The 60,948-nt window shown below is 41.3% G+C and overlaps 2 protein-coding genes across 2 annotated transcripts; both read right to left on the bottom strand.

Moving 5' to 3' along the window:
* Positions 1-2,714: 2,714 nt before the first annotated feature.
* Positions 2,715-4,188, bottom strand: LOC147890568 (transmembrane emp24 domain-containing protein p24beta2-like). Its single transcript, XM_087390870.1, has 4 exons — positions 3,870-4,188; positions 3,567-3,747; positions 3,369-3,476; positions 2,715-3,270 (listed from the first exon to the last, which is right to left on the bottom strand). Exons 1-4 carry the CDS (start codon positions 4,092-4,094, stop codon positions 3,143-3,145), a joined length of 642 nt encoding a protein of 213 aa, XP_087246996.1. The 5' UTR covers positions 4,095-4,188; the 3' UTR covers positions 2,715-3,142.
* A 2,794-nt stretch (positions 4,189-6,982) lies between these two features.
* LOC147890567 (Regulator of chromosome condensation (RCC1) family protein) lies at positions 6,983-28,597 on the bottom strand. The gene is made up of 8 exons (XM_087390470.1): positions 28,018-28,597; positions 25,272-25,471; positions 25,114-25,161; positions 19,666-19,738; positions 19,224-19,395; positions 7,956-8,387; positions 7,620-7,811; positions 6,983-7,483 (listed from the first exon to the last, which is right to left on the bottom strand). The coding sequence occupies exons 1-8, from the start codon at positions 28,250-28,252 to the stop codon at positions 7,447-7,449; spliced, it is 1,389 nt and encodes a 462-aa protein (XP_087246596.1). The 5' UTR covers positions 28,253-28,597; the 3' UTR covers positions 6,983-7,446.
* Positions 28,598-60,948: the final 32,351 nt, after the last annotated feature.

Below are 60,948 nucleotides of genomic sequence, written 5' to 3'. Positions count from 1 at the left end.
AATACAGAGTCCTCATTGCCTTCTTCTTGCATGCCCACACTCATGACTTGGTGCATGCCTTGACTTTATCTCTTGGGTTGAGTATTTAGTGGTTGACTTCTCTCATTACATGATGTCATGATGTGAGGAGGCAATCCATCTTGCAACTCCTATGACTCAATATAGAGTCCTCATTGCCCTCTTCTTGCATGCCCACACTCATGACTTGGTGCATGCCTTGACTTTATCTCTTGGGTTGAGCATTTAGCGGTTGACTTCTCTCATTACATGATGTCATGCCCTCGAAATGCTCTTCTTGTTTGTAACTCCTTCAAGGCCTCTTGCGATCATTGCCAAGGCTCGTTGGTTTGCCTTGGATTTTAAATGACGAAAATTGTCTCTCTTCGTAATTCACAAGGTAGTCTAATGCTGCACCTCCTACCATAGTTGGCATGAGCCTTCTTGTGCCTCATGGTCTAACCTGATTCATGTTACCAACAAATCTACTCATTCTAGGCCTATAATCTCCAATGATGGTTTTCGAGGTCACTTTCAATCTGTCTTGCTATGCTTGATCGTTCCAATCCATCCTATCATGCTTGAAGTGTTTTACATGGTGCTCATCGAGTCTTTCTGCAATAGTCCCACCCAGATTGCCAAATGTCGATGGAGATTTTTTCCTCGTGCGAGGATGAATATGAATGTTGACACATACAGGGATTTGCTAAAAATGGGTAGAGTACAGAATCACCATAGACAAAATGCTATTAAAGGAATTGTGAATGGTGTTAGATTACAAGAGACCAAGTTATGTTTAAATGATTTGTGTGTGTGAAAGTAAAACAAGGAAAACATATAAGGAAAAAATATTTAAGACATCTAAATTGAAAAATGCAACAAATCGAGGTTGCAAAAATTTTCACCAAAATTAAGAATTTATAATAATATTGAGTTTGCCAAACACAATATTGAAAAAAGATGTCGAATCCTCACCCGTCCAGGCTCCTAGGTCAAGGTCCACTTACCTACCACCATCCAAACAAACTAAGTGTTAGAACATCATAGTTACGTTTGGATAGACAGGTAATGCTTGTTTTCCCCAGCTTGTTATTGCTTTATCTAAGAATATAGACAACTATATGGATTCTTAGATAATTTTAAAAAAAGTATAAGTCACAAGTGGATTAAGGAGTGAATGAGTGCATGGGTTGAGAAGGGATTAGAGGAGGTATGGGAAGATTATTGTGCTTGGTGTGTGGGATGGTTAAAGAGAGAGTGTAAAGGGAAGATTTCATGGGGGTACATAAAAGAATAATTCATAGCTGGGGAAGTATACATGTGTGTGAAGAAATAAGTGTTTGTGTATGTGAGATACATTTACTAATCAAATTTTTTTTTTGTGTGTGTGTGTGTGTGTGTGTGTGTGTGTGTGACCCACCTCCAACCCAAAGGGTAAGACCACATGGTTGGGACTAAGCCTACCATGTGGAACTTACTCCCCACCTACTAATACTAAGTGAATAAAAGTGGATATGTATGATAAGTATCAAAATGAAAAAATGATGCCAATGCATGTGCCCACAAAACACAATTATTAGGTTAGGTTTTCTCGATGGACATATATGACATTCGATCTTTGGTAGCTTGGTCCTATATAAAAGTGCCAAGAGCTAGCTCGGTCGACGAGAGGACCCGAGAAAAAGCATCACCTACATTGAAAAAAACCGAAACAAGTGATCAAAGTAATGCATTTGTCGAAAGTTAAACAATGAGTTCAACTAAGGTACTAAGTAAAGGTTGTATTTGGGGCCGGATTTGATGGCAATTTTCTAAGGCTTGAAGTGACTCGACTAGGGATCTTGCAAGGGAGTAATCTAGAAATGCTATCTAGGGGGTCCGAATCCACAAGCATGTCCTTTGGCTAACTGTGAAAATCAAGAAAGTGCTTTCCCTATACAATAGCCCATTCATCACAAAGGTTATCTTCAAAGCCTTAAATCCTAATAAATGCTTCAAGATTTTATTTTCCGTTAGAGTAGAAACTTTCAAAACTAGCATAAAAGTTTTGGAACTAAGGTGGCTAAAGAAGAAGATACCTTAGATGCAAAGATAAGCTATTCCTCGATCCCTCTTAGTAGATATGGATACATCAGACAATTATAGCATAAAAGTTTTGAAACTAACATGAAAAAAATCATACATGGTAAGGTGGCTAAAGAAGAAGATACCTTAGATGCAAAGATAAGCTATTCCTCGATCCCTCTTAGTAGATATGGATACATCAAACACTTATAGTCAAAGTGACCATTCGATTAAAGAAGCCGAGTGTGGTAATTGTCAATAAATTGGCCTTTGTGGAGTTCAATATTGGGATTGCCATATGGGTCAAGCTAGCCTAACCATTCACTAGATTGATCAACGCATATTAACTTATTGCACATGATGTCAAAACACTAATCACAACACCACCACCTTCCATGTTATTAAAGAGAACTTATAAGCTCATGGAGGCAATGCCCTTATTTATGTAGTTAGGGTTCAACTTGCCAAAGTCAAGAATCGGATCTTATTATGTATCGCTTCCCATGTATTCTATTCACATGTTTTTTTCCCTTGATAAAAAAGGGATACAAATGTAGGGTTCAGTTTGTGTTTCACGCTCAAAGTTGAGTACTCCATTAAAAAATAAAATTTATGAGTTCAATAAATAGTTGAATGGAGATGGATTGTCAATAAATAGTTGAATGTAGACGGATTGTGAATCTATCCTCAAAAGTATGAAGGAGCCAAGTGCATAAAACATATGTAGACTCTCAAAAAAAAAAAACACCCAGTATGGATTGCAACATGGAGGCCATGGATCCTTTTGATTCCTCTAGGCTGCCTTCATAAAGACAAAGCTCTAATGGGGGCATGAGTCTTTGTTTAAAACTCAAGAAGCCTAGAAAGAAACATAGCCCATTACATCCTGATCCAAATACCAGCAAGACCATAATATTGTACTAATGATTCCTTAATAGGGAAATGAAACACTAAGAGAGAAACCACCGATGATGACTTTTCTTGCATAAAACTTCATTTCAGAAATGGGGAAACAAGAATTTTGGGGTATGCAGAGGAGGGCAACTCAACACAAAAATAAAAATTTTGGGTGGCCATGAAACTAGACCAAGGTTGGCTTTCTCTCAAATAGTCTGCGGAGAAGGTAAACTTGCAGGAGACTTGCCCCAACCAGACAGGCAGATTCAAAGACTGCCTTTTGGAGCACTCTCTTGTTCATGTTCTTGCTTACTGCCATCCAAACAAGTCAGTTTTAGGAAGGAAATTTTCCATGAACATCAAGAAACAAGATTCAAAGGCGACAGCAAGAAACAAAAGGGAAAACTTACATAGGGCTTGATGATCAGTCTGCGCTTGCAGCCAGTGTTGCTCAAATTGCACGGTATAAATGGCATCTTCTAGCCTAGCGATCTGTGTCATTAGAGGGTCGAAGTGCTCTGCAATCGAAAGACAGCACAAATTCTTCTATAAATGCCTCTCAAGCATGGTAGAAGCAATATTCTGAATTGGAGGAAATGGTGTCATACCATCTGTCGCGTGTTCTTCCTGATAAGGGATATGGCCAACATGGATGTCAAAATCGACAGTTTCATGGTATGGCGACCTGTTTTTGAAGCAGAATCTATACAGGCCTCGTGTGTGCGCTACGAATTCATGCTTTTCTGCAGGCGTATTCAGCAACTCGTGATGATAACCAGGGCCGTCTACCTAAAGAACAGAGGTCACACGCAGTGAGCTCATAGATCTAAAGAGTTAACTGGCGGATCTTACAGCATTTCTTGCGATCTAAGCGTTATGCTACGGGAGGTTCGTGAGGGAATGTGGGTTACCAGGACATCCAAGGTTGTTTCCTCGTAATGCCAAGATGTGTCCCCTTTGATGACAACGAAAGAGAAGCGGACGGGATCAGCATCGAATTCCACATTGTGAGAGAGGCATTCCTCTCTGTCAAGCTGAAATCGGACGCTGAAAACTGATTTTGCAAAGCAAAATGTAACGATGAGCAGAGAGGCCAGAGCGAGTCGCATGGTCGAGACCCAAATGGATCTGCCCATCAAGAGTGCAAATTTGTCAAAAGTTTTCTTTTAACGTCTGTATTAGTGGTAGTCAAAACGCATATGATTTCTTTTCTTTCCCACTCCCTCCCCCCTCGGTTACGATTCTACAATATTATATGCCACCCTATGGACTCATGAATGAACATATGGGTATCTAAGAACTAATAGATTTTTGCCTTACTTAAGTATCTTACGGATAGATCAAAAGATGGGAGAGGTTGTCATCCTTGGCCTCATATGGTGGACATTTATTAGTTCCCTCTCCCTTCAAGCTATCAACGTCCTCCCCACTCATCGACTCAATCCTCATGCTACTCCTCCACTTCCTACTCTTTACCAAGAACTCTTGGCTTCCTCTCAGGTACGTTTGATTGGCCTCTCATGCTTACTCCTTTCAACTCTTACAGCTACTTACCTGAACTCTTGGCTTCCTCTCAGGTACGTTTGATTGGCCTCTCATGCTTACTCCTTTCAACTCTTACAACTACTTACCTGCTTTCTACGTGAACTGCATGACAATTTGGCCACTCGTGCTCTCTCCCTCGATCTCTGCTGTTGTGACACCACACTGCCTTAGCTTCATTCCTCTAGCTTCATCAACCTCCATTCTTTATTTTGCCATGCCAGTGCTTCTTCCTTAGCAAACTTGGCCATCATTGTATATAGATGTAGTGGACGGATGTAAGGATAAGGGAATTAGTGTAGGCAAACAAGGACTCTCTTGGACACCTCTGGATAGAAACTTGCTTTCGTGGAACTCACAACACATTTAGGACATTATTAGGCACCCTTGTTGCAACTCAACATCCTACACATCCAAAAATGTCAAAACCTCTATAGAGTCTGTATCCATGTCGCCCACTACAAGTGTGCATGGCACATGGCTATCTAAGTCCACATTGTACAATTCAAAGTCATAGCGACATAGTGCACATGCATGCATTGGCATGGTTGATTGTTAAATGCAACAACAGACGGATTCAATGGCAAACAAAAATGAGTGCCCTACATGCACAAGAGCTTTTAGCAACCTGGATTGGTTACTTGAGCAAGACCTTGCCCTACACTGATTCTTACAGAGAGTGTGTTGCCTGCCAAACTACATTCTTCAACAAATTGTAAATCTTAAAAAAGTGGAAGATACTCTTTATAACACATGGCTAGAGTACTTAGAAACACCATTAAAGATTACCAAAATAATGAAAGCAAAGTGTACTCATGAAAGCATAGCTTGTGTACATCTAAACCTTGTTAACGTTTTGAATTCATTGCGCATAATTCCTAGCAAGAATGCAAGCACTCCCACTTTCTTACCAAAAGTAATAAAGCAAAGCTTGTGTTTAAAAAATACATCTAAACCTTGTTAGGGTTTTTTATTCATTGCATAGAGTTCCTAACAATAATGGAATTGCTCCCACCTCTCTTCTAATAAAATCTTATCTTGACAATGTGGTTATACATGATAAAGAAGACTTAAGCTTTAGATAATTCTAAGACATTAACCTCTAGGGAAATTCACTAGACAAAAAATCTACATCAAATCACCCAAACAGCGCGTCAAAATGTTCTACGATTAATTACATTCTTGTAAAACCTTGCTCACAACTACGAAAATTGTAAAAAAGATACGAGACTATAGAGCTAAAATATAGAATGGCTATGGTTATGCCTCATGGAGACAATTGTGAAACAAGAAACAAGCTAGAAAAATGTTATGGCTTCTATGATAAATTTGGGCAGATGACAGAGCATAAAAGCTCCTCTCAAGGATGCTTATCCAATATGCTACAAGTACATACTAATAAGAGCTATATAGCTCTCAATCCATCTAGAATACATTCTTTGCACCTCTAAAAGTCACATATACAATCTTCGAAATCACCTTTCCTACAAATATTTAAGTCCTTGTCTTCAAGGACCTAAATGGATCACCTGTTGGACACTAGGACCTTGTCTTACAAGGTCATCATCTCCTAAAACTTCTCATGCCCTATAATTCTATTACCTTCCCTCAAAGAATTGCTTTACATATGCCTTCATCAAGCATCTTATAGTTGCTCATGTTTATGTGCTCTATTAGTTTGTCCCTTAGTCTATCTCTCACAGCATCTAAAATTTTACCAACTTTCATCAAGCCTTTAATTAAGATGCTCATCTTCCTATACAAGTTGAGCACTCCCTTAAAAATATGATTGAACCAAATCGAAATATATGCGATGTTAGGTTGAATAATAAAAATTCACAAAAAAGATTCGTGCAAGTGTAATTTTATAGATATGTATGAATATCTTATAATGCTTCTTACCATTTACGCTAGTCCTACATCAAATAGGCCTTGTGCAATGCATTTAGCTACATGAATCTAAGAACATACCCAAAGCCATCCAACACTACTCCTCCAATGTCATACATATTTCAAATACAGTTGGATCACCTCCATGAACTTCAAAATCATTTAGTATACCCATACAATTCCGACTGCCCACTTTGAACAATCCATTGATACACAAGCATTCCCACTGAGTCTCTATCAATGCTATATAAGAGAAAGGAGCATAAAATAATTTTGATTAACATCCCCTAGTGGATACGACCTCTATTATCCTGTCTTAACTTGTTAAAAGGCAACAGGAAAATCTTATGAATCATGGCACAAGGTAGATGCTTTATTGATTGTGACCGATAAGAATCAGTTCCGAAATCCTTTTATCCAAGAAAAAGTGTGAGCTGTACACATAAATCTAAAACTTTACTACCAAGTAGCAAATCAAATAGTAAGGACAGAATAATGGCAATTATCCAAATCTGACATTTTGAACAACCACAATGAGCTATTTCTTATGGAGCCATGCTTCTTGTACCACCAAAATAAATGCAATGCACTGTAGCATAATGCTCTTGAAACATTCTTCAAGCATATCGCAGTCAATCCCAGTTCCTAGACCAGATTGAGTGCTCCAGCTCTAATGAAGTTAACTAAGTAGTCCAAGCATTCTGTTTAAATTTCCTAGGCTTTGATTATTTCAAAATGGTCCATAACCTTCTAAGGTCCATCATCCTAAACTTTGAAGTAAAAAAACTTCTTCAATATTTTCACAGAATGCTTTTTTGGTTAAAAACTATCCCTAAACATACCCAAAGGTCTTTACAAAAGGGCTTTCACAACCTGCAATGCGCAGGAAATAGATAATGTATCAATAGAGATCGTACATGCCTTTAGAAGCAAAATTTGTTTTGTGATAAACATCTACTTATTATAGTGCTAGGAAAATCAGGATTATGCGAGCTGTGGTAAAGCTGTTCCAGGTTCATTGATTGCTGTGAACCACAAACATCTTCCAGCCAGATATTACTCAAACTCTTCTCCTCCAATCAACACAAATTCCCTGCACGATGGAGCATAATCAAGCAGCTACTAACAAACATTGAATAACCAAGCAGTTATATATAGGCATTGTGGGAAAACACTGAACAGGAAAAAAGCATTTAAAATGCAACCTAAACGAGGACACCCTTAGATACCTCATTCGCTCACAGAACCGTGCGAGTGCATCTGAGTCATTCCTCACTGCGATTTCCTCTATTGCCGGTGCATTTTCAGGAGTGACTGTGTCAGCCAGTTTGAACTCACAAAGCTCCTTCAACGAATGTGCCTGGGTCAGTACAGCCGAGTGGCCCCCTCCAGCTGCCAGTCTGCAGACTTCCCCTACGCACCTGTTGAACATGAGTTGAGTGCTTGGCCTAAAACTTCTTCCAAGAATCAAGGTTTAAAGAAACCTTGGTATAATCGGTGCATGGAAGTCAGCTTCCTGCCAGGTCAACTGAGTTGAGGTTTAACCTTTTAGGATGCCCACTTACCAATCTATGGGAGAAGGGTTCCATGCATAAGGAGATTTTCCCGTAGCTGCCTGTCCACAACTGTTATATCCCCATCCAAGTAATCGCCCGTCTTTCATTGCAACTAGAGTATGAGACTGTCCACATGTAACAAGTTGCACCCCTCGAGGAACAAGAAGCACAGGGATGTGACGTGCAAATATGTTCAAATCATTTACGTAGCAGGAAAAAGTATCATTCTGTGGACCCAGCCCAAGCTGCCCAGCCTGGCCCCCACCCCACATGTAAAGGGCTCCTGATCCTGACACAGCACATGTATGAACACCACCACATGCAATATCAGTTATTGTCACACCTTCTAGGCCCACTACTCTTCTTGGCAGTACTTCTTTATGTGGAGACTGAAGCGTACGATGCCCAAGCTGTCCCATGTGACCTAGACCCCAGGTGTACCTGTAGTAGCCAAAAAAAAATTCAGTGTATCATGCACTTACTTTAAGCAAACCGATCATAATCTTATGCAATTAATGGAAGTATCACAATTGGTGACAACATATTCTGCTGTTGACTCTGCAGACTTCCTTTCAGCTCAATCTTGCAAAGAAAGATGAATATCTCAAAGATTGGAACTTGCATGATACTGATCTAGATAAACTTAGGAACATGAGGAGATTTGTTATTTAAAATAGAGCGACTATTAACCTTAGAATAGTCAATCTAAAGGGTACAAGCATCCCCCTTGCTTATGGTCTCGCACACCCACCCCCCTTCCTGCAAAGAAACCATCTCTTTTGCCTTATGTGCTTTGGGGCTTACAGAATTACCAAGTGAGAAGGCTGGGAAAGTAATGGATACCTGCAATAAACAAAAACTGATATTTAGGTTCCTCATTGAGGCAGGCAGGCTGCTCTCATGACAAGGGCAATGTTGGATGAAGATTCATTAAAATGCCGCAGGAACACAAAAAAGAGTGTATGAACCAAGGAGAAACGAAAATGGGCTGTCAATAGAGATGGAAAAGTTCACAGACCTGTCATGGGCATCTGCAGCCGTGTGGCCCACAACAGCAGGAACACGAGGTATGGCAGGTCAGCAAGCAGTACGGAGCACATACAGGCTGGCGTCAGCTTGTAGGGAAACTTATGTCAGCAGAGGAGCAAAACAGGTCAGGGCAGTCTAGAACAAGTTCGGTCAGTCTGTGACAGTAAGATGTCACAGATGGGGGCAGTTCAGTTTAGTCTTTGCAGTAGCGTCCGTGCCAAACAACAGCAGATCGCCGTACAGCAGCCCTGCATTCTACAGCATAGTCTCAGTCGTGAACAGCTCCATAGCCTCAGGAAGGGCTCAAACCACCCGGCGCCCATTCGTCTGAAATGCTTGTCACGGATGGCTGCCAGGTGTTGTGGTTCACACCACCCGGCATCCATGACTTAATTGAAGGCTGCAATTAATTGTCACCAAAGCGTGATTGGTGGAGCGGTTGAGGCAGAAGGTTCGGGCCTTTTGGCATGAGTTCCACACCCAATCAGCATGGTTTGTGGGGAGTTATGTCAACAGCCCATGGAATTGGGCGGCCTTGAGGTGCTGGACACATAATTTTTGAGTCAGTATACAGGTACGTCCCTCCTTCCACACCACCTTTTTGAGGATGGGCGCCGGGTGGGGTGAAACTGGCCTCAGCCTAGCCCTTCAGTGGAGACTCAGATGCATGCCCTCTTCAATGAGGGGACCAACAGATGTGCAGACGGGTATTTCTAGTAATTGTTAGGCCCCAACATAAGAAGTTAGTACTTAGCATAACCATGACATCAAGCACCTATGAGTACACGGATTTCAATAATGTTCTCTCTCTCTCTCTCTCTCTCTCTCTCTCTCTCTCTCTCTCTCTCTCTCTCTCAACAGTCTTAGCACTCAACAAGGGCCTTAGCGCGCCTTTGCTCCAGCCCACTGAGGCTTGTATGAGATCATCCTCTTTGGTGTACTTTGTACCTTGTCCCATAGGCCCGCGAGGCCTTCCAGGGACATTAATAAACATCTCTCTGTTACGCTCAAGTCGAGGTAACATGACCTCGGAAGGGTCAGTCGACGTTTTCCTTTAAAGGATCAATGTTTGTATTATATTTCTTTGGGCTTCATGTAAAAGATCAAAAAGGAATAAAGGTCAAGGTCCTTGGTGAGGGTGACATGGCACTAGACTAGGTGGATCTAAGGCTAAGGGACTTTAATGCATTAAATGTGCCTAGGGGCAGATGAATTCAAAGATTCAAGAGAGGGGTAAATGATGCATTAAGGAAGGACCCTAAATTGAGGACATGTGGCATACTAGATCTATCTAGGGAGTTTGGGGCTCGTTGGAATTAAGCAAGCAGAAAGCTTTCACGAAATGAATCCTTCTGAATCTTGAGGATAAACCACAACCAACGAGGTTGGCTAGGAGGATAAACCAAGTGCCTGTGCCCGTGATTCAACGTAAAACTAGAAGCAACGAGATTGGGATGTGTCATTTGGTATCAGAGCACAGAGTATAGTGCAAGCGGTCTGGGACTGACGGGATGTTTGACGCATCGAAGGACCAGCTGTGCAATACTGTGAGAAACGCTGTCGCAAGAGTTGGAAATCTGGCCCTTGAGATTTGCGTTACGTATTAAGAGCAATGCACGACCAAAGGGGCTGAGTGATCACAGAATTAGCTACCACAAGTGATGGCGCAGCTGTGGGGTCACGGACGTCATCACAGCTACCGCAAGTGATGGCACAATTGTGGGGTCACGGACGTCATCGCAGTACTAGTCATGACACGAGCTGTCGGGACGACGGGTTCACGTAAGCTAGTGACGAATTAGGAGGCGGACGACGGGTTCACGTAAGCTGGTGACGACGATACAGTTAAACCGCAGATTCATACTTGGTATCACGCAAAGGATTTCGGGTGGCTACCTTCAGGACTACAGGATATCGCAGGGAGGGACTAGCTATCAAGATGGAACTACAGAAGCCTAGGAGTATGGGCTAGTTTGGTAATTAATTTTATTGTGATTTCGTTCGTCAACTTGCAACTATTTTAAGGACAGGAAAACTGATCTAGACATCTGCGTTCAGAGGTGATCCTTTAACGTTTTGATGCTGGTAACTCAAAGATGAGCGTCTCGTTGGATGTTTCATTTGGTTAACACCAAAGGCTCGAGCGTAACAGAGGTTGTGGTACAACAAATTTGCCCAGAAAATCCCTGAACAAATCGTTCATCATCTGCTGAAAAGTAGCAGGAGCATTGGTCAAACCAAAAGGTAATACGAGGAACTCGTAATGACCATACCTAGTCCGGAATGCGGTCCTATCTATGTGTTTAGCATAGATACGGATTTGGTGATAACCCGTACGCAAATCAATCTTAGTGAAATACTTCGCTCCGGCCAAACGGTATATGAAATCATCAGAACGAGATAAAGGATAGCGGTTCTTAATTGTAACTTTATTTAATCGTTTATAATCTATACACATTCTCCAGGAAGAATCTTTCTTCTTTCTTAAGAGGACAGGTGCACCCCAAGGTGATTTACTTGGGCGGATATAGCCCATATTCAGGTAATCCTGAAGCTGGATAGCTAACTCATTCTCCTCTACCTGGCTCATCCTATAAGGTGGTACACTGATAGGTTGAGCCCCTGGGACTAAGTCTATGCGATGATCTACTGCCCGTTCTGGAGGTAAACCTTCCGGCAGTTGAGCTGGGAATACGTCTGTAAAATTATCTAACAACATTCTCAATTCTCGGTGTTCAAACACACTTAATTCATTTTTGTTAATGACCGAAACAACAAATGAAGAAAGTGGAATCAAAACACACTGATAGACATCATAATGAGAATTGTTTAATATATTCCGAAGCTGCATCGCAGATACAATAGGCCCCTGAGAAGGGGGAATCTTATCACACTGAATACAAAATTGGGTGTCCTTATCTACAAAAGAAAGCATATGCTCCGTCCATCCGATCTGAATATTGTGGGTTTTAAACCACTCTATCCCGATCAGCACAAGTCTACATGCTCTAGATGCATAACATAACATGTGAGAGCTCCCGTGTAGGCTTGAATCCAGATGGGAAGCGCTTCAACCTTGCGATCCCAAAACTGCTTCACAGCTGGAAGCTGCACCTCGTAGGTGTGGTCGCTAGGTACTGTGGACAGCCCCATCTTCTGCACAAATTTGTAATTGACAAAATTGTGAGAGCTGCCCGGATCAAAGAGAATGTGAACCTGTTGGTCCCTAACTTCTCCATAAACTCGGAAAAGATCATGGGAACCAAACAACGAAGTATTAAAGGTACAATTACAAGAAAGGGGGCAGGTAATGACATTTACTGAAATACCTGTCATCGTGACTTGGTTGGCTCCCTTGGCTGCGGTACGTGGACCCGCCTGGAGCTTCGGTCCTAGCACCAACTTTTGGTTCTTCCGCTTAGGACACTCATTCTTTGTGTGGCCCCGCTCCTCGCAATAAAAACATCGGCCTTCTTTCTTGAGCCTGAGAGTGCGGAGGAAACGGGCCTTACCATTCTTCGCAGGAGTTAAGCTTTTCCTGGAGGCGTTGTCCGTAGACTTCGTCTCCCCAATACCAGTTGCATGCTGAAAGAACTTGCGTTTGTTCTTTCCGCTCGTCTCAGTAACTGTGGTTGCCTTGGTACCGGCCATGGTATCATCATATATGCGCGCATATGTCATGGCCTCCTGCAATGTTGTGCACTTGTTATTCTTAATCTGTAACTTATAGGAGTCTGGCAAACCATCCACGAAGAAACCTAACAAGGTTACTGGATCCATTTTAGTGGCCCTGGTTTGTAGATCCCTAAATCTTTGAAGATAAACTTCAAAAGTTAAATTCAATTTTGACATATCGAGGGCCTTGAGCTTGCCGACGATATCATAGTCATCTTCCTTCTTCAGGAACTCCTTCCTGAAGATACCCTCAAATTCTGTCCAAGTATCAGGCTTAGGCTGGAGTTCTTTCCACCAAAGCAAGGCTTTACGTGACATAAACCCTGCTGCAAGCTGAATCTTTTTCTCATCTGGATAGGGATGAAATTGGAAGTGTACTTGCCACTTGTGCAACCAAGTGTCAACTACCTCCTTTGTTCTTGATTTTTGGTCACCTGGAAAAGGATCCGGAGTGATATTCGGGCCTAGCACGGAAGCCATGGCATCCACATGCGTGAGTGCCTGAACCGTGCTAGCCAGAAGAGTCAGAGTTGCTTGTATCCCCTGGAGTTGCTGTGTCAACCCCGATTGATTAGCGTTGACCTGCTCAAATTTACCATCAAGCGCAGTCGTAAACTCACTGAAGGCTTTCTTAGTTATCAGGTCGTCATAGAGACCCTGATCATCCTCTCCCACTGGAGCGTAATCTAAGTCCTGCTCTCCCATGGTGAACTCGGGATTTTGAGCATCAGACATGGCTGAAATCTGATTTGATTACAAACGGAGAGAAATAACTGACTGAAACGAAGCACAGAGGAGGATGGAGCAGAAGAAACCCGTCCCGTAAGAAGCTGACGGAAGGAGATGCTGAAATCTGGCAAATCGGAAGACCCAGAGTCGCGGAGCCTTCCCGAACCCGCAAACCGGATGCGCCGGCTGCAGTAGAAGCTGTACGGTCTGCTGACGCAGGCCGTACGGTGGCTGCAGGTACTGGCGCAGCCTCTGTTCGGAGCAGCAGCAGGTACAGGAGCTGGCGGAACAGTCCGCACAGGCTGTACGACTGTCGCAGAAGCTGTACGGACTGTTGCAGAGGCTTCGGGAACCGTGCAGGGCTGACGCAGGCAAGGGCAGATGCAGGGGACCTGATCGAAACAGGGCGCAGGCTGTACGCAGCCCTAGGCACAGGCTGTTCGCAGCCTGTTGCGCAGGCTGTGGACAGCCTATTGCGCTGGCTGTGGACAGCCTATTACTCAGGCTGTCCAGCCTCTACTGCCTCGTCTACTGCGCCCCTTCCTAGGCTCCGCATCCCTTCCTCCCTTGCTGTCTATTTCCTGCTCATCTCTCCTTCTTTTCTGCTCTCTTTCTCCTCCCTCTAAACTTCTCTCCGTAGCCTTCAGAGATTTCAATTCTCTCTCACTCCTCTTCTTCTTTCTTTTCCAGATATCTCTTCACCCCTTCTACCCCAGGTAGCCAGCAAAACGCAGCAGGAAATTTCGAATTTTAGGGCATACCTGGAAGAGAAATCCGTCAAAATTCTCGCATCAGAAGTTCCTACCTCAGGAGTTGGCTCTGATACCAACTGACACGTCCCAGCACTCCTGAAACCCCTGATCTGCAAAATAACCACACACAACATCAGAACTGAGCAGGCTGCTCACCACCCAACCGTGACATCTACGGGATGTGATCCCGAATCAGAAGATGTCCCCTCCGAGCCACGAGCTGAGCTACTGGCACGAACTCCCAATCAGATCCAAACCAGCCTGGTGTCCCATACCACCAGGTGGCGCTGTGAAGCCCTGGATCTGCCACTGGGCCTTGGGCTACGCTAAGATGCAGGCGCGCGTCCGCGACACAATCCAGGATCAGACCTAGCACCTGGGAACGAGACTTGCTCCCAACTGCACACTGAGAACTGAACCCCCTGGGCCTCTTTTATAGACTTGGGCCCCGGCGCCAAAAATAGCGAAGACCTATAAATAGTTCGTACCCTTGCCACTCAACCCGAGAATCAAGCCTGCCTAGCTCTAAGCCTCCCCAGGCTAACCTGAGCTAGTTCTGTGTACCTAGTACACGTCAGATACCAATCCGTGCACATGACACTCCAAGAGGGAAGGCCAGTAGTCTTTGAAAGCAAGAAGCTTTCTCCCTCTCAACGAAATTGGCCACTCATGAATTAGAGTTGTATGCTATTGTCCATGCTTTGAAAACATGGAGACATTATTTGTATGAATCGGAGTTTTATGTGGATGTTGATCATGATACTCTGAAACATTTTTGTAAACAACCTGACTTGAGAGGCTGCCAAGCTAGGTGGGCAGAACTCATGCAGGAGTTTAATTTAACGATCCGGTACCGAAGAGGGAAGGATAATAAAGTTGCTGATGCGTTGTCACGCATTATGCATAACATGAGTTTCACGGTGTTAGAGAGTGCTCTAATGACTGAGATTAGAGAAACTTAAAAGGTGGACGAGTTCATCCAGAGCCTTTGGCCTAAGGCTCATGTATTAAAACCCGGGGAAAAGGATGACCTGGCATCCAGAAAAGGCCAAACTTATGCAAGATATGCCATAAGGGATGGTATGCTGAAAAGAAATGGCAAGGTAGTAGTACCTAATCTGAATGATCTCAGGCAGAGAGTCATTCGACAATGCCATGATAGCCCATGTGCGGGACATCCAGGAGTCGAGAAGACATATGATCTCGTGAAGCGAGATTTCTTTTGGCCAAAGATGAAAAAGCATATTCATGAATATGTGACACGTTTTTCGTGTCACGTAAGTAAGGCAAAGCGGGTGAAGCCACCCGGACTTTTACAGCCCTTGGAGATACCACTAAGTAAGTGGGAGAGCATTTCCATGGACTTTATTGTAGGTTTGCCTACGACACAAGGTGGGTATGATTCTATCCTTGTAGTGGTTGATCGTCTTACCAAGATGGCTCACTTCATTCCAACTAGAGAGTCGGTTAGTGCCCCGCAAGTAGCGGATTTGTTTATTAGACATATATTTCGTTTGCATGGATTACCCAAATCCATAGTGTCAGACAGGGATGTCAAATTTACCGGTCATTTTTGGACTGCGGTGTTTGAGACACTAAAGACTGAGTTGCGAATGAGTAGTGGGGATCATCCAGAAACGGATGGTCAGACGGAAAGAATCAACCAAAGAATCAACCAAATTTTAGAGGAGATGCTTAGAGCATATGTGTCATTGAGGCAACATATATGGGACAAGTGGTTGCCATTGTTAGAATTTGCCTACATTCCTCTACAAGGTTCAGTCCATTTGAGTTGAACTATGGTTATAGGCCAGCGAATCCAACTATAGTTGGAATACCTCAGAAAGTGCCTAGTGCCGCGAACTTTGTGATTCAGATGCGGGAGATGCTAGCACTTGCGAGAGCTAACATCCGCCAAGCTATGGATAGAGCTAAGGCGTATGCAGATGAAAACCGATCCGCTAGAGAATTTAAGGAAGGAGAAAAAGTTTTCCTCAGAGTTCCTTCGCACTCTAAGTCTTTGACTGCAGGAGAGTGTGCTAAGTTATCACCTCGATATTGTGGGCCATGGTTAATTCTAAAAAGAATAGGCAAGGTAGCCTATAAATTAGAATTGCCACAGGGTTGTAAGGTGCACCCAGTGTTTCATGTTTCTTATTTAAAGAAATTTTTGCATACAGGTGACTCACTAATCGAGGGTGTTATTTTGTTTCAGGAGATAGAGGATAATGCAAGACGCAAACCAACAAGAATCCTGGACCGAGGAACAATGCAAGTGCGCAATCGGAAGATACCCACGGTGTTGGTTGCATGGCATGGTCTATCTCTATTAGAAGCTACCTGGGAATCCGTATACCAGTTACGGAGAGTGTTCCCAGACTTTATCATCGAGGACGCTGATGCTGAAGAGGGAAGGAATGTTACGCTCACGTCGAGGTAACATGACCTCGGAAGGGTCAGTCGACATTTTCCTTTAAGGATCAATGTTTGTATTATATTTGTTTGGGCTTCATGTAAAAGATAAAAAAGGAATAAAGGTCAAGGTCCTTGGTGAGGGTGACATGGCACTAGACTAGGTGGATCTAAGGCTAAGGGACTTTAATGCATTAAATGTGCCTAGGGCCAGATGAATTCAAAGATATCCCAAGAGAGGGGTAAATGATGCATTAAGAAAGGACCCTAAATTGAGGACATGTGGCATACTAGATCTATCTAGGGAGTTTGGGGCTCGTTGGAATTAAGCAAGCAGAAAGCTTTCATGAAATGAATCCTTCTGAATCTTGAGGATAAACCACAACCAACGAGGTTGGCTGGGAGGATAAACCAAGTGCCTGTGCCCGTGATTCGATGTAAAACTAGAAGCAACGAGATTGGGATGTGTCACTCTCTCTCTCTCTCTCTCTCTCTCTCTCTCTCTACCTTGTCCCATAGGCCCGCGAGGCCTTCAGAGCATAAAAGACACATGAAGCAAATGGAGAGATAGCATGTGTAATTTTCCGTTAAACATCACTTCCGCCTTCACTAGACGGCCTCTCCATAACCTGTCACTAGATAACACCATGAGTTTTTCCCATCATTGCAAAAGCTGCAACTTTTTTGTAAAATGATGCACCCTTTTGAAATGGTGAATGGAGACGGAACCAAGAATGCAACAACTGAAAGCGACACAATCGCGGAGCAGCAGATTCGTACATAGATTGTAGTAAGTTAGAACTGAAGTGCAAGTACAAGTTATAATGATATACTCTAGAACTAGGGTTAGGATAACCTAATTGTCATACATTGATTTGAGTGTCATATGTAGACTAAGTGCCCAAAAATAACCAAAACTAGCCTAGCACACTAGGACTAGCCTATAAGGCCATACGAAGGGACTAAATCTAACAAAACCCCCTCCATGGTATGGGTGTAGTACATTGAAAACATCTCAGAGATACCCGAAAATCATGCCATGGTTGCACATGTTCATCCACATGGACATAGCAACCTATGAAAGTACAAGGATGGCAGTATCATGTAACAAATGGAACTACGTGTAAAGCTTGCCAAACTCCAGTTGAGGGAGCGCTTTGGTGACGATGTCTGCCAAATTGTCTTGCATTGGAACATAAGACAAGTGAATATCCCCTCCTCACAGTCTCTCTCTAACGTATGATAATGAGCCTCAATGTGCTTAGTGCTTGCATGAAACACTGGATTGCACGCACTGGCTAAATCCTTTTGACTGTCATTGTAGATTGGGGTGGGAGATGTATGACTGCAAGTAGTTTCCCTAGCCAGATACATTCCATTGTGTTTGTAAAAGCTGCCTTGTACTCAACTTCATAGCTAGAAGTAGCAACTGTAAGCTGCTTTTTGCTGAACCAAGAGATGCATGAAGCTCCAAGCATAAAAGATTCCCAATCACTATCTGTAAATGCATGGAAAGTAAGTGAAGAGTTGTGACCATAAAGAAGGCCCAAACCTCCGATACGTTCAAGTATCGGAAGACATGGCTTCAATGCCTGCCAATGCTATGTACAGGGGCTATGCATGAATCTGCTCACCTAGGAAACTACGTACTGAGGATCTGGCAGTGTGACACACAAATATATCAAGCATCCAACAGCTTGTTGATAGAGGTTAGCATCAAAGGGCTCAGTAGCATCAATGACAGACGTCTAACCTCAAAACCTCCTATGATATTCCAGAACCTCTTGGCCAATAACACACGATGTATCATGTCAAACCACATATGGTAGTTGGTGCCATCCACCTTGGCTTCGGGGGCAAGCATTCCAAACAAATCATTGTTTGCCATTGCAACTCAGGCAAAATGCACAAAGCCAAATTAATCTGAGATGCAGTGCAAACGTATGATTCTGAACACACAAGATCAAGTACCTGCACAGTAATTAAGTGCCAAAGTGTGCTTCCTACACAATGCTGCAAACGCTTGTACCTGAAAAAGAACCCCGAAGCTCGAGGGCTTGATGCAAAGCTAAATGGAGCAAAAGCCCCAAATTTTGCATGTACAGTCAATCAAAAGTCAACACAATTGACTGAAATCAACCTTTGACTAAAACACACGACTATTCTGCAAATGCAAGCTGCAAGTCCACTGTACGTCAAACTATGTTGAACCAATAGCAGACAAGTTATTACGATGAACCCTAGAACTGAGTGCCATACATAGACTCATAGTCCAAAAATTAACTAGAACTAGCCTAAAACACTAGGCCTAGCCTTACAAGACTATACCAGGGGAGTAAATCTAACAAAGGGCACATTTCTTGGTGCCCCATGCAACCCTCCAAGGTGAAAAGACACCATGTTGCTACATGTCGGAACTTGCTCTTGCTCTTGCATGACACAACTCGCAACAACAACATGGGAGGACTCTGTGCAACTCACGGCAAGGTGATTTGCAGCAAGGTAATCCACTGGCAAAAACAACAAAAATAATGTTTATTCAGTCTATCTGGACATCTTCTAGGCAAAGAGAGCTAAAAAAACATTGTTCCAGCTACATTATGTGAACATCTTCTAGGCAAAGAGCGTTATCCAGACAAGAGTACAAAAGAACCACCGAATCACACGCTTGAAGACTTACACATCACCAGTAGTCGAAATTGCGGCCATATGATACTCTCCACAAGCAATCTGCACAATCTGAACATCTTCTGGCGGTTCATCTAAAAACTTCACGAATTTGTCAACGATACGTGCTTCTTGACGGCCTTCGCAGCTGAACCCTCTACCCAATTGGCCATACTCATTGTAACCTGAAAAGATGAAGAGAACATAAAGCACAATTCAAGCATCCTTCTGGCATTGATCTATCAATCACTGACATTTGCATTTACAAACTCAATTGGAACCCATTAATATATACCTTTGTAAGACTACAATATATCCAATCGCACAAATTCAAATTTTTGTTGTAGTCCAAAATTCAGATTGGAACCCACTAATATAAGCAAAATCTCAAACAACTCAAAGGCCTTGATGCATTTATAACCATGCAAATAGATGTGCATGGAAATAACCATTACCCCAACATTGTAATGTGCCTAACTCAGAAATTGCTGCAACATGTGATGCGCCACAAGCAACCTGGATAATAGCCTGCATTTAATCCACAAACAGAATGGTCATCCTGTGGAAATTCAACCTTTTAGCTGCTTTTACAAAAGAAAATGGACAAGAATAAAAAAGTCTGAGTAGATGTTTGCAGACAACCTATGCTTCACATGATTAACATATACTTCATCTTGCAAACTAAGACATATTGAAGAGTGGGTAACAAAAAATCTATGTAAGCACAGAATATTCTCACCAATAACCAAGCATAGGCTTCTTTCTAGCTTTGTGGGGGCTTCCAAATCACTCGCTAAAGCCAAAAGTAAGTAGGGTCCAAAAATGCAAAGCATGTGTATGGGTATGGGTGTGTGCGCACGTGGATATGACGGAAGGAGGGAGGGGGGAGTGAGTCATTTATCACAAGATGAAACAAGAAAGGAAGAAAGACGTTATATACCTAGAAGAATCCAAGAACATTCCCAAACTCATCCTCTAAAAACACAACATAGTGCAGTTTCAATCTCATGATAGTCACTCATAAGATTGAAAACCATAAACTCCATCACGCATAGCAGCGACTAGCTACTATGACATCCCCAATGACGTCATCAGCGCCCAAGAGTGGGTGTAGACCATAGTATAAAAGTATGCTCTCACACATACAAATCCACACACCCACACATACTTGAGCATCCATTTATACAAAGTCTTCGTACTGAGTTTCTGTCGGCACACTCTGGAGGTGAAGGGCAAACTCAGCCATGACGAAGGCTAGCACTAAAGGAGAAGGCTAATCAAAAAGTAGTCCAGATCACTTCATTCAAGCTACAATTGCTTGTGAAGTCTAAACGATTTCATTTTAGTCTCTCCCAAACGAGCATCTAAATCTAAATCTAGCTGATAGGGCAACACACCATTTAAGATAGAAAGAATTATCGCAATACCAGCAAGCTGCAACTTGGACGAAAACTTCACAAGGTGAAATTTGCATGTCCGCGAATACGGCACAAGCATATACCTAAATGAATCCGGGAACATTCCCAAACTCATCCTCTAAAAACACAACATAGCGCAGTTTCAATCTCACGATAGTCACTCATAAGATTGAAAACCATAAACTCCATCACGCATAGCAGGGACTAGCTACTATGACATCCCCACTGATGTCATCAAACGTTGCTTCTAGTCTTATGTTTACCTTTATGTTCAGATTGGCTCACATTCTTTCTAGACCCCTGTTCAGATTTACATGGCTTTGCCCTCTTTCCTCTCCTTTTTTTTGTTTTTTTCAGAGAAAAGGACTTCCTATTAATGCTTTGAAACAAACTAACCATACAAATCAGCCATCCATGTGGCACTGATCATGGATGAAAAACAAGATTAAACCTGACTATCAATGAGACTATTTTCAGAGAAGCTAGGCTTCATGGAAGAAAGACGTTGCTTCTAGTCTTATGTTTACCTTTATGTTCAGATTGGCTCACATTCTTTCTAGACCCCTGTTCAGATTTACATGGCTTTGCCCTCTTTCCTCGCCTTTTTTTTGTTTTTTTCAGAGAAAAGGACTTCCTATTAATGCTTTGAAACAAACTAACCATACAAATCAGCCATCCATGTGGCACTGTTCATGGATGAAAAACAAGATTAAACCTGGCTATCAACGAGACTATTTTCAGAGAAGCTAGGCTGCAACAGGCGACCTAAATGTTCCAAGCAGTGATGCTGGACATTGTCTCCCAAATACTGTCCTCTCGGGAAGAAACTAGACAATGCCGGGAAAGGGGAGTTGCACTCTGCCTCAATCCAAAAGACCCTATGTCCCTAGATCCTCTAAGCTGGTGGAACCTTGTCATGTGACCTATAAGCTGGTGGAACCTTGTCATGTGACCTTTAAGCTGGTGGAACCATTTCATGTGACCCCTCCATAAGCCAAGCAGCCATGCATAAGGTGAAATCTCATTGCATCCACTATGTCCTACCCACAATCCAAAGGGCCCCCTACCAAATCCTCTGCGCTCCATATACAGTGCGGTATGGTCTCAAGATCGCTATCCACACAACGGTGGCAGCTCCCATCAATGCGCATCTGCTCTAGCCAAGGGCTGATGGGCAAGCCCCATGGGCAACCATCAAAAAAAAATAAGTAAGCTTTCCTTTGTCGGCAGCTGATCCACAAACGTCTAGAGATGACATACTAAGACCCTCCCTCCAAGACTCAGGAATGGCAAGTCTATCGTCCGTGTGATTGCCCCCCTCATGTGGGAGAGGGCTCACGTATGTGCCTCTATCTCAGTGGGGAGGCGGCACCATGCTCCAAAAGATCAGGCTGGACCAATGTGCCCAATCAATGTGTCCGTTGCTCCAAGATGAAGCCCTCCAGATCCCGGACCTCCAAATGCCAAAGAAGAGGTTGGCACTCACTCCTCACGGCACCAAGGGCTGGCTCGAATGAGTCCCCTAGACAGACGCTGCGAAACTTTGTGGAGACTCATAATCAATCAATGCTGAGCCCTTTCTAGTGAGGGGGCCATCTAAGAATAGCCCTCCATAAGACTACTGCCATGACCTCCTGTACGGGGGGTGTTCTTGAGAAGCCCTCTTTGAAGCAAGATCTTTCAAGGCTTCGAGCCTCAGGTGAGACTTCGCACTACCCACTTTGCCCACAAGGGCTCTACTCAGCATCTCTGAGTCTATGATGCCAAATCCTCCCTCGGCATGGGGCAAGAACTTGCTCACAAGGGCTCTACTCAGAACTCTGAGTCTATGATGCCAAGTCCTCCCTCTGCATGGGGCAAGAACTTGCTCACAAGGGCTCTGCTCAAAGACTCCGCTATTTATAAATCAAAGAGGTCCCAGAGAGCTCATCTCAAAGGCAATATATACACCTAGATAAATCCGGGAAAATGCATGTGTATAAGGGTGGGTGGACTCCCCTACCTATAAATCAAAGGGGTCCCAAAGAGCTCATCTCAAAGGCAATATATAACTAGATAAATCCGGTAAAATGCCCCAACTCGTCACATAAAAACGTGCAGTTTATAACTTCATGGTAGTCATCCAATAGATTATAAACCATCAACTCCATTACACATAGTAGGGAATAGCTACTATCTCATCCCCACTAACGTCATCAGTGCCTGGTAGTAGGTGTAGAACGTTGTATCAATGTATGCTCAAACACACCCCCACATACTCACACACACACACCACGCACATCCACAGACTCAAGCATAACAGTCAACATACTGAGTTTCTGTCAAAACTCATCTCAAAGGCAAATTCGAAAAAAGAGGTTAATAAAAATTAGAGCAATCACCACATGCAATGCAATCAATGATTGCTGCCACCACATTTCTCATACAATGTACTGGGTGCCACCACAACCATGCAGCTGTCACAAAAGGTCTAAAACAGTCTGCCAGCCAATGTATACCAGAGCTGCCAGGTTACCTGTGGGCTGCCAACCCCCACATGCACTGCCAGAAATCATGCTCTAAAAACACAACATAGTGCAGTTTCAATCTCACGATAGTCACTCATTAGATTGAAAACCATAAACTCCATCACGCATAGCAAGGACTAGCTACTATGAAATCCCCACTCACGTCATCAGCGCCCAACAGTGGGTGTAGACCATAGTATAAAAGTATGCTCTCACACATACAAATCCACACACCCACACATAGGGGACGAGCATTTTCCGAGCAAAATCTTCCGAGCGTCCGAGCGAAGGAAAAAAAAAGCTTCCAACTATGCAAAAATATGACAAAAATGGATCAGAAGAAAACATAGTTTCACTAAGAAATATGAAAAGTATTATAGGAATGCCTATTTTATACACGAATATTTATGTGAATCTTTGGGAATGGTGAGAATATAATGGGATGGCTTTTGAAGAAACCCACATGTAGAGTAGACTTCTCTATGAAAATTCCCTTATGATCCTTCTTACAACTTTTTACTTAATAGGGGGTGACATTGAAAAACCTCTCTCACCCTATCTTCATGAAAGGGTTTCTCCAAAGAAAACTTATTGAAGCAAGCCATCAAGGTAGTTTCGCCAGCGAAACCCCTTTGAACAAGGTTTTTCAAGGTAGTTTCGCTGGCGAAACTACCTTGGACAGCACTTTTAAAAGTGACATAACTTTCACATCCAATGTCCAAATATAGTCATTCAGCCACTCAAATTGATTGAAAAACCCCATTTGAGCACATCTATGGGGTTATATTTTGGAAAACCTTGCATATATAGTATTAAATATTACATGTATTTTATGAGAGTGATATATAAGCCCAAGTTAATACTTATTTACAGTAATTTAAACTTCTGTAAAAACATGTCCATAAATATATTGTTATTAATACTATAAAAACACTTGAAAGATATTGCCATATGATATAAATGTGTTTAATAAGTAATTATTTATGTATAATATTATTATGTTGAGAGTGATTATGAGGGACGTTTCTTAAATGAAATATTTTTCAATACTTTTTAAGGTAATAATAAGGGTACAAAGGGATGTCTATGAATAAGAAGATTTATGTTATGTAAAAATGAATGAGTGACTAGTTTGTATATTTTTATGATAAAGGGATTTAGTTCTAATGAAAATAAAAGTGTAAAAACCATGTTTCCTAAAGAAATACTATTTTTAAAATCCCTTGAAAAACACGCTCGTATAAACTTGCTCATAGGTTTTTGCTCGTAAAATTGACGCATCCCCCACACATACATGAGCATCCATTTATACAAAGTCTTTGTACTGAGTTTCTGTCGGCACTCCAGAGGTGAAGGGCAAACTCAGCCATGACGAAGGCTAGCACTAAAGGAGAAGGCCAATCAAAAAGTACTCCAAATCTCTTATTCAAGCTACAACTGCTTGTGAAGTCTAAACAATTTCATTTTAGTCTCTCCCAAACGAGCACTCGGCACAAAATACTCAACACTCAGCACGGGACAAAAGCGCCACCAGATGCGCCTTGTTCTACCCTCTTTTACATATAGGGGTACGTTAAAAAACAAGTCATTATCAACAAGATAAACACTTACTGAAGCCAATGTCTTCAGCATCAAAATACATGAAAGTCGACGCACTTAGAGAATATGTTCCCTTCCTTACTACTGCTGAATTTCTATCCCTTCTCAAGTTGCAAAGGGGTGAAAGATGGAGTCAGCCCAAAAAGAGCATTATAACAAAATGAATTGAAATGCTCTATTGTTTTCCCTGGAAAGATACTCATGATCTATAGAACAGCCAAATTTCAATAGTAGAATGACCAAAAGCAACCTTGCAAAAGCCATCTTTGCACAAAACATAGAGATTGACAAATACAAATTGAAAGGTATAAGATAAGCTACAATTTCTGGCAAGGAAACATCAGGTTTGAATAAGCAATAAAGACCAATACCCACTTACGAAATTTGGGGAAAAAGCTCCACAGAAAATTTGAGGATAATTTGAGCCCTGCATAAGAATATGGGCAGAAAGAGAATCTGTTAGAATATGCTTCAGTCTTGTTTACAGCAAAATTACTTCTGAAAAGGCGATGAAGAAGCACAAGAGAGACACTAAACCTGATTCTGACCCCACACCCAAAGCTTGGTAGCTGGAGAATTTCCACCTTTAGAAAGCTCATGAGATTGTGTGATAGCAGCAGTACAATTGGCCCCACATGCCACCGACTTAACAAACTCGTTCCGAAGAGCGTCTATCTTTTTTGGTTCCCGACAATCATATTCAGTTCCATCTCCAAGCTGTCCAAATTCATTTGATCCTGCACTTCCATCAGAAGGAACATAATTCCTATGGAATGAAGCACTTCAATCATTAATCTGAGGCAGTGAATCAGACTATAAAGGATTCCTCAAAAAAATTCTAGACAAGGCTTTCAAAATTGTAGCAAACGTACAGAGATTGACATAATTTCCTTCCCATGCGAGTTGCTATTCCAACAATGTATCAAAACGCCATACTGGGGGAATCAGACTACAAACCTGAAGGATGCCTAACCGTTTCAAAGGCATTCAAAGTGAACTACATCATTAAGAGCACTGGTTTTTCACAGAGAATGAGAATGGTCACTCCGTTTCAATCAAATGATGCAGATCTACAATCCATGCAAAAAAGCACCAAAACATTCATTTAAACGGTATCCTTAGCTAGATTATATAAATTCTGGAAATCCAGCTTTTTCCGAGAACCTAACACCAGGAATGTTTATTCCAAGCAGTACAAAGGGTTTCGTTTGGCATTTCTTTCTATTGACGTTGCTGTTCATAGCTGGTTTTCTTTCTCTTCCTTGTGCATGGGTAAAGGGACCTGTGGTGGTTTACTAGAACAATTTCAGCCGATTGAAACATCGTCTTGCCAGCATTTTACTCCATTCCTTTCATAGAAGAATAGGAAGAAAGAAACCCACGGGAGATCCAAAATTATGCAAGAGTGTTAGAAATCACCCCAACAAAGGGTACGCACAGCGGAAGACTTATAGTAATGCCCAAGAGCTCACACAGTGTGCGTGTGGGTGTGGAATCACAAACTTCTTTACTTAATGTGCGTCACATAGATTTGCAGACTTATCAATAGACAATGAACCAACCAGAATATATATTTCCGTCCAAAACTATGGACACAATACAAAAGATATAGATCCAGAGTCCCACCAATGGTGTGGTCCTCTGATCTTCCCACAAGGTCCTTCTCCTATCTGCCAGTTATCTCTAGACTCGAGCCCGCGTGCTCCAACTCGAGCTTCTGTAGACTTTCCGTCCAGATCCCTTCCACCTTGCTGTCTTTGCACCAGCCTAGGTGGGCAGCACTCTGAGCTAGGTCTGCAGCTCTACAGCTCTCTTGTCTCCTTCTGGATAGAGGCCCACAAGTGGCTGATCTGCTGCTCCTGCTCCCTGAACTGCTGCTCCAAGTGATGATAAATGAGGCCACAAGGACCTCCTTTTATAGGGTCCCAAGGGCCTGTCAAAAAACCGACCAGCAGCCTCAAACTGGCCAACCCAAACAGGCCGACCAGGCTGCTATAAAACTGCCCTAAAAGAGCCCTCATAACTAGGGCCTCTGGCTCACAAAACTAGGGCTTTGGCCCTCACTTCAAGGTAGAGTCCCAGCCCCTATGCAGGCCTGCCTGGCTGTCTTATATGGGCTATAAATATGCCCTCCCAGGGTCAGTCCCTTGCAGCCCTATTTGCTGCTGCTCCTGACCTCCCGGGTGCCCATTCTCCAGCCCCATACTGCTCCGTACAGTTGCACGCCACCTGTCCCGGGTCTGCACACCCTCCGTACTGCTCCGTACAGTTGCGCCACTTGTCCCGGGTCTTCTCTAGATGTGCTGCCCACATGACAGCAATGATGCTGTCCATGTGGCAGCCCCTTTCTCTCTTTTACTGTGGGGTACTGCCCTAGGTCTCCCTCCCCCATGCTCTCCTCATATGGGGGCTTACAGATGGGGAGGTGGCCATTCCAACAAAGAGGACCATTCCCCTTGAAAATAAGCTAAAGCAGAAGAGCCTCATCAATTTTCACTCCAGTACTCGAGTACAGCAAATCAGCATACCTATGGATTAAACGGTTGGATTGCAAATGTAGATTATGACCGTGATGAGCAATTAATCAAGACCTCATTCCTCAACTCTCCAAGATGCATCCCTAAGGCACCACTAAGCAAGAATCGTCTATTCAGGATGCCCCGTTTGACCTACCAACCAATTAATGAAAACTGCCACAAACATATAACTTTACAACAACAATGTGTGTCCATAAACAAAATCTTCGTTTTCTCAAGGGTCTGTAGGCGACTCAAGTGAAGCGCCTACGAATGTCAAAAAGACCAAATTCCTGGCTTCAGCGATTGTTGAATTTGGGACTACCAGCTTATCACCCAGGTTTGGTGCGCAGTGCTGTAACCTAAAGAGGTTTGTGCAGTAACCCAATATTTTGAATGTCCATATCGGTGTCCACGTAAAAAGAACAAATTTGAAAAAACCCTTCCAAGTTCAGGTTTTTTTCAATAGTTTTTGGGTCTGACCTCCACATTTTTTTGGTCAGTTCAAAACGGAATTTTGAGAATTCGGCAATAAACTCGAGTTTTCATGAATGCTGGTCCACATGCGCATGCAATCAACTATCTAGCAATCCATTATTTGCACTCACCATCTAAATAGGTCACCGTGGAGCGGGCTCCAGGACGATTATTGTGGCTACCCCTCTACTCGCATTTCAGGAATGACTCTGGTCAGCCATCGAGCGGCTTTATAACCATGGGAAATCAGCGGTGAATCCATCAAGGTAGAGTCAAGAAACACAACTTACCCCAGGTAAAGAGAGAACCATCGGAAGCCACTGCAGCGGTGTGCTGGAGGCCACAAGAAATGTCGACCATGCGGATGTTGCTGGCACATCGTCGCGTCTTGAACAGATGCGGTGCTACTCGTTTGGGAACGCGTAGACATCTACGCACGTGTAATGCCGCTGTCTGCCCACTAGAGTTATAACCCCACACGTACAGGGCGCTGAGGACAGGGGTGGGGGAACCCTGAGGCGCCATGAACGGATGGAAGATATGTGAGACCAAAAACCTGTCCTTTTCTCGAAAAATCGGGTCGGGCAAAGGCTGTGAATCTTAAATCTGCTTCCTGAGATGAAATATGAGCTCCGAAGACGGCGACTTTTTTCGCTGCAAGTGCGGAAATGCAAGCGCGGAGGCAGCGAATTGTGGCGAATTTCGATTTGTGAACGCGAAATGCAAGCCAGATTTCTCTGGGAAGGCGATTGCAAGAGATGAAGCGGTGGAGGAGCGCGAATTTTGTCGAGAAAAGCGAGCGGTGAGGAGCGAAATTGTGGCAGATTGATCGATGGATTGCAAAAATGCGAAGGATGCGAACAACCCAAACGCCACTCCTGTCACTATAATTAAGCCCTAATTTGATTTGATGATTTGATGCCACCTCGTCCCCCCCTTCCTAGCTTCTTGGAATCCCCTTCATTCGCCCTTTGCCACGTCACACCCCCGAGATCCTTGCAACATCACAAAGGAACCCTCCCCTCCTCTTACCTGGCCCCAGTGCCCACCCCTAGAACAGGGTTTATCATATTACGTAATTTGATATTTTTTGGCATTCGTCAGTTGACAAAATTGAAATTATTTTTCTATCTCGCACCACGCCTGTTTACCTGTGTTCAAGAGAAGACACCTCTAAGTATTATCCTTTTGAGCTAGTCAGTGTCGCCTTAATATTATGATATGTAATGTGTATCAAAATATATGTGTCTCTTACACCATTATATGTTTTGTGCTGCCTATTTACTCTTGTACAATAAGACTTGTGAAAGTTTTAATTTTGGAATATAATAGTTTAGATTTTGAATATTACAATGATATGCATGTGTAGCTGACAGAATTAAGGATGAACTCCTTGGAACCTTGACTCATTCTTAGTAGTGGTTGGTTCTATACTCGGTATCATCACAAATGGTATTGTGGTGTATTAGATTCTTCAATATAGTGGCAACAAAGGAAAGAAGTTAGAAAAGGATGACTAGTAGGTATGGCTGCAAATAAGTTTGTCGTTGTTCATATATTGGATTAAGTAGCTCTCAGTTTGGCTAAGGCTCTTTTTCCATCTCCTATCTTGAAAGGATGAAAATCCACTTAACACAATCGTAGGTGGTCATTTGTCTCTTAGCGATAAACGTTTTGTAGAGTATAACTTATTTGCTATTGATTTGAAGAACGATGTGAATTGATTTAATAAATTACGATTTCTTGACCTTTGTCTATTTAGTTGTCCTGCATAGAGCATCTTTTAACATCTTAGCTAAATTATCAACTCTTGGACAAAAATTGGGTGAGAGAGTTAAACAATTAGCTATGCATTAGGAAAAAAGGGAGCTCATTTCGGGGCCCTGAGAGAAATCCACAATTTCTTCTTTTTTTGTGAGTCCGAAATATGGGAAAGTAATAAAATACTCCATAAAATATTCATAAGTACTGTAAACATGTCAGAGGATGACATAGGATGAAAGAATAAAGATATTCTTCTATATTCACTCCCATATCTCATGAACGTTATTATTCAATGCTCCTACAAGCCACGTCTTTCTCTCAATCATTTCTAGCCATCTCCACGATCGTTAAGCTTCTTCGTCAGAACACCATAACTAATCTCGCATATGCTTGTTTTTCAAAGTTTACCACTCATAGGCAATCACTAGAAAGAATAAACACCAACCAACAACTCAACCAAGCTCATCCATGAGCTAATTGCACACCCACTTTGACCCAGAGCATGCCTTGTGAAGCTAAAATGTGCCTCCATTCAGCCACTCAGCCCACAACCCATATTTGAAGGGCAAAGGAGTGGCTGTTGTACAACCCATACAACCACGAATCTAACACTTAGAAAGCAATGGCCATTAAGCAAGCCGAACCCCTTGTACTTCTTGTGTAAAAGCTGCTACTCAGATCCATACAACCCATCGATGGTCGTCCGTACTGCTCCGTACGTACCCATGCAACCATCATTAATGACCCCATACTACTTGTATGTAACCGTATGGCATACAGCCAGCCATCAATGTTACCATATAGTTCGTACATACTCGTTTTGCCTGCAATCAAAGATACCATATAGACTGCCCATATAGTATGAATTCAGCAGCTCTCAAGGCTCGTACATTGCCATACCAGCAACATTTAATGCATTGGTTCCCCTTTCGTACCATCATATGGCCACATGCATTCTCTCTCTATAGGCGCCGTCTTCCGTGAGGTCCCCTTCATGCGATTCTGCCCTGCACCATTTTTCCTCATTCAATTTCTGCCTAAGGCCTAAAACAGAGTTGAGCAATTGTAGAGCTCAATGACACCAAAACTATTCATGCATATCAAAAGCATCCATGTCTGAATAAGAAATTTCAGTCAAAAAGGAGGATGAGCCAAATACTATGATGGAGTAGGAGGTTGGGAGCATCCTAGATACCACATTAGGCTCATTGGCTACAAATCAAGTGCTAATTCATGATCATTGCTAATAAATTTGTATGTTTATTTCCTAGGATAGACACTGAAGTTCTAGATATAAAGGTTGAAGAGTGGGCTATAGTAGAAGTATTGTTGCAATCAGCCAATAAAAAATATGAGATTTTACACACCATCCATAAAGAATAGTCTATACCTATTAGCAAAGTAGAACAATTTATAGATGTATTGATGCATAAAGTATTTATTGGCAAGGATGAAGCAATTAAATTAGTAGAGGGTGTTCCAGTAAAAGGATGTATCTCTAAGCTAGTGGATTATGAGACATCAAGCAAAACACCAAAAGACAATAACACAGTGATGGATGTGAACATAGAGATTTGAGATCCAATAGAGCAACAATAGAATCCACCAAAAGAATCAGATATTGAGCCTGATGCTCCTTAGAAAACCAACACAGAGGCAATTGATGCGATTACAACTCTTCCCACTTTATCTTGACTATTTTACTCTTGTATACTATGTGGGTATATACATGTGCCTTTGACAACTTACAGTTCATGTTTTACATCGTGTTTTCCAACATTGATAGATCATGTATCTTAAAAAATTATCATAAATTTCTATTAGTGTATATGTTTTCCTCAATTATCAGATATAAGATTGGTGAGATGTTATGTCATAAAGAGGGTTTACTAATTTCCATTAGACTATTATTTAGAACAAACAGGAGCCCCTAACATTCTCAAAAATAAATTATATTAATTAGTCGATGTGACACGAGAGTAAGATAAGGTGGGAGGGCAAAAAATGAACATTTCTAGAATCTTTTGCACCGCCTATGAGCTGCGACGTCTCAAGAAGATTCTTGAGCCTACAATGCACTGACATTCGTCGGTAGCTATAAAGACTAGTCCCCTAGAGCAAAAGACAGAATACACAAGCAGAAAGGTAAGAGCAAGGCAGCCTGGTAGAGAAGAGGGCAGAGAGGCGAAGGCGGCCTCAGCCTGTGATAAGGCCTACAATACAGCTCGCATGAGATTAACCATGACCTGCTTGCAATTAATTGATTAAGGGCTATCGCATAGGTTAATCGACGATGAGGCTGATCCAAAAGAGAGACAAATTAATTGATTTTTAGAAAGCGAGTGACTTTATAGAGATAAATTAGTGGCCTGTTCAGGTCATGCATTTTCTCCAAATTTCCATTAGGCAGTTATTTAGAACAATTAGTGGGAGGTTCACGTCATGATTTTTTTCCAAATTTCTATCCATTGGGTATGCTAGTGATCAATACATGGATAAGATACAAGTCCAATAAAGAGGGTTTACTAATTTCCATTAGATTGTTATTCAAAACAATTAATGATAGGCTCAGGTCATGAATTTTCTCCAAATTCCTATCCATTGGGTACGCTAGTGATACATGGATATGATACAAGTCCAATATTCATATAATAATATTGTTGAGTCTATCTCTTACTTTCTTGTATGCATTGTATCATTATCATTGTATGAGAAGCTCCTAGAAGGATAAAGGTGATTGTCGGATTTTGATGTTCAAGAGAGTGATAATACTGTGTCTAATATAGATAATAAAATGTTTCAACTATTTGGAAATATATACAAAGTTTTGGTTTCATTAAATTTTATTGTTTGTGTTCTATATTCCATATCTTTTGGACGACATAGTTCATAATCTTTCTGATGCAATCTTGATATGTTCATACAAATTTGGTGAAATTTGTTTTGGTAATTGGAAAAGAATGAGAAGTAGATGAAATCTATTCCTAATACATATGTTTCATATTCATTTTAGAGCCCTTGCACCTCATAAACTACACAATATGCAACCATGTAATCATTCCAAAGCTCACTACTTGAGCTCCCCCTCAACCAAAGGACACAACTAATTGAGAAACATTGGTATGGTTTAAGGGGACTTTAATGTTGTGCTAGGCACACCCATGTGAGGGTAGGCTCCATAACTTTTTCTTGATTTGTTGAAAACTAAAGAGGATTGAATAAATGGAATCCTCACTTATGGGCTAGTGGATGGTGGTCTTAAAACTTTTAAATTTGGACATTTGGGTGTCTTGGTTCACCCTAGAATGGATGAAATAAAAAATATTCAATTCATGCTTGTGCAGACATCTTTGACATCAGATCAGGTTCTTCAGTCTCACATGAACTCATCTCATGCCTCTCCAGTCTCTTCGTATGGCAGGCCTCATCACCCTAGTGGAGAGAGGTCACCACTCCCTAGTGTAGCATCATCAGCTACTACTGCTGTAGGAAGTTGAAGTCATAAGAAGAGTTGGGGATGTTAAGGGGTCTCCCATGGAGTATAGATGAGATAGCGGGTTGTTGCAGGCACTCCAAGAAAGATGGTACAGAGGCTCTTGAGACACAACCTGCCACTTTTCCTATTGCTAGTCTTACCATGGACTCTTGCTGCTGTCAAAACACATTTATGCAAATGCTCACATTGTGGTGTGAAGGCAATGAAACAAGGAAAGGCAACCTTGTTTCTATGAAATGGAAGATATTTGAATATGTTGATGTTGAAAGATCAGAGAAAAATAGGCTATGATAGTATAAGAACACTTAGTCAAGGGAGCTTATAGATCACTTGGTTAAATCCATCCCAAAATACATGCTTCACAATTTCATGGCTAGTTGGCAAGACAAATAATTCAAGACATGTCTTCTAATTTCCCCCCATGACACAATTATCTCCATGATAGATCTTGCTAAAAGGTACTCATTTCAAGAATAAGATGACATACAAAGTGCTCACTAGTATAACAAACAGATAAAATTTTTAATGCATTACCATTAATAGTCATTTGGTTGATTATTCTATGAATGATACTAGTTTATGAGTTCAATAAAGTGTAATGGACATACCATTTCTACATTTCATAACAATAGGGAACATGACACCCACATGACACCTTGTTTGCTCAACATGGTTTTCTACTACATTGGGAATGGCTAAAAAAGCATGATCCCCAAGTATGAGAAACAAATTGGGTGTGGTTAGATGGTGCAATCCTCCCAATTTAAAATCACCCCATGAATTATACTGTCTCAAGCTTCAAATCCCTGATTGGTGGTCTAAACATGATGTGAAATTTCTTTGGGTCCAGCCATGGCAAGAGGGAACATGATATATATGGTGCTTTATTTATAAACACCAATTAACATGCCCTCAAGAAAAATTATAGAATGCACATGATGCTATAACATGGCTTGCGGTTAACCTCTACATGGGTGCACAATCCACATACAATAAATAAAGCCTTAGCAATAGTTCAATGTGCAAAGTGTTCCATAATGTTTAAGTGGAGAAAATGTACCCAATATTGTGCCTAACACATATTTCATTAATATAAATTGGTGGACTCTCCAAGTTTATTTTTATAAGTACTTTTTCACTCTAAAAAAACAAATTAAAAGGAAAAAGTAAGATAATTTTCTAAGCTTTTGAAAGCAAAAATAATTGAAATTGTAAAATTTTGTAGAAACTTTCATATCCTTTAGGAATAGCTTGAGATTACATCAACAGTAGAGGCACATCACAAGCACTTCTAAAATTTATAATGGTGTTAACAAACACCTTATATTGGTTACAAGAAGACTTCTAATTATAGTGAGATGAAGTCAAGCCTCAAAGTACTCTCTGCTTGAAAAGCAAGTGAGTTTTGTGTGCTTCGCCGTTAAACATCATGAGCAAATGCTTCAATGTATTTAGACATTTAATATAATAGAAAAGAAAAAATCATGAGTCAATTCATTTTGTTTTTCTTACAATAAAATTTAGGAGAATTTTGGCTATTTTATGATATGGCCAATGGAGTATATTGTGATGCTTCCCATGGAGGCTGTGATTCTTTTGGATCTCCTGTGCTTGAATAGCAAGTGTAGACGAGATCTCCTCTGCTTGAATCATAGGTATAGACTGAGTCTTCATTGCTTTCATTGTAGCATGCTCCTTGATGGTAGCAATTAGGCTTTGAACATTCATTGCCATAAATGCATGTAGATGCATCTTTGTATATGCTGACAATGATGGATGTGATTTTAGACCAAAAAGGTGGTTGAGGAGCAACATGCAATTGTAGTAGAATCTCCACCCATAGATGTGGCTATCTTTTTGCTCCACCATTTAGCACATTGAATGTAAGTCATTGTGTCCCCATCAAGTCACCTTCTTGTTACAAAAGCGATACGAATCAGGAAACATACACACATAGCAAGAGAGGGGGAGATGGAGGAAGTCTTCTTCTTGTTCTTCTAAATGAGCATCTCACAAAATACAACATAGACTAAGTGTGCCATATATACGTAGTCACTAGAACAACAATACAACTACATCTAGAATGTTAGAAAAGATAAGTTGCATGTCTTGCTTATTTGTCACTAGTGTGCTCTGCCTATCAATCATGAGTAGGCGGATAGAGACATGTGTTTCCATATATATCAACATTCCCCCTCAAGCTTAAGTCACAAGGAGGATGAGTGTTTGACCTTGTACTAGTCAAACAATGTACTCCCATAAATTGGCAAAAGTAGTAAAACTTCTCACAAGGCAATGCCCTCATGAATATGTATGCAATCTGCTCCTTGGTTGACTCCTGTTTTGCAAATCTATCTCTTAAATGAGGATCTTCTCTCAAATGAAATGATAGTGAATGTCTATGTGTTTCATGTGAGCATGAAACATAGGATTATTAGCTATCATGATGCTACTAATATTATCGTAATAAAGAGGTATTGGATCCATCACATCATGTGCTAGTAGATTACATAGCTAGATGGCATCACATGGTGCAATTTCTAGCCCTCTATATTTAGCCTCTGTAGAAGACAATGCAGTAGTCACCTGCTCTTTGAAGACCATGAAATTATAGCCCCTCCAAAACTAAATACATATCCTGATGTAGACATCCTATCATCTACACTACCCACCAAATTGGCATGCATGTATCCATAAAGATTGAACTCTGCATCAACCCTATAGTGCAAACCATATCCAAGTGTATGCTTGATAGAACATGTGTGTAGTTTTCTGGGCTCCTACATCTTCTGGTCGTGGACAGTTTTTCTGAGTTTCTGCAAAACTGTAATAGTAGATCCCACGCCCCCCTCTCTCTTCTCTTCTTCTTCTCTTTCTCTTCTCCTTCTCCTCTCCTCTCCTCTCTTTTTATTAAAGAGTAGGATTTGAACCCAAGACCTCCTCCTTCACAAAAGGGAGACTTATCATTGGGCCAACAAGTTGGAAGTGATGAAAATGTAATGATTTTTGTTTATATATTAAAATCTCGGGAACTGTAACTCTCTAACCATGGGGAGTTTACTCTTGCTGTAAAAAGAAAAAGTACTTCATTTCATGTGCTCTATTCACATCTCTTGCTAGATCGCCGATTCGGAACTTTTCTAAGTCCACTTAATGGATGCATGCCACACGAGGAGGGTGGATATTTATGTCATTTCTAGACGAGTTTAAGGATTTGGTGCATGGTCCTCCACTCATTACAGCTACCAATTGGCGAGATCTCTTTCTTGATCTTCATGTCGACCTTCAATGGTTGATTGTCCAGTGCATTATTCAAAGAGATGACGGGTGGAATGATACACCGTGGTTGGTTCAATGTGAAGAACTATTGATAGGCTGGGAGAACTTTGATTTTAATTCTACTCATTGTGTAGTGATCTAGCTACTTGCTACTTCGGAGGTAATTAAAAGGGTGTCCTTCATCGAAGGGTGGGATGCTCCCCAAGCTTGGGGGGAGATTTGGCGCATCTGCTTGTTAATTCCTATGGATAAGCTCATCTTGAATGGTTTATTCTCAATCTCACTACAAAGGTTTCTAGGCCTCGGCTATGGTTGGTAATGTTTCGACCAAGGAATCCATTTGTACCTAATCAACCTTTTGTGCCTCATTTCGAGCTTCAAGTTATAATTCTTTTTGGTCTAAAGATGAACTATCAACAAAGGATTGCAAGTTTATTTGGTGCTGAACGTTTGGCTCAAGTATTGAATTCTCCCCACCCTCTCCTTCTACCTATCTTAGACTACCAAGAAACTTGGGATGTCCGGATTTTAGTCTTGGTGTGATGACATCTTGGATCCTTCAATTTGATGGAGCTTACAAACCTTCGACCAAGGCTGCTGGTGTGGGTGTGAAGCTCACTTCACCGGGTGGTGAGGAGTATTATTATAGCAAGTCTACACCTGCAAGTACTTGCAACCAAGCTGAGTACTCGGCACTCATTTTTGGGCTATAAAAGGCATAAGAGCATCGCATCAAGCAACTTCAGATGCAAGGAGATTCTCAACTAGTGTGTGAACAAGTTAGTGGAAGGTGCGAAGCAAAGGCTTGGTTCCATGACATCATCAAGCATTGGAACTGTGCCAACAATTTGAAGAGGTAAAAATTTAGCATATCCCTCGAGCTCAAAATATAGTTGCTAATTTCTTGGCACGTGGAGCTTGTACTTCAATCAGGCATGATGCGACTGGAAGCACTATCCCAACAAAGCCGCAAGCCATGAAGGAGGGTGATCATTTGTAAAGAATGCAAAGGTTGTGGTCATCATGAAACTAAGTGTTGGGCATATTTGATTCGAGTTTACCGACTTTGGAAGATCATCAGAAAGGTCCTCAAGGACATTGCTTAAAAGAAGGATGCCATACCGCACACCCCTTGAAGAAATAGCATGGCAACTACAAGGACTGGAAGAAGCTGAAGGTGATGTGCAAGCTCTCCAACTGTTGACATTTGTCATGGCATTCTTGTTTGCCTTGATGAACAACCTCATGCAGCGCCGTGCCTCTAACCCTCACTTGTAAAGATGGATGTGATATCATGAGGGTTGGTCCTTTTAAGATTGTCTATGTGCTATTCTATGCTGAACATTCTTCCCATGTAGTATTTCATAATACACCAGTCACACCCTACCCTACCTATGTGTGCTTTGTGGATGTATCTTCACCCGATTTTCAGTTCAAGCTTCCTCTTTCTATTGTTTGTCCATAGATAAGCCTCGTCTTGCCTCTCTCTTTTCCATCTTCCAAGCATGGCTAACATTCCCGTGTTTTGTGGATGGGTGAAAGAAAATCCAAATGAGTATCTTGTGGCCTTCAAGCGCCATTGTGTTTCTCTCAACTTTCTTACTGAAGACAGATGGCTGTTGGTTCTTTCCACATTTCTAAAGGGTTTGGCTCAAGTGTGGTATGAGAAGCAGGTTGAAGACATTCGCCAAAGCTGGCCAAGGTTGACAGCAGTGATGATTGAGTATTTTGGCAAAGAAGAGGAGCCGGAGAATGTGTACCTACAGGTGGCAAACTTGAAGCAGTTAGAAGGTGAGATGGCGCCTCGATATGTGGATCGAGCGGCCATGCTCCTAGACTATTTAATTGCCATGCAGGAGGAAAATGCCGGATTTCGAGCTAGAATGACTCAGCATGTGTTGGGCTACCTTGTAGTAGGAGCAAGTGACGAATTCCAGCTCAAGCTTAAATGGGAGAATCCAGAAACTATGGTGCTAGCACATGAGATTGCTCAAAAGTTTGATAAAGTTCAGTCTGACCCGCTTCAAAGAAGACGATTGTCCCTCCACAACCCCCTCAATTCTTGCAACAACAACCTGGGGGGTCTAACTCAGTGGCATACCCTCACCCCTCATTAGGGATGTATCCACCGCCTCCACCTCAAATGTATGGTCCTCCCTTAGATGCTTACCCTCAACAAGGATTATATCCTCAACCTCTGCCTAGAAGATTTCCCCAGCCTCGCCCACAAGCCCCCCTCATTCCTACTCCCTCGGCCCCTCCAGCTAAAGAGGCCGCTCCTGCAAAAGAACCCGGAGTCAATGACCTAGCCAAGGCCCTGAATGATCTTTGGCTTGAGATGGTGGGCATCAGAAATCAAGCCAACCACCCTCCAAGAGACCGTGCTAATGTTGTATGCTATGAGTGCCACCAAAAGGGTCATTATCGCATGGAATATCCCAATATTCCAAGGGTGAATCTTCTAAGTGAATCAGGCACTGAGGATTTTGATGTAGAGATCCTTGACCTCAGGAAAAGAAGTCATACCACCACGGACCTCTCTCCAAACCGTGGACTAGGCTACCCCAGGAAGAAGGTGTCCTTCTTAGAGCCCTCAGATGCTGAGATGGCATACCCACCAATAGAGAAGACTAAAAGACCCCGCAGGAGTAAGTGGTCACCCTCGGATTTTCCCATCGGCTCAGGGCAAGAAGACTATTCGGTCATTTAGGACCTTGCTCATCATTCTTTGAGCATCACGCTCCCTCAACTAATAGCATTAAGCCCTAAGGTGAGACATGAGCTGCAGCAAGGGCTCTCAACAAGGAAGAGCAAGAAAAAGGGAAAGGTATGAGAGGTCTCTTCTATCTCTAAAGAAATTGATCGGCACCCACATACAGTAGATGTCATCATAGATAATTGTTGTGTCAAAAATGTGTGTGTTGATGGGGGAGCTACATGTAATATCATGGTGCCCCGAATCATGAAGAAATTGAATTTGAAATGTACGAGGCATTCCTCCACTCGAATCAAGGTAGTAGATGGTTGATGACTCGCCACCCTGGGAGTCATTGAGGATTTGCCCATCACTATCAATGGGTTGACCACCACCGTCAATTTCTATGTAGTGGACATCGAAGATACAGGCAGGAGTTACCCAGCCATACTCAGGAGACCATGGTTGAGAAAGAGTGATGCAATCAGCTATTGGAAGACATGACACATGTCTTTTGGTGCTTCTAAGGAGAAGATCCCAGTGCAACCAGGTGCCATGGAACCAGAAGAAGAAGAGGAGCTAGACAATGATAGTCTCTCATCCTCGGTGTCTAAATTAATGGAAGGATCAGATGGGGGGGAGGAGTTCTCAGATGAGGAAGTTTACATGATGGGGGTGTCTCCAACCCCACCACCTGTAGAAAAGGTAACAGCTAGTCCTCAACAACTTGAATCTATGCTTTCCCCAGACCTCACTCCAAGTGAGAAAGACGAATTCCTAGAAATGTTCAAAGATTTCCTTGACCTTTTTGCAACTAGCTACCGCCACCTTCGCCATGTGATTGCCATAGAGCACAAGATAGAGCTGAAGCCTGATGCAAAGCATGTGGCTCAGAAGTATCAGAGATTAGGGCCCCTGTAGACTGATGCTTTGTGCTCAAAGTTGTAGAAACTTGTAGAAGCTGGGTTTATTGTTCCGGTTCACAATACTGAATGGGTTTCACCAGTGGTAGTCACCCCAAAGAAAAACAACAAGTGGCGGGTCTGCATCGACTACAAGAAACTCAATGTAGCCACCAAGAGGGACCATCATCCTCTTCCCTTTCAAGAACTCATTCTTGAGAAGGTAAGTGGTCATGAGATGTATACTTTACTCCGGGTTTTATTAAATCAGAATTGCCAAAGAAGATGTGCTTAAAACCACATTTGCCACACCCTGGGGGACATTGGCATTCAAAGTAATGCCATTTGGCCTCACCAATGCTCCTGCTACCTTCCAAAGATTTATGCAGATGGTGTTTGCTCCTTATTTGGGGGATTTCTTGGAGGTGTTTTTAGATGATTTTTGTATATTCTCATCACATAAGGAGCATGTCATGAAGGTTAGATTGGCCTTCCAAAGGGTCAATGATGCAAATGGCAGTCTCAACCCTGAGAAATGCACCATTGGAGCCACTCAAGGGAGGTTACTGGGACATATTGTCTCATCCGAGGGCGTCAAGCTTGACTCAAGAAGGTAGAAGCTATCCTCAATCTTTCCCCACCAACAACCAAATGTTAGGTATGCTCATTTGTCAATCTAGCAGGATACTATAGTCGCTTCATTGATCAATATGCTGCTCTGACACGACCCATGACTATGCTATTAAAAGATGGGGTTGATTTCTCTTGGGATGAGGATTGTGATCATGGGTTTGCACAAATCAAGAATGCTCTGGCTTCAGAACCCATTCTACGCAATCCAGATTGGTCAAAGACTTTCTATATCAATCCTGGTGAGCACACTCTGGCAGGTATTCTTCTCCAGCAAGGGGAGGATCGTTTCATGTATCCCGTTCGATTTGCTTCTCGACAATTGCTCGACACTGAGTGATGCTATTCAGAGGCTGACAAGCATGCCTTGTCTTTGGTGTTTTGCATTGAGAAATTTAAGCATTATGTGGCTGGAAAGTCCTTCATAATACTCACTAGCATTGGTCTTGCAAAGCAGGTTCTTCAATCACCATATCCCATGGGCCGGTTGGCCAAATGGTCGGCAGTTCTACAAGAATATGATTTTTCTTTCAAAATTGTAAAGGGGGGTTGTTCGAACTTGAAGAATGCTTTGATTGATTTAGAGGAGTGCCTCGATGTAACCCTTGTAGCGGCCATAGAAGTTGGGGATCCATGGTATGGTGGTATCTACAGGTTTCTTACTGCTTTCTCCTTTCCTCCAGAAAGTACTAGCTATGAGAGAAACAAGACCTGCAGAGATAGTAGGCGCTACACCCTATTTGATGGGGTGTTGTACCATCAAGGCATGGATGGGGTACTAAGACGAGCCATTGATGCAGATGAAGTGCCTAAGGTATTGAAGCATTATCATGATGGATTTTGTGGAGGCCACTATGCCAGTGACTATACAACTAAGAAGATTTTACATGCTGGGTACTATTGGCCGACTTTGTTCAAGGAGTCACTATGCATTGCAAAACTTGTGAACCATGCCAATTCTTTGGTAGGAAGGATTTACGTCCTGGGCAACATCACCCAATGATGTCCATCCATTCATTTCAGTAGTGGGGAATAGATTTTGTTCGGTCCCTTGCCCATGACTGCCCGCAAAAAGAAGTATCTTTTGGTAGCCACTCAGTATGTCACTAAGTGGGCTGAAGCTATCGCCCTCCCCGTTGCAAATGGTAAGGTAGTTTCAAATTTCATATTTGAATGTATCTGCACAAGGTTTGGGACACCCATGAAAATACTCTCTGACCATGGGAGTTCATTCTTAAATGAAGTAGTGGAATTGCTCATGGATCGCATGGGTATTGATCATCGCACTTCTAGCATCTATTATCCAGCATCCATGGGTCAAACGGAGCGGACCAATGGCCTCCTTTGTAAAACCATGGGAAAAATGGCCACAGGGAATAGGAGCCAGTGGGATCAGAAGGTCACTGAAGCCGTGTGGGCTTACAACATCACTCATAAAACGTCTACAGGTCACACTCCTTTTGACTTGGTGTATGGTACTGAGGCCGTCTTACCACTAGAGATAGAGATTCCAGCTTTGAGACTGGCACAAGAACAGAGGATGATAGAAGATGAACATGTAGAGGCCCGGTTGGTGCAACTTGAGAAGCTAGATGAAACCCGACACCTTATCCTACATCAAACAGAGATTCAAAAGAATCGACAAAAGGCCCGCTTGGATGCTAAGATTCACAAGGGATGGGAAAGACACTTTGCTGAGGGGGATGTTGTGCTATGCTTTGATAACAGATTGGACCACGAAATGGATGAGAAGTTTCTGCCACTGTGGACCGGTCCATACAAAGTCATCAAGGAACGTAGCAATAGGTATGTACAAGTTCAGGAGCTGCATGAGCCATATAGTAGGAAGGTGATCAACAAGCGTTATCTCAAGCCCTTCTTTGTGCGTGATGGACCCAAGCATGGAAATGCTGTGCATTCCCTGCCTGGGGGGGGGAACTATTATGGATAAATTTGTCTAAGGAAAAAGGCATTAATATGTGTGTGTGTTTGTATGTGTGGCAATAGTATAACAAAATATGGTGTGCATAGGGCCCAAGTTTGAGGTGGTAGGGCATGACCATGTGCCACCCTTCCACGTAAGAGGACCCATAAGGTGTGATGTACATAATCCATGGTAGTAATATTATAAAATGTAAGGTGGCATGGCTCCTCCATGTGCCACCCCTCCACCTAGGCTACATTTAGTGAGATATGGCTCAAAGTCCATGGGAGAAGTAATATAAAATAGGTGGAGATGGATATTATATTGGGTTATTCCCTCCATATAGGATAGGCTCATGTGGGGGAGGTATAGAAGGTCCAAGAGAGCAAGTTAAATAATGGGGAAAGTAGGATGAGGTGGCAAGATTCCTTGTGCCAACCCTCCACTTGTCCTCCTAGAGGTTTGAACATATTAAAAAATTGGGAAGAGACCAAGGGAGTATCATAGACTTGAGATATGGGGCTTGATTTATGTGGAAAAATGAGGCAAAGGATTGTCGCACACAATTGAGAGTGCGTAATTGCCTAGCCCACATGAGAGACTTTTCCACACACACCATGCATGTGGGAGGATCCATTTATTGGGAGAGACCCCCTCTCTTGGCTATAAAAGGAGGGGGCTATTCCTTAATGAGACACGCTCATTCTTGTAAAGCCACCTAGCTAGTACTTTGATTTCCCCCTTCCCTTCCTTTCAAATAAAGCATGGTCCTCTTCCCTTGATGTCTCCATCTTTACATTCCTCCTCCCCTCATGTACATGCTTCTCTTCCCCCTCTCCCTTTCCCCTTGTGCCATAGTCTCCCTCTTCATTCCCTCCCCTTCTAATCCCTTTCCCCTCCCCATGATAACGTTTCACCCTCTCATTCTGCTTTTCTCTATGGCCCTTAAGCATCACCATGCTTAGTATCTAGCCACTTGTCCTGATTTCTTTTTCGACTAATAGTTAGTCAGATAGTTAATGTAGTCACCAATGAAGCCACACTTGAATGCAGTTTGCAAGATCATGCGATCACTATGCATCCATATATATTAAACCAAACTTTCAAATCTCTTTCGGTCATTTGCCCAACTAACACAAGGTCCTTTATGATACTTACCACATGCATAACATTACCAGGTATCTGCTTAGCTCCACCTTTTGACTCTATAGGTAAATTCCTATCTGATGCTTATTGTCATCACCCATGTACACATAAGATTCTTGCATAATAGATTCCATACTCTCAAATCAATTAGCTTGAGAAGTATTGCTTGTGGATGCTCCCGAATCCACATACCACTCCTGCTCCTCTATTGCATCACCAAATTGTTAACCGAGCTTATTATCTCCCCAGATATGGGTTAGCAGTTTAAGATCTAAAGAGACATGTGATGAATCATTACAACTACTAGGAATTGGTTTTATGGTTTTAGAAATGATATCCACACAAGGGACGGCATAGTGCAGATCTCTCTTAGATAATATTTGGATCTTGTAATCATTTGAATCTAAATCTAAATAGAATATGAATGTTCATGGCTATGTTTGCCTATCTTCTGTTTATTTCCAAGTTGCTCTTCGTACTGCAATCCAAAATGAGAGAGAGAGAGAGAGAGAGAGAGAGAGAGAGAGAGAGAGAGAGAGAGATTTTGTACTTAATTTTTTACTAAAACTAATTTTGAGAGAGGAAAGAAGATTTTAGAGTGAGATCTAGCCTTTGCATTGCAACCCATTTCAGCCTAACAAAAAATTTGAGTGTTCAATCTCGTTAACATTGGTGATCCTACGGGTTTGAAAACTCAATCAAGTTTGATGATTGTAGACTATGAGGGTGCATTGGTGCATACCACAATATGAAGAATCATGTGCAACCAAATGGATAATTCTAGTGTCGCAATGATGAGAATATCATTGGTGAACACAGTCTGATAGGTAGCATGTGCACACTGTATACAGTCTGATGTGTGCACCTATTTCTTGGGTCCCATGCTTCTGTAGTCAATGTGGCACTAATGCCTAGCTGATGTGGTGCATTGTAGCCATTGATTGCAAACTGTGCAAAACTAGATGACGAGGCATAAGTTCATGGATTGTGGGTAGGGCAAACCATTTGACGTGCCAGTGGGCCGAGCATGGCATGTTGCGTCTTATCATCTAGGCACAGATAGAGAGAGAGAGAGAGAGAGAGAGAGAGAGAGAGAGAGAGAGAGAGAGAGAGAGAGAGAGAGAGAGAGAGAGAGAGAGAGAGAGAGAGAGGAGAGAGAGAGATTTTAATTGAGATCTTCATTTAGATCTTATATATATATTGTATGTATGTATGTGTATGTATGTTAATAAATATATTATTTCATTTTTTTAATTGTTTTATTTATATAAATATAAATATATAAAAAATATACTATGATATATGTTATATATTATATTATTTAGTAAATATATATATTAATTAGATCTATGTATGTATCTATATATTATATGTATATGATAGATAGGAAGACAAAAGAAGAGAAAGAAAGAAAGAAATTCTATTAATGTCCTCTGGATAGCGCCACACACTCTGGACAAGTGCATACACTGCGAGAAGAGGGGTGCCTACACAGTAGCTCGAAATCTGCAATCAATGCCAAGCAGAGCCTAGTTCGACTCCTATTTGACAATACAAGGGAGGAATGAGCGGATCGATGTCCTACTACGCACAAAGCACAATCAACTACTAAAGACCAAAGATCAAAAAAGTGCCAGCAAACAACTCATGAAAGTGCACTAGACACAACTCTACAGTAGCCAATGATTAAGGTGATGTATTTTTCTCTTACATGGCGAGCACCTTGGTCCATGTCGGATAACTCTCAATAGCAAACGTTGCCTCAATGAATTGGCTATGCCTACTTCACCAAAAACCATGCTAGATTGGAAGCAAGCACACAGATGAATGATCAGGATGACATTTTCCACGATCCCTATTATACACCAAGTGGAACCAGTTCTTCCGACAATTCTGTGCATGGCACAAAAGTAAGTGAAGTACAGCTCGAACTTACCCAATTAATGGTGCAATCACCTATTGAAGAATTAATCAAGAGGATTATTGCAACAAAATTTATAGCATGCTTATTTATACCTACTCAAAGGAAACTCAGCTTCAATCCACTTTCTCCACTTCCAAAAAGAAGACAACAAGTTCCACCTCAAATACAACAACAACATCCAAGGATGCATAATCCCTTGGTGAAATCAGCTAAATTCATAGGCAAGGAAGGACAAGATCTCGACAATCATGTCAGACACTTTGAGACAAGATGGGCTACAAGCAGATTCGGACAACTACCGAACCTCACAAAAAAGGAGCATTTTGTAGTAACATTTAATGGGGTAAGGCAATGAATTGGCTTATGCAATGCGGTGTAGCTCATTTTCAAACTTATGATGAACTGAAAACTACAATAATCCATTGTTGAGGCACTTGTAACTGTGAGTTTCTTGAACACAAGTAGGGGCAAGGAGATCCAAGAGAGGCATCTTAATGTTGCATGTGACATGTCTACGCGCATGGGAGACATCCACCAAGGACATCCCACCAAAATGGTGGGTTGTTATATGCAATCCATTCCAGGCAAGAAGCTTGCTACAGAACGAGTGGAAATACGAGAACTTGTGCCGCCCATCGAAGAATAAATAGAATTGTAATGCTACTTTGAAATGTTAGTAAAATTATTATTGTTTGAGACTCGAAATAATAATTTTTTTGTTGAAAAGCAAGTGGCATGGACTTACGTCTAGTGCTTGCATGTGATTTATTCATTTGGATTCGTGAAATAATGAAATGTATTCTCAACAAGTAGCACATACATATGTCGAAGAGAGAGAGAGAGAGAGAGAGAGAGAGAGAGAGAGAGAGAGAGAGATTACATCATGCAAATAGACAGGAAGAGAAACATGTGCTCGGGTTTAACAATCACAAATTCATGTCTGTTGCATCCGGCTAAGGTAAGAGAGAGAGAGAGAGAGAGAGAGAGAGAGAGAGAGATTACATCATGCAAATAGACAGAAAGAGAAACATGTGCTCGGGTTTAACAATCACGAATTCATGTATGTTGCATCCAACTAAGGGGAGAGAGAGAGAGAGAGAGAGAGAGAGAGAGAGAGAGAGAGAGAGAGATTACATCGTGCAAATAGACAGAAAGAGAAACACATGCTCAGGTTTAACAATCACGAATTCATGTTTGTTGCATCCAACTAGAGAGAGAGAGAGAGAGAGAGACGTAATAGAGAGAGGGGTTATGCTCAGAGAGAGAGAGAGAGAGAGGTGTCACAAGTGGAATAGGTGAAATCATTTTTGTAAAGAAAAAACTCCATACGATATACTAAAGAAGCTTTGAAATATGAAGCAAAAGCATCTGTTAGTTGAGGACTATGCACAGATGTTCAGAAATTTGAACAGGAGATTGACAAACAATCAACAACCCACTGATGAGTAGTTGGGAGATTATTTTTGTAAAGGACTCAACAAAGAATTAAGGACAACAGTAGCTGGTAGAGATCAACTCGGAGGAGTAAATGATTTCAATAACATGGTTGATGTTGCACAAAGAACAGAAAGAAGACTTGGCACTAAGTCAAGGTCCAAAAAACAAAAGAAGAAAAGACATTCGAACTCTGACATGGATTCTGAAACCAAAACTTTGGCACCTCTCAACCATGGCCTGCTCCCAATAACATGGAATATACACAATCTTTTCCCTCCATCCTGAGTTCCATAAATGTAACTGCGAAGGAAATTCCCATAATAGTAATTTCCTATCCTCATAGTATTCCTAGAGGTTGTATCCTCCTTTGGTCAGCCATTTTGACCTAAAATGGTGCTGGTGCAAGTTCATTGCATGTTCACTCCTGACCCTCCATCAACTAGTACCTCAGGGATCCTTTGCCTTTTATAATCCACATCAATGAGTGGGACTTGATAGTCCATATCCTCAATAGTGGATGTGTAGATGTCAGGGGTTTCCTCTTCATCATCACTCTGTGGCCGATTTGTGGGTAGAGGATGGTCTGTAAAATGCAAAGTCTTACATAATTGATGCTTAAAGTCTGGGACAAGATTGAGAAGTTGATCCAATGTTATTTGCACTTTGGACTCTAAAATCTCTTGAAAGAAGAGTGTGGGATCTTCCTGTTCCTACTTGTCCTTTTGCTGTATCTAACTTCTATTTTTGAGTGTGGTGTCTGGAGTTGGAACTGTCTCTTCCTCTTTGATATCTATTATCTTGATTTTTTCACCACTATTTTATAGCTGTGTTGAGTTGGAGCTGGGTTCGGCCAACAAATCCTGTCTATCTTTTGTAATATACTTTTGGTTGGGAGAGGCTTGTACTCTTCTTTGTGTGTCTGGGGTCGTGTAAAGTTGTTGTATGTTGACATGATGGATTGGACTAGTTGTAGCTTGCTGTCAGACATCTTGTGTTAGAATAATGTCAGATTGTGTTTGGATTTCTCTGGGTCAAGCTTAGCCTTACCTTTGCTTTGTAGATGTGATCTTCATGCTTCCGATGCTGCATTATTCTCTAGTATTTGCTATAGAGCCAGATTTCTGACCTCTGCCTGATTTGGCTAGTTCATTGGCTTTGCTATCATTATTGGCGCATCTCCAAGGTCGGGCATGGGATTTGTATCTTTAGACTTGGTCACTACTAGTGCTTGTATATTTCTCTAACTTCTTTGAGTTTGTTGCTTGTAATCTCATTAATAGGATCCAAGTATACCATATGCACACCTAGTGGTGACTACTATTGTTGATTTTGATTACCACGTGCATTATAGTTGTTGATAATGGGGATTCCTCTTTCTCCTTGGTGTTTGCACAAAAGTTCACACTGAGGACCCTATCTGTGTCCTTCCATGCCACAGTATGTGCATGGTTGATTCTGGTTTTGCCCTTGTTGATTCCCCCAATTCTGCTAATTGGGTCTTCTTTGTTGTGGATTGTTGATTCTTTGTTGTCCTTGGTTGCTTACAACAACACAATAAAAAAATAGTTGGAACTAGATCCTATTAGCGTCAGCATCCAAAGTGACAAGCAGGCCTAGCCAGATGACACACTACATGATACTCAGAAATCAACTACACAAGCCATCCTAGAAGTTGAAGCAATCTGCCACGGTTTGTATTCGGCATGTTGCACTCTATCGTGGCCAATGTGTGCATCCGATTTAGTGAGTCTTCTTACTCAGGTATAGGATCACACCAATATTCTTCAAGACCAATGTATTGGCCCAATTTGTTGGCTGTTAGCCTTGGAAGGTCTTGACTTGATTGGGAGATTCAACATTCTCTGGATTAGTGTACTGGGGTGTCACTATCTGCCCATTCATGCAATCTGAGAGGAGGATTACCCCATAATAGCGTCGCGATGGGCATCTTGATCTCAGTGGATAGGAATGAGTCTCTAACCCTACGATGTCTCGAGGACCAATGATAGGTTTCTAGCCTATCATGATTCTGGCTCTTTTAAACCATATAAGGACATGTTGTCAATGGTCATCCTCCTTTAGTGGTTGCAAGGTGGGGTCTTCTTAAAATAGTGTGGATCCCTACTCCCCAATGCTTCCATTGTCAGCTCCATCCTGAAGATTCATCGAACCACCATTATTTTGAGGATGACCCAAATGTAGATAGCTTCATGAATTATCCACAGCATTGAGGCTCTCGTATCGACATTGATATTACTTCCCCCTCTGATGACAAAGATGGTCCTGAAGAGACAGAGCAACAGCAATAGAGGCATAGGAGAGGGAGAATGAGAGGGATAGAGTAGCTCCAATAGAGGCACAAGAGAGGGAGAGGGGAGAGAGAGAGAGAGAGAGAGAGAGAGAGAGAGAGAGAGAGAGAGAGAGAGAGAGAGAGAGAGAGAGAGAGAGAGAGAGGAGCTACAGTAAAATTTGATGCTAGGGATGACATAAAAAATGTAACCATCCCACTGGAGCATAAAGCCTATGGTCAATACCTGGCAATAGTGGACGGCGGAGCCAAAGTAAACATTCTGGCAAGAGCGCTATATGAAGAATTGGGCCTACCTCCAATGCAAAAGGCCACATTTAACATCTGCCTAGCTGACCACACGAAAATGAAGCCAAGATGTCTTTTCTTGGCATTATACTGATATGAAGGGAGTATACCCAAGTTCTATCAGCATAGAATCAACTTAAAGCAAGATGTTGTACTAGTGATATAGGGAAGGTACAGATTGAAGAATTACTTGTTTCACTTGAACAAACTAACGTGTGCTTATAACTATTTGTTGTTATTGTGATTGCAATGGAAAGAATGGGAGTCATCAATTATGAATTTCCAAGTTAGTGGGCTTGCGAAACATTCTAAGTGTTCATAGTGTTGGCTTGAGATGCACACATCCTTTTATGAATGGAAGTGATCCACATTGGACTTGTCATAGAAAGATATGACAATGCTATGTGATTCAATGAGCCAAACACTTGGTGAGCGCTCAATCCTACACCATTTGAACATGATCACATGGACATGAAATCATTGAGAAATATTAGGTTATCCTAGTGTCACCATGAATGGATAAATTTACCTAAGGTCAATGCTTTGATTGGTGGCTTACTTAATCGTTAGAGCCTACCTCACCAAATAAATATTTAAGGGAACAAAGTTGGCACATTGAGTCCTATATGTTATCCAACCATGTTGTTATGGTGTGGGTATGGTATATTGTAAACCCATAAATCATTAAGATTTGACATGCATATAATTGTAACTATACAATTTAGTATACATGTCCCCTCCTCCCTGCGCATGCTCAAAAGAGCTATGTGGCTCCAACAAATAAGGACCACTACATCCAAGTGAGTGGCCCCAACCAATGAGAATCCAGCTACCACCCAAGACGGTGGCAAACCATCTAACCTCTCCACCTCTCTTATACAACCATTACACCTCTTTCCATCTTGTTAAAATTTTGTCACTTAGCCTTAGGCTACTCAATAAATTGATGTTGCCTTCCTCAGACTTAAGCATAGACTCGACAATGTAAGAGCCAAATTTCATTCATTTTGCACAATGCCAAGACTATAAATTACCACAATAATCAAGGTTGGGATTTGAACCCATGGCCCATCCTTTAAAATTTTAGGTCCCATGGCATAATCACTTTATGTAAATGTATGTATAATTGCATTTTGGGAGCTTCTAAGAATTTTGTAATATACAATACCCTTTTGTATATTTACATTTGGACCTTAGTTTACTTCCTTCTGTATATATAAATATGTAAGGAGTGGAATTAATAAAAACCCATCTGTTGAACTCAAAAACTTTCATGAAAGAGGTAGAATATTCAGCAAATGCCTTTTGAATGTATTTTTTAAATGTTGGAGGAGAATTCCTAAGACCAAATGTCATCACATTTGAAGCAAACACCCCCCTTCAGTGATAAATGTTGTCTTGTCTTTATCTTCAGGTGCCATTCTAATCTGGTTGTATCCATTGAAGCCATTAAGAAAAATATAAATTTCATTTCCTGCCACAACATCTAGTAAAGAATCACAAAATGGTAGAGGGAAAGGATCAGTAATGGTGGCAGCATTGAGCTTTCTGTAGTCCACACATATTTTGAGTTTTCTATTCTTTTTGGGCACAATCACAATAGGTGAAAGCCATGTAACATGTGTGAGAGGATAAATAAAACCAACTCTCAATAGTTTATCAATTTCCTCTTTAACTTGTTTGGCATAGTTGGGGCAATCTCCTTGAGATCTATTAAAAGCAAAGCCTTTCTAAAGTTGTCTCATGCTAACAGTTCTCAATGTAGTTGGCTAAGCCTGCTAGGAAACTTGAAGGAACTTGGGTGTTACACCTTTCTTTACTTTCCACCACAGCTCATTTGGATTAACAAAACTATCATTTTGTGTGGAGTCACAAGGTTGTCTCTAACTATTATGTATACCAAAATCATCCACAATCTCAATAATTACAACACAACATCACTTGTAGCCAACAAGGTTCTAGCTTTCAAGTACAAAAGGAGACGAGATGGATACGAGCATATGCACTCTTCCATCGCTTGACATATTCTCCCATCCATCCCCTCGCTGGGCGTCAACGCAAGTACGTACGGGCACTACAGTACGGACAGTGACTGTTGTACGGCGAACGTATGGAGCGTCAAGGAAGGAAGCGCATGTACGGACGATGAACAGTAGGTTCGAGCAGGTACGGCAAGACTGTACGGAAGTTACGAAAGCACCAGGTATGGACAATCACGATCAGTACGGATAGCGTAGGTACTGTAGATCAGTACGGACAGCGAGCGATTGGAGCAGCGAGATGTTGGGCTGGAGCTGGAGGCAGAGAGCAAGAGCTTAAGGAAGCTTTTATGACCCTTATTGTGGTCATAGACAAAAGTAAGGGTTAGAATGACCCTTGCTATTGTTTAAGTAACCATGGGCATAACTACTTTTCCCACTTGAATAGGATTTGTAGTGGTGCATTTTCATGTTAGAATGACCGAGGAATGACCTTGTGGTCGTCTTGTAGGGATTTGCATGCAAGTAGACAATCTAGCCATGTAAGCTTGTTGAGGGTCATCGAGAAGGATCCATTTACAACAACTAGGCTTAGCCCAAGCATGAGGCAAGAGATAACTTCTAACAAAATCCCCTTTCAAACAATGCAAAAAAGTTATCAACACTAAGCATTCCCAAAACTAATGCATCAGCATTTCCATTGCACACCTATATAGTGGGTAATACAAGAGAAATCTTCACCCACTTTGCGATTTGGCCTAACTAGGAGTTAATGAAGCATTGGCTTGCAAAGAAAAAACTTTGCCTTCCCTCCACCTAGCATGAATCAAATATCCCCCAAGTGCCTCCACCACAAGCCACCCTACAATGTATCTTCTCTCATTAAGCCTTAAAACAAGAGACCTGGACACAAGGAGAATGTTGTACACTACCTTAGCAATCAACTTCCTCAACAAACAAACCCCACCTAGGTAGCAACAATTGATTGAACATCCAACTAGATCTTACTTCATAGTCATAGGGTCACTCATTTGGCACACAACTCAAGACCCTTCCAAGAAGAAGAATCTCATCCTACACTAACCCAAGTTCAACCTTGAGGTCCTCCAAATATTTCCAATCTATCTGAAGAAAATACCTTGGCTAGGCCTGAAGATGTGAATGCCTTTATGGTACACCTTTATGGATTTTGCTAGATTTAAGCTTAGAAAGGGGCTTAGCTTCACAGGTTACAATAGTCTTTATCTGTAGGATGTCTTCATCTTCAACAAGTAGCTCCAGTGAGGATGAATCCCTCCGTATCCACCATCGCGAAATGTGGTTGGAGCAAAAAATCAAATGTATGTGTGATCGATGTTGAGGAAACATGTATTGTGCACGCATAATTATGCTCAATCACGTCTCAAAGTATGGAGAACGGGATGCGACCATAAACATGGTAAGTGCTTAAGAGTTAAGGTTGATTGAGATACCTATGGGTGTTCATATGTTTGATATATGATCCTTTTTTAATTTGATACAGAATGCAGTGCCACACCCACATATGTTGCCCTATGCTTGTCGTGAGGAGGCGGTGGGATCTTTAGGAGGGACCGTTATGGATGTATGGAGTGATGGTGATAGTAGCCCTCTGCCATTACCTCATGAGGATGTGGAGGTGGTGCGGGATTTATATGTCCATCAATCCTCAGGTAGGGATAATAGCATGGAGCAGGATGATCTTTTTACCACAGCATCGACTCCACTATTTGAGGGGTGCACATTCTCTATTCTACGTGCGTCCCTTGAGTTACTAAACTTGCAGACCATCTATGGATGGAGCAATGCAAGTTTGAATGCATTACTCAAGTAAGCTTTAAAGTCTATTTTGCAAACATGGTAAATTATGCTAGTGGATCAATTACTTGAATGCTTTTTCTCATTTATGGTCTTCACATGCAGGCTATTGTGTAAAATGCTTCCAAGGGAGAATAAATTACCGACCTCAAGAGATATGGCAAGGCAACATGTGACCTCTCTTGGAGTATTAGATTACAAGCACATCCATGCATGCGTCAATGATTGCGTTTTGTTTCGTGGACCACATAAGGATGCAAGAGAGTGTCCTACTTGTGGAGAGGCAAGATATAGAGTAGATCTCAAAACTTTGGATGTGCCTCATAAGGTTCTGCGACATTTTCCCATAATCCCTCGCATCCAACATATGTTCAAGTGCAAATCCATTGCAAAGCTTATGTCATGGCACTCCTCCCATCGATCAACCGTTGGCAAGTGGAGAACTCCCGCAGACACACTTGTGTGGAAGCATATTGAAGACACATGGCCAAGCTTCAAGGAAGAACCTAGGAGCTTGAGACTTGGATTGGGTATGGACGGTGTGAACCCATTTGGTCTCAAAAGCACCTCTTACAGTGTATGGCCAATGATATTAGTGAATTAAAATCTTCCACCCTCTATGGCGATTAAGAAAGGACATGCTATGTTATCCCTTTTAATTCTAGGGAAACATAAAGTCAAAAATCTTGATGTTTATTTGAAGCCTTTGATTGACGAGCTAGAGATACTTTGGAGAGGTATCGAGGTGCATGATTGGACCAGGCCTCCCTTGTCACGAGACTTCAACTGCAAAGCAGTCTTGATGTGGACGATGCATGACTTCCCAAGCTATGGCAAGTGTTCAAGTAAGCATTGAACTTTTAATTATGAGTAGGCAATCGATGTGGCACCCTGAACCCACCTTGAACTCTTGATTGCGCCTATTGTTTAGGTCTCACTACATCGGGTTACCATGCATGTCCTATTTGTGGTCCTTCACTAGTTGCCTCATGGGTAGACGCATTGAATAAGGTCATCTCTGAGAATCACCATTGATTTCTTCCACCTAATCATCCTAGATATGTCGCCTCTTGGAATGAAGTCCCCTCACAATCACTCACTGCAGGAGATTGCATGAGAATTTGGGATGGTTCCATGACTCCTCCACCACTTGGCATGATCCGGTAAGGGTTTGTAACTATTATGTGCTATATTGAATGGAAATAAAGATTGCACGCTAACACCACCTTTTGTTTAGATACTCCATCTTCTAGCGTTTACCATATTGGTCCCACCTCAAGATCAATCACATGCTTGATCCCATGCATATCTTCAAGAATGTGGCATCTACCATTTGGGAACATTTGAATGGGACACGAGATTCCGCAGGCATAAGGGAGGATCTACGCACCACAGGGAGGATGCGTGAAGCTTGGCCACAAGAGAGGCCAAATGGGCATGTCTTTTTACCTCATGCACCGTGGAGGTTATCAAAGCTAGAGACATTGGCGGTGAAACGAGCTATCACTACAATTCGTACTCCCACTGGATGCATGAGGTGTTTAAAGGGGGCCTTCACAAAGAGCAAGAAAAGAGGTGTAGAGCAAGTATATGGCTTGACATCTCGTGATTGGCACAAGATGCTCCAAGTAAGTATTTTATGTGCATGATATCTTTTTCCTTCCAAATTTGTGAATGAATTAGAAGCAACTAATCAACCATTCCTCGTGTGTTCAGTTCATACTACCTACTAGCATTTCTCATAGTGCATCGAAGGACCTGAAGGATTGTAGTTACAAGATGGGCGAGCTTGTGAGGTACTTTACAGGATACAAAATGTGAAGTGTATCAATGCTCCATACAAGGTGTTCATATTGCTAATATGGTGTACTTTTTCCTTTCTAGGTCTGTGAGCTCAAAGGAAATAGATCCCACCACGCTTGAGAATTCTTGAGTTATGTCAGTGGAGGTGGTTTGTTTAGTGGAGGAGACCTTTCCACGTCCTATTCTCACAAGCCAACTACATCTCATAGTGCATTTGGTGGATGAGATTGCTATATGCAATACTATACATGCACGATGGTTGTTCTTCCTCGAGCGCTTCATGAAGACCTTGAAGGGTTTCGTGAGACAAAATGCAAGGCCTGAAGGTAGCATGGCTGAGGGTTGGTTGGTACAAGAGTCACTTGTATATATTTCTGAGTTTCTTGTTGATGTGGATAGCTCTCTCCCATGACTATGGAGAGATGATGAAGACCTAAGGATGACCTCTATTGTGCCTCAAGGGAAAGGAGGGAGCAAAGTAATAGACACAAAGTCGCTTAATAGTATCAACCTTTATTGCATGCTTAATAGTGATGTGATGAAAAGATGGGTGACAAGATACGAGGATGCAAAGGCAAGAAGACAAGTAGAAAGGGCCCTCTTTCCTACACACCACGGACCTCGTGTGCCATACCCTTAGCATCTAAGAGCACTTCCAAAGGATATTCAGGTGGATTGGCTACTTGATGAAATGGAGAGAGCAAAGAGAGACGAGGGGATGCATATCACAATGGAAGAATGGGAGTATGCTAGGGGATGCATGAGCAAGGTTGGTATATAGAATGTTATGCATAAGTTAGGAGATTTCAACAATCTAGATTGCTTATTTAATTGATTTTGTCTTGGTGTAGTGTACTATGTTCAATGCTATATGGTGTGAGGGCAAGCATTTTCGAACACAACGGATTGATCATAAGAGAAACACACAAGATTGCAGCATCATTGCTAGCTTTGAGGAAAAATAATATGATTGTATTTGTGTTTGAATTAGGTTGTCTATCAACCAATGGTGGATAACAATAGGTGGTGGCATGCCTACATTGGTGATGCTGATTTCGATGAGCTCATGAGTAGCACAAGTAGTAGTGGGCTAAATGTATTTGTAGATCTCAACATTGGTTTGGATTTTGAAGTAGATAGTTTGGCAAGGGTTGATCTCATTGAAGATGAGATTGAACCGTAGCCCATCATTGATATTGGCAAAACTATTTTACATATTATCTCATTCTCCTCACCTCACTTAATTTTTGTATATGTGGGTTTGCCAAAAAACATTTATATTTTTGTTAAAATTATGTGCTTTGGTAATCATGGGCAATGTTTGGAAAGTAGTGATGTATATTTATCAGCCTGCACCAAAATCTCACTTTCTGTATTCTCTATTTTGCATCTAAATCCGTGTCTAATTCACAGTGCAGATGCTCTAGTAGACATGCTATTAAACATGCCTATATTTTCACTATTCTAGTAGTGCCTATAGATGCGCTTGCTATTTTGCGCGTCTATCAAGCGCATCTATAGTTGCTTTGTCAAACATAAAAATGTCAAGTGCAGCCATGGCAAAAGAAACCACGTAATGATTTCCAAAACCTAGTGCTATTTATACCATTCAGTTGTAAGAAAATAATTCAAAGCTCAGGCGATGTGTTTAGTGCCTTTCTTAGACCACTGGTAAGCAAATTAGAGAGTCTATTCATCGATGGAATTGATATAATATACAATTATCTGACAAACCTAATTTTTGATGATGTATCTCAAGCTTCAAAACAATGCAAAATGCATGCCATGTTAATGATGGTAATAGGAGATCACCCAGCTCAATGCAAAATAGGACTTTAAAAGATGGAAGTCAGTTTTTTTGTCGTAGAGACAAAGCTCATGCAAGGTTAGATTCTAGTAATCCATCATTTCAAGGACACTATCTATATGATAAGAATCGATGTCACGGAAGATATTCACCTCCCAAAAGAACAATATAAGAAATGGTTCAACTTTTGTGAGAGGTGAAGAGAGTTTGTTCACAAACGGACAAAGAATCCATATTAAAAGTAGTAGGTTTATCAGGAGAGTCAATCCTTTGGAGGTTGTATGACCTATATGGCTTCAATTTATCACTTGATTTGGTGTATGATACAATACATATATTATCACTAAACTTCTTTAGTAAATACATATCTACTCTAACGAAAGAAGCCACGAATGATATGAAAAAGAGAATTGACTCTTGTTGCCAAATAGTTTTCCAGTCTACTCGACCTTCCTCAATTCATAATGGTCGATGGCCACATACTCCTAGTAAATATCCTAACCTTTTTAAAGCCTAAGTAGACCAAAAGTTCACCCAATGGTGTTTGCCATACATTCTCTACATTGTCAAAGATATATCAAAGCACATGTATGATTTGGGTATTCTCTTGATTGACATTGCACATAGCTTTTATAACTTCAGTCATGACAATGGATGGTCAAAGGAGAAGATGGAAGTTGTGAGAACTCTACTACTTTCGTGGAGAGTTCACAAGGAGGAGATATTTGGACCAAAATCAGATCTCCCTTGGAGCATGTTGCTGGGTTTGCAGAAATGCTAGATGATGTCATTAGACATGGGCTGCATGATATATTTTGGTGCTATATTTTTAAGTGGGAAGTTTCCTCTTATGTGAGTATTTCTTCTAACAATCTAAATAATGAGATAACATATGTTCAATATCATAGAAAAAAAAATTAGTGAGACTTTTCGTTCTTTGCAAAATGATAAAGATGACCACATGTCTTATGAAAGAATGCTCATAGATACACATAGAACACTTAGATCTCCATGTGGATACAATATGGATGATTTTGAGTCATGTGAATTTTGTGATTGGCATGCAGAACTTGGCCTTCTAGAAGTTTCTTCTATAGTGAAAGTGCAAGACTTATGGAATAGGTGCATCAAATATGCTCAAGGTACTTTTCCATGTGAAAGAGCTTTGAGAGAAAAAGGGATTGTGATAACACCAAGGAAAAGAAGGCACAGAGCTTTAACTACAGAGGAGTTACAATATGTTGAAAAGTTCTTAGGAATTTATGATGAAGCTTAAAGTCCATACGAGTGACAATATATAGAAGGGTTTTATACATGGGTGAGATTCATAGCAATGGGAATCATGTAGTTGTTAAGGTTGATGAAGATGATCTTAGTACACAACCCATAGGGCATGGGAAAGCAAAGATCAACTCTTTTTTCTCCATTGAGTATGAAGGAAATTTTATGTTATTCTTCAATGCCAGCTATTATAGACAATGTATCAGTATAGAAAGTAACAACGAGTCTTCTTGTGGATGAAACCACTGGCATGAGCATCCTACAAAGAGACCATCTTCCATACAATTGGTATTGTATAAGGCCAAAAAGCTCAGTACTTCATAAGTTTATCCCCCTTCCTATAGCTAGTAGGATCATCGCTTATGAGACCAAAGATGTGGTCCAAAGACATAGATTATCAGAAGTAGGATCAATAGGCTGTGTACCACCTTGGTTACAAGAAGATGACATAGTGCTGGTGCAAGGATGTGAGGAAGACTCAAATGAATCATCATATCCACTCCTGTATGTTGTGATAAGAGGAGTGTCTTACGAGGAAAAGTGTGTGAAACTAGAATGGTTAATATTAAAATGTTAATGTTAAGACCAATGGAAGGTGGATAGAGAGGATAATGCATTTTACCATTGGAGTTGTTGTGTCACAATTATGTCAAATTCTAAAGTTACAAAGTGCATAAAAGTTATGATGGATGGTGAACCTAAATGTTTACCAATAATGTGGCATACATGATCATCTTATAGGTTTAAAAATGTTGCATACATGATCATATGATCCACATCTTATAGGTATTACAAAATGATCTTACAAGTAACACAAATGGTAAGAGATTAACTATCAAGTTCACATTGTTATTTTTTATGAATTACAAAACTAAGACAAGAAGTATTGCGTGTTAAAAACACTCATTAACATGTTCTTTTTTATTATGGATGAATGCAGGTCTTCTAATTCATAAAAGATGGAATCTTCTCATAATAACAATCAGGCCTTCACTCTTTTTGAATGCATGATTCAGAAAAGTCCATATTTTTTGAAAATGATGCAAGCTTGTAGTCAAAATGATGGTGCAAAAAACTCTGTAGGGGAACTTGCTTCATTGGGATCGACATTAGAGTCCCAAATAAGAGAACGGAGTTCTTAGGTAGAGGCACCATCATATGATCAGATTTTTAGAGTGCTTATTCATAAATATCATGATCGGAGCAAGTTATATAGTAAGGCATTTTAGAGTACATACTTTCCTAATCAACAACAGGTGATGAACATCAAGTATCGTATCATACAAAATTGGTTCAAAGATTCACCTATCAGAGATTTGAGACACAACAAAAAGGAACAAGAAAAAATAAAAGCAACTATTCGGGAAAATTGCTTAGAGATAAAGCCCTTGGTTTTTGGGGCTACAAGTTTAATTTGGATGCAAGATGATATATATGTTTGGCATGTGCAATCACTCCAAGCTAAGAAAAAGTACCAAAAGAAGAAGGGTAAAACCTCATCTTCTCCAAAATCGTTGACACCGGTAAGTACATTATAGCTATAGTAATATATTTTGATTGAAATTCTAAATCTTATGTAGGAAAATGATGGAACTTCCTTGGATGAACCTCTTCTTGAACAACATTTGGAATGTGCAATTGTAGAGGTACCTTTGTTGTATTATTATATCATATTGCTATTTCTACATAGTTATAAAATTTTAGAAATTTTGTTTTAAAGTGATTGTAATTATACTAACCTTTCTATATTTTACCTTTTTAAATAGGAAGAGGATTTGGGTGTTTATATCCCAAAGCTGATCATAGAAAATTCAGTTCAGGTTTGTAAGTAATATACGTTTGTTATTTTAGCTTGTTTTATACTTTATTTAGCATATCTTATTTTGAATTCTATTTTCATACAGGATCAATACGATGATTGCAACATAGATGTACTCAATGAGCGAAATTTTGTAGAGGAGATATGTATAATGATTTAATACTATCTAAAGTTCTCTTCATTTTTTATTGAAAGGCACCAAGACTTGGAATTTCAGTTTTTCGAATAATGATGCTACCTCTCATACAAAGTTCATGAACCTCTTGCGTGCTGCAAATCATGTGGAGCCTACAGATGTAAGTATTATATTCTTTGCTTTAATTGTTTTTTGATACACTAATGTCTTATGGTCTTCTTATAAAAATATCATATTAACTAGTTTTTCTTTTATTTATATTAGACGTCCTCCCAAAATTTAAAAGATATGGACATGGATGCATCAAGAATAAAGTAGTCGAGCATGCAAGGTAAGCCTAGTTTTTTCTAAATTTATAAGCATTTTATCTTATGTTAATTATATATGTAACACTACTACACACGGGCCTTATTCCGATGGTTAAGCACCGACGTTTAGCACACAGGGCACTAATCGTCGGTATGCAAAGCGGGCTTAAAAAGGGTCGCTATATAGCGACACTTTTATAAACGTCACTATATAGCGATGCTTGCTAGACTTGTATAAGGTTGTATACATGTTTGATCCTTTGAAAGAATAAAAGTACAAGAGCCTGTACATCAAGTTTGGAGCTCATATATTCATGTCCATGTTTGAGATAAAAAAAATCAATGAAGAGCATTTACATCAATGGCTTCATCCTGAGCCAAGTCTAGTACGCCAAACAAGTCTATCTCCAACTCTATACCGAGTTGATCTCCTATATCATCATCATACTTTGGCATCAT

This window comes from Dipteris shenzhenensis, chromosome 19 (genome assembly GCF_047967505.1).
Source record: "Dipteris shenzhenensis isolate YYH24624 ecotype China chromosome 19, Dip_SZ_1.0, whole genome shotgun sequence".
In the NCBI taxonomy this organism is placed as follows: domain Eukaryota; kingdom Viridiplantae; phylum Streptophyta; class Polypodiopsida; order Gleicheniales; family Dipteridaceae; genus Dipteris; species Dipteris shenzhenensis.
This window is presented reverse-complemented; position numbering and strand designations above follow the sequence as displayed.

Excerpts from the sequence above, each read along its gene's own strand:
- LOC147890567 (XM_087390470.1), bottom strand. The coding sequence starts at position 28,252 with ATGGCGCCTCAGGGTTCCCCCACCCCTGTCCTCAGCGCCCTGTACGTG. Across the intron at positions 8,388-19,223 it reads ATTTCGACTACTGGTGATGT|GTACACCTGGGGTCTAGGTC; the intron begins GTAAGTCTTCAA and ends TGGCTACTACAG. Across the intron at positions 7,484-7,619 it reads CGGTTCTGTGAGCGAATGAG|GGAATTTGTGTTGATTGGAG; the intron begins GTATCTAAGGGT and ends TCCATCGTGCAG.
- LOC147890568 (XM_087390870.1), bottom strand. The coding sequence starts at position 4,094 with ATGGGCAGATCCATTTGGGTCTCGACCATGCGACTCGCTCTGGCCTCT. Across the intron at positions 3,477-3,566 it reads GGAAGAACACGCGACAGATG|AGCACTTCGACCCTCTAATG; the intron begins GTATGACACCAT and ends TTTCGATTGCAG. Across the intron at positions 3,271-3,368 it reads GACTGATCATCAAGCCCTAT|TAAGCAAGAACATGAACAAG; the intron begins GTAAGTTTTCCC and ends TTTGGATGGCAG.